Source organism: Nicotiana sylvestris, chromosome 8, assembly GCF_000393655.2.
Source record: "Nicotiana sylvestris chromosome 8, ASM39365v2, whole genome shotgun sequence".
In the NCBI taxonomy this organism is placed as follows: Eukaryota; Viridiplantae; Streptophyta; class Magnoliopsida; order Solanales; family Solanaceae; genus Nicotiana; species Nicotiana sylvestris.
Genome location: NC_091064.1, coordinates 74,372,663 through 74,433,610, shown reverse-complemented (window position 1 = coordinate 74,433,610; position 60,948 = coordinate 74,372,663). Strand labels below are relative to the sequence as shown.

The 60,948-nt window shown below is 40.4% G+C and overlaps 3 protein-coding genes across 3 annotated transcripts; all 3 read left to right on the top strand.

The window, feature by feature from the left end:
* Positions 1–1,262: 1,262 nt before the first annotated feature.
* Positions 1,263–4,627, top strand: LOC138875215 (uncharacterized). The gene is made up of 2 exons (XM_070154039.1): positions 1,263–2,919; positions 4,020–4,627. The coding sequence occupies exons 1-2, from the start codon at positions 1,263–1,265 to the stop codon at positions 4,625–4,627; spliced, it is 2,265 nt and encodes a 754-aa protein (XP_070010140.1).
* Positions 4,628–25,958: 21,331 nt separating this feature from the next.
* Positions 25,959–26,477, top strand: LOC138875214 (uncharacterized). Its single transcript, XM_070154038.1, has one exon. It carries the CDS (start codon positions 25,959–25,961, stop codon positions 26,475–26,477), a length of 519 nt encoding a protein of 172 aa, XP_070010139.1.
* Positions 26,478–26,899: 422 nt separating this feature from the next.
* LOC138875213 (uncharacterized) lies at positions 26,900–27,520 on the top strand. Its single transcript, XM_070154037.1, has 2 exons — positions 26,900–27,180; positions 27,391–27,520. Exons 1-2 carry the CDS (start codon positions 26,900–26,902, stop codon positions 27,518–27,520), a joined length of 411 nt encoding a protein of 136 aa, XP_070010138.1.
* The last annotated feature ends 33,428 nt before the right edge of the window (positions 27,521–60,948 follow it).

The window sequence follows — 60,948 nt, the reverse complement described above, 5'->3', positions numbered from 1 at the left end:
TTGGCTTTGGTTGTTCCTTTCATGTGCATTTGATTGTTGATGCTATTACTGTTTGTTATCTGTGTATTTCTTGATTTTACTTGGGGTAAAGTTTGTTCATACATACCAGTACAATTAAAATGTACTGACGTCCCTTTTGCCGGGGGCGCTACATTCGTGTTATGCTTGTAGGTGGTTCCATAACAGGTACTCCAACCTACCAACAGTAGCACTCCTTCACCTCCCGTCAGCTGAATTGGTGAGCCCCTTTCCTTTCGGGGCCCTGCGTGGCTCATGCCGCTTATCTTCCCGAAAATTTTATTTTGGTATTTGTGTAAAGTATAGCCGGAACCTTGTTACCGGCAAGTATTGTAACACTCTTCTGTATCTCTAGAGGCTCTGTAGACAAGAAATGTGGGTTATGTACTTATGTATTTAGGGCAGTATAACTTGTAAACCACGCTAAGTAACTATGTATGTTATGTAAATCTCGTAAGAATGTGTTTAAATTTATAAATGGCTATTTCACTTGGTTAATGGGTAATGGAAACGTAGGGTATCACGTGGAATAGGAAAGGCACTCAGGTCCACTTGGCTGGGGGCTACCCGGTCGAGCGCCGGTCGAGCCCCTCGGTTTTCGGGCCGTGACAAACTTGGTATCAGAGCCTAAGGTTTTAAAGTGTCCTACGATGTCTCGGAGCCGTGTCTAGTAGAGTACTCCTTATCGGTGTGTTGTCGACCACATCTATAAGTTGGAGGTTACATGGGCATTTAGGAAATTACCTTCTTCTTTGTTACTCTATATCGTGCGGTGAAGTGAAAAGTGGAAGTATTTACATCTAACTCGTACTCTGTTCCAAATTTTCAGTAATGGCACCTAAGAAGAGAGCTAGACTCGGCCCAAATGTGGCCGTGAATCATGTACCTAATGCCGTGGATGAGAGTGACTCCCTGGTCTTGAATCTGCCTGGCCCATCTATTCCAGATCCAAGTATTCCTGTTCTAGCTGCGGCAGAGGGTGCTACCATCCCTCCCACTGATATTCCTGATCTTGATGCAATTCCAGCTTCCGGTCCCGGGGTTTCTTATGGGGACCTTAGATGAGCCATCCATATGTTGACCCAGTTAGTGGCCGCTCAGGCCCAGAGATCTCATGATGCCCCTGCGCCCCCAGCGGACAGGGAGATTCCGCCAGCTCCAGAGTCAACCAGTTTCTGCGGTTGGCCCCTCCAGAGTTCACGGGCACAGACCTAGAGGCCAATCCGCAGGATTTCCTTGATGAAATGTATAAGACCCTTCGAGTGATGAAGGCTATAGAGACGGAAGGGGTTGAGTTGGCTTCATACAGGTTGAGGGGAGCAGCGTATTCGTGGTTCGAGATATGGGAGGATTCACGTGGGGAGGGAAGACCTCCGGCTAGATGGGATGAGTTTGTAGATGCATTCATGGACCACTTCTTGCCTGCCGAGACAATGGCGGCCCGTGCCACAGAGTTTGAGGTCCTCAAGCAGGGCAGTATGAGTGTTTGGGAGTACCACATGGAATTTGTGAGGTTGTCCAAGTATGCTCCTCAGTTAATGTCGACCATGGATGCTCGAGTTCGGCGATTCGTTCAGGGTCTTAGTCCTTTGGTGGTGAATGAGGCTGCTACAATGGCCTTACACTCAGATATGAATTATGGGAAGATTGTGGGGTTCGCTCAGGCCACAGAGGCTAGGAAGTTGAAAATACAGGCAGAAAGGGAGAGTAGCAGCAGGGCCCGATCAGTGGGTCACTCAGGGAGACCAGTTCCGGGGAGAGGGCCATCAGGGCCATCCCAGTCATATACCCAGTCCTCAGCAAGCACACCGCCATCTGTGCATAGTTATCAGCAGAGCATTCACTTGAGATTAGGTTCAGACAGTAGGAGACCCCATCATTCCGGTCATCCAGGAGGGAGATCACAGCAGCAGGGGAGGGCTTCATGCCCCAAGTTTGGGAGGTTCCATTCCGATACTTGTTATTTGGATATTCCGATATGTTATAGATGCGAGGTGAGAGGTCATATCCAGTGGGACTGCCGTGCGCCCAGTCAGGGCATGGGTAGGGGATTTGCTCAGTCATCCAGTTCTTCAGCTGCCACATCATCCGTGCGTCCTCCAGTCCCAGCAGGGTGCAGTGTAGTTAGGGGTGGAGCTCGTGGTAGAGGTGTACCTAGCCGATTTTACGCCTTGAGTGGTCGCCAGAGTGCAGAGGCCTCCTCAGATGTTGCTACAGGTATCTTGTCTGTTCAGGCCATTGATTGTTATGCTCTTATTGATCCGGGGTCCTCTTTGTCTTATGTCACCCCATTAATTGCTTCAAGTTTTGGGGTAGAACCCAAACAGCTTCATGAGCCATTCTCTGTATCGACTCCGGTTGGTGATTCTATTACAGCCACGCGAGTTTATAGGAATTGTGTTGTCATGGTATGTGGTCGTTCTACCACGGCCGATCTTATTGAGCTTGAAATGGTGAATTTTGATGTGACTATGGGAATAGACTGGCTTTATTCGTGCTTTGCTAAACTTGACTGCCGAACGAGAGTCATGAGGCTTGAGTTCCCTAATGAGCCGGTTATTGAGTGGAAGGGAAATGGTGTGGTGCCGAAAGGTAGGTTTATTTCCTACCTTCAGGCTTCGAAGATGATTAGGAAGGGGTGTATCTACCATTTGGTCCGGGTGGCGGACACCACTTCAGAAGTGTCTGTCCCCGAGTCCGTGCCAGTCATGAATGAGTTTCTTGAAGTGTTTCTGGACGAGCTTCTAGGGATCCCGCCAGATAGGGAGATTGATTTCGGGATTGATGTATTGCCAGATACGCGACCGATATACATTCCACCATGCAGAATGGCGCCAGCGGAGTTAAGGGAGTTAAAGGAACAACTGAAGGATTTATTAGAAAAAGGGTTCATACGGCCAAGTGTGTCACCGTGGGGTGCCCCGGTTCTTTTTGTCAGAAAGAAGGATGGGTTGCTCCGGATGTGTATTGATTATTGGCAGCTAACAAGGTCACCATCAAGAATAAATATCCTTTGCCTCAGATAGATGATTTGTTCGACCAATTGCAAGGTGCGAGGTTCTTTTCCAAAATTGATCTACGGTCCAGGTATCACCAATTGAAGATCAGAGAACAGGATATTCCTAAGATTGCTTTCAGAACTTGCTATGGTCACTTTGAATTCTTGGTCATGTCTTTTGGGCTAACCAACGCCCCGACAACTTTCATGGATCTTATGAATCGGGTCTTCAAGCCATTTCTAGACTCATTTGTGATTGTTTTCATTGATGACATCCTTGTTTATTCGTGGAACCGGGAGGATCATGCCGATCACCTCAAGGCAGTTCTGCAGACCCTTTATCAGCACCGGTAGTATGCTAAATTTTCAAAATGTGAATTTTGGTTGGAGTCCGTTACCTTTCTGGGCCATGTGTTTTCAAGTGAAGGGATTCAGGTGGATCCCTAGAAAATTGCAGTAGTAAAAGATTGGCCTAGACCCACGACCCCGATGGAGATCCGTAGCTTCTTGGGTTTAGCGGGGTATTATCGGAGGTTTGTGGAGGGATTCTCTACCCTCGCCTCCCCTTTGACTAAGTTGACGCAGAAAGCAGTTAAGTTCCAATGGTCCGACGCTTATGAGAAAAGTTTTCAGGAATTGAAGTCGAGATTGACCTCTGCGCCGATATTGACATTGCCGGAAGGCACAGAAGGATTTGTGGTTTATTGGGATGCCTCCAGGGTCGGTTTGGGGTGTGTGTTGATACAACATGGGAAGGTTATAGCGTATGCTTCAAGGCAACTCAAGAATCACGAGAAAAATTATCCGACGCATGATTTGGAGCTTGCGGCAGTTGTATTTGCCTTGAAAATATGGCGGCATTATCTTTATGGGGTCCATGTGGATGTGTTCTCAGACCACAAGAGTCTCCAATATTTGTTCAAGCAGAAGGAGTTGAATTTAAGGCAGCGGCGGTGGTTAAAATTGATCAAGGATTATGATATGGATATTTTATACCATCCAGGGAAGGCAAATGTGGTGGCCGACGCTCTCAGTCGGAAGTCCATGGGTAGTTTGGCTCATTTGGGAGTGGATCAGAGACCTTTGGCTCGGGTGGTTTATCAATTGGCCAGTCTGGGGGTTCGTATTTTGACCTCAGACGAGGGGAAGGTTATGGTGCGTAATGGAGCAGAATCGTCACTGGTAGCGGAAGTCAAGGAAAAGCAGCTCATTGATCAAGCATTAGCATATATGAAGGAGGCAGTTTTGAATAACAAGACTTTGACATTTTCACTCGGTGGTGAGGATGGTGTATTACGATGTCAAGGTAGGCTATGTGTTCCAGATATGGATAATCTTTGGGGGAGGGTAATGGCGGAGGCTCATAATTCCAGGTATTTTGTGCACCCAGGTTCTACGAAAATGTACCGTGATCTCAAGGAAATTTATTGGTGGAACGGTATGAAGAGGGGTGTGGCGAACTTTGTATCTAAATGTCCGAATTGTCAGCAAGTAAAAGCTGAGCACCAGCGGCCCGGTGGGTTAACTCAGTTTATGGAAATGCCAATGTGGAAATGGGAGATGATCAACATGGATTTCGTGCTTAGCGCAAGTTCAACTCAATTTGGGTAATAGTGGATCGACTCACCAAATCAGCTCACTTCTTGCCAGTCAAGTCCACGGATACTGCGGAACAATATGCTCAATTGTATATCAAGGAAATAGTAAGGCTTCATGGCACTCTACTTTCTATTATCTCAGATCGAGGGGCCCAGTTCACAACTAATTTTTGGAAGAAATTTTAGCAAGGTTTGGGTACTCAGGTGAATCTCAGCACGGGTTTTCATCCGCAGACTGATGGTCAAGCAGAGCAGACTATTCAGACGCTTGAAGATATGTTACGGGCTTGTGTCTTGGATTTCAAAGGTCATTGGGATGATCACTTGCCACTTATAGAATTTGCTTACAATAACAACTTTCATGTTAGCATTCAGATGGCCCCATTTGAGGCATTGTACGGGAGGAGATGTAGGTCTTTGATTGGATGGTTCGAAGTGGGTGAAGCAGAATTGTTAGGGCCAGATCTCATGCACCAGGCTATGGAAAAGGTTAAAATCATTCAGGAAAGGCTGAAAGGTGCTCAGAGTCGCCAGAAATCTTATGCGGACAATCGTCGAAGAAAATTGGAATTCCAAGTAGATGATTGGGTGTTCTTGAGGGTATCTCCTATGAAGGGAGTCATGCTATTTGGGAAGAAAGGGAAGTTGAGTCCTAGATATGTCGAGCCATATCGGGTCACTCAAAGGATAGGACAGGTGGCCTATAGACTGGAATTGCCCCCTGAAATGTCATTAGTGCACCCAGTGTTCCATGTGTCTATGTTAAAGAACGTGGTTGGAGACCCATCCACCATCGTGCCAATCGAGGCTATCGAGGTCAATGAAGAGTTATCATATAAAGAAATTCCGGTCGCTATCCTTGATAGGCAAGTCCACAAATTGAGAAACAAGGAAGTTGCTTCAGTTAAAGTGCTATGGCAAAGTCAACAAGTCGAGGAAGCCACGTGGGAAGCGGAAAGTGAAATGAAAGAAAAATATCCCCATCTGTTTGAACAAGTCTAGTAGTGATCGTGCGAACTCTTGTCTCTAAGTAAATTGATGTTGTGTTAAATCTGGTGCAAAGACACCCCATATTTTTCCCTAAATGCTTTACTATTGTAACTCCTCAAGTTGTGCAAGAATTGTATGTGTTGTGATTAATTGAGTCATGCGCAAGCCCCTTTTTAGTAAATGAAAGTTTTGTAAGAACTCATGTGATAAGTGAATGATTAAAGGCAGTGTAGATTGGTAATGATTAATTGGAACAAGTATAGTGTATTGGAGTGGTTGAACTGTATGGAACTCATTGAAGTGGCCAAATTATGTGCAGGTGTTGAGGTAATGAATTGTATACCAGTTGTAGGGATAATAGGGATAGCGTAATGGTGCTTGGAAATAATGTTTTGGGGGCTCTCTGACAGGTAGATAAGTCTAATTACAAAGGAAACTCTAGCAAATTTTTTTTTTCAAAAATTGGGAGTTTGCATATCATGCTTTCAAAACCAACCGATTTCCAAAATCCTCATTCGAGGACGAATGATTTTAAGTGGGGGAGGATGTAAGGCCCCGTGAAAACTTGTACTCAAAACCGGGTAGCTCGTGGTGCCAAGTCCCGAATATATGTTAGGAATGTGTAAAATTAAGCGAGCCACGGTTCAGACCCTTTTGGTACTGATCTATGTTATAAAAAGTCAAGAAATACTATTTTCCAGGAAATGCAATTCTGCGGTCTAGAATGCGGTCGCATAACAGATATGCGGACCGCATAATCGCCGCAAAGTGAGTCAGTGTGTTGGTCGAATTGGAGGTTAAATATGCGGTCCAATATGCGATCGTATAACGGATATGCGGACCGCATAGTCGTCGCATATTTCCCTTGGGATTTTGTGAGGGGCAGTTCTGCGGTGCACTATGCGACCGCATAATGGGTATGCGGACCGCATTTCTGCCACATACCCAGGCAGTGTGTTCAGATTTTGGGAGCACTTTGGTGGTCCATTCTGCGGACCGCATTTCCACTCTGCGATCACAAAGTGTGATCGCATACCTAACTCGGGCTCCTATTTTTCTAAATTTTAAACCCGACCCCTTCTTCAATAAAACACCCCAACCCCTTATTTTAACATATTTTCTGAACAAAACTAGAGAGAGGGAAGAGAGAATTCTTGAGAGATAAAGTCCTACCTTCATCAATTTGATTCTTCAAAGTCACTCGGGTCGGGGAATTTCAAGTAATTGTCTTTATCTCCGTTCTTGCAGGTAAAATCCCCAACCTTTTTTCATTGTTTTCAAATTTAAACAAAAAAGGGGATTCTCATGCGTTAATTCTTGAAAATGGAAGTTGAAATACACATGCATGTCCTTTAAAACCTAGAATCTAGTAAGAGGAATTGGGTAGAAGTAAAGATTTGCAAAAGAGGGGTTGATAACCTAAGTAAGTTCGGGTTGAGTTTGTGAACTTCAATTCTAAGTTATATGTGTTAACTTGTGAACTAGATTGACGGTACTAGGCTATTGGTGAATTGAAAGTAGAAGTTAAAAAGGGAATTCGACTCCAGGTATGTAAGGCTAACTTTAGCCTTTGTAAAGTCACCTTGTTTGGTGTACGAGTAATTGGTATGTGTCACTTATGTGGACTATTTGCAAATTCTTGTGATTAATATGCCTTGAACGTTGTTGGTTAAGTCTCCTGATATAATGGTGTAAGTAAATGGTAACAAACCAAGTGTGTGTGTGTGTGAATGTATTTATGTGGTAAGAGCTGTGTAACAAATGATGGAAAGAAATCGTAATTGATGCAATTGAAACAACTATGGTAATATCATATATGACTTGTCGCGGACAATTATCGTTGTGACTTAAATTGTGTACGGTCTGTTGCATATGATGGAAATGGTATTGATGTTTATGAAAATTCTTTGTGAATTGTTGTTGTTGTCGTGTGAAATATGATTGTCCGGTGGGATCGGGTTGCGCGCCGCAACACGAAGTTATAAGGTGTGGGTTGTGGTGATAAGGGTGGTTGAGGTAATAAGGGTGGAAAAGTGATCGAAATCACTATTGAAATAAAAATATGTGAAAGTTGTGAAATCATTGATGCGATGAAATAATGTTGAAAGGGGAAAAGGAGAGATTGTGGAGTTTGTTTGGCTTTGGTTGTTCCTTTCATGTGCATTTGATTGTTGATTCTATTACTGTTTGTTATCTGTGTATTTCTTGATTTTACTTGGGGTAAAGTTTGTTCATACATACCAGTACAATTCAAATGTACTGACGTCCCTTTTGCCGGGGGCGCTACATTCGTGTTATGATTGTAGGTGGTTCCATAACAGGTACTCCAGTCTACCGACAGTAGCACTCCTTCACCTCCCGTCAGCTGAATTGGTGAGCCCCTTTCCTCTCGGGGCCCTGCGTGGCTCATGCCGCTTATCCTCCCGAAAATTTTATTTTGGTATTTTCTGTAAGGTATAGCCGGAGCCTTGTTACCGGCAAGTATTGTAACACTCTTCTGTATCTCTAGAGGTTCCGTAGATAGGAAATGTGGGTTATGTACTTATGTATTTTGGGCAGTATAACTTGTAAAACAAGCTAAGTAACTATGTATGTTATGTAAATCTCGTAAGAATGTTTTTAAATTTATAAATGGCTATTTCACTTGGTTAATGGGTAATGGAAACGCAGGGTATCACGTGGAATAGGAAAGGCACCCAGGTCTGCTTGGCTAGAGGCTACCCGGTCGAGCGCCGGTCGCGCCCCTCGGTTTTTGGGGCGTGACAGTTATTGGATCTGGAATTAGTATAATCAAATTTGGATGAGGTATGTTTGCAAGAAGAATGTTGTTGTCGACTCAGAATTTGGAAATGGTTTTTGTCGGGTGAGAGAACTCCAGGACTTAGTTTCTACATGTTTATTTCATCAATAACAGTGTTGCTAAGGTTTGGAATAAAGTTTCAAGTGATATGAGGTATATTACCGGTACTGGATTCGATAATAAGCAGCTATTGTGGTCGAAAGATATTGCTATAAGTATATGATTTATGCGGTACAACGAGTGGTTGTATCTTGGGAGTATATTTATGGTTTGATGCAACTTGTGGGGATTGATACAATGAATATATACAAGAATCAAATTTTAGAAGGAGCTCCGGAAATTGGAAATTGGTTTCAAGGATTATAAGCTAAGATTGAAGAAAAAATCTTCAATCGGGATTGTGTTAATGGGCTTATATGGATTGAGGTGATGTGAGATCACTCATAGGTATGTGTATGATGAGCTTATATGGTGATTTGGCAGATTTGGAATGACGCTTGGCACGTTCGAGGATGAACGTATGTTTAAGTAGGGGAAAAATATAACAACTCGGCCAGTCGTTTTGAGTGCTAGTATTCTGTTTGGTGGTTTGAGTCTTTAAGTAGATTCATATGATGCATTAAGACTTGCGTGTATGGTTGATTTTGATGTTCGAGAGGTTCAGGATTGATTCAGTAGAGTGATTCTCAATTTGGAAGATTTTAGTTGGAAGAGTTCACCAAGGTTTGACTTTTGTGTAAATGACCTTAGTTGGTCTCAATAGGTTCTTTTGGATGATTGAAACTTGTATGCAAAGTTTGGTTGTGATCCAGATTGTCTAAGTGTGATTCAGACATGTTCGACGAAGTTGGAATGTTTAAAAGTTAAGGGAATAATTTCATCATCGATTTTTGGTTTTGAGATTATTTATGGTGAATCGAGCCTTTGAATAAGTTTGAATAAGGTATATTGTAACGACCCGATTGATCATTTTGTGTAGTTGCACCACGTTACCTCTTTTATTGCTTCACACTTATGTGTTTATGATTTTATGACTTGCGGGGTTAGTTAAATTTGTTTCGGGAAGCTTTCTGGTTAATTTGGATCCTTGACTTAGAAGTTTTAGTTTGAAAATATTAACCAAACTTTGACTTTGTGAAAACGACCCCGAAAATGTATTTTTATGGCTCCGGTAGCTTCGTATCGTGATTTTGGACTTGGGCGTTTGCCCGAAATTGATTTGTCGAAATTTTGCAATTTAAAGTTTAAAAGTTTGACCGTAGGTTGACTTTTAGCTATCGAGCTCGGAATTTAATTTTGGGACTTGGAATAGGTCCGTTATTTTATTTAGAACTTGTCTGCAAAATTTGGTGTCGTTTGGAGTTGATTTGATAGGATTTGGACGGTTAGTTGTAATTCTAAAAGTTCTCAAAAATTTCTTGGAAAATCGTGCGTTTTAGTGTTTGCTTTAGAGTTTTAGATGTTATTTTTGTGCTTTGATCGCGCGAGCTAGTTTGTATGAAGTTTTTAGACTTATGTAAAGGTTTGGTTGGAGCCCTGAGGGCTCGGGTGAGTTTTGAACATGTTTCAAAATAGTTTTAGACTGAAATTGGACTGTTGGTGCTGCTGGTGCTCAGGCATCACAATTACGAGCACCGACAGTGTACTTGCAAAGGCGATAGTAAGGGCTCTGATGTCACAATTGCGACAACCCCTTCGCAATTGCGAAGCCTGCCAGATTTCACCCTAGTTCGCATTTGCGAACAAATGTTCGCTTTTACGATGTCCACCAGTTTGCAATTGCGATATGTGCCGAGTCTGTCAGGGTTCGCAAATGCGAGCCCTGGTTTGCTATTGCCAGGGTTTGCAAATGCAAACCCTGTGTCGCGAATGCGACATCTGCAGCTGGTTAAAGGGCCGAGAGATGGGATTTTTGAACTCATTCTCACATTTTTGAACCCTAGATTCGGTAGGAGGCAATTTTGAAAGGGGGATTTTCATCTACAAACCTTGGGTAAGTGATTCTAATCTATCTAATCATATTCCATCAAGTTATCTTAGATTTTAATATCAAAATCATGTGAATCAAAGTGAGAATTTGTGAAACTTTGTCAAGTTTTTGAAAAATAAGAATTTGAGTTTTGAGAGTCGATTTGGACTCGAATTTTGAAACTAATCATATACATGAACTAGTGGGGTCATGGGTAGACGAAATCTACCATTTGTCAGGGTTTTGACCGGGTGGACCCCGGGTTGACTTTTTGGGAAATGTGTAAAGATCTTAACTTTATTTATTGCAATTGAATTCCCTAGTATTGTTTGATAATATTGAGTCGATTTTGGTTAGATTTGAACCGTGTGGAGGCGGATTTTAAGGGAAAAACTATTTCTGAGTGTTGAATTGGCCTAGTTAAGGTATGCGCTAAGAACACACTATCACCGAATGGGCATAACTCCACTGTCCAGTGATGAAATTCCATCGGACTTGGCTCAAAAGAACAGCCTTAGCACTGATCACAACCCCAAATTGGTTTCATCCCACATTTCCAAGCGCGTTGCTATAGAGTTACAAAAAGATGCAGCAAATACTATAACTTCGACTCGTGTGGAACTCTCAGAAACTTCCCAATCCGTTCCTGGGCCAAATCGAGCAATTCTAGGCCGTGGAGTTTCTCCCCCAGGTCAAATACTACCTCCCCACCAAATCTCAGACCATTCTACCATAGGAAATGAGAGCCCTGATGTTCTGCAAAACTCCATCAAGGAGACAGTTGCCGGAGAAGACGTTGCAGGTATCCAATTGGTACGAAACCAATGTGAAAATGTCTCCGCTAACCTAGAAAACACTTCCAATCCTCAAACCCCTCCACAATCAACCAACCTCCACAACAATTCAAAAAGCAAATTCTGCAATCGTGAATATAACAGGTGTTCGACAAAATGTCCTAACCAATTCCAATGACCTAATTGAATTACTAGTTGTTCAGTTGGCCGGAGATGGTGAACCAACTATCCAAATCGACCAAGGTCAATGCCAAAATCTTCTGCAGATATAGGGATTCTTCCCAATCCATCACAACCTCAGGTCAACTAATCAAAAGTCACAACATCTTCAAAATCGACTCCTGCAACTACCACTAGTACAGGTGTTCAACTAAAAGCACCAGTCATCTTTCCTTCATCAGAAAACAGGTGAACGACCTCACTAAAACAACTATTCAAAATGCTCCAGGACACTTGGAGAAGACATCAACCAATGGACTATCTAGTCATGTTGCCAAGACTCCCCCAACAAGCTCAAACAAAAACCCAAACCACCCCTTCCCCATCTACTTCCACACACCCAAAGATCTCAGCCAACTTGGATAAACCTCAACATCCACAAAACAATAAGTCACCTACAGAGCCTATCCAAAATGCCCAGCTTCACACAATAAACCAGATATTTCACTAAAATAAACAAATACCCAACCAAAAAAATCACCCAATTTTCCTGCCCCACTTCCTCCTACCATCACACATTCCCTAGCAACCAAACTAAGAGCAAAACATGCAGCAGATTTAACTCCAATAGAATTTACACCCCCAAAATAACCACCAAACAGGGTCAACCAATGGTTATCTTCACCAGGAAATATGATATGGTCACTCTAGCCAATAGATGTCAATACATGTGGGCAAATTTCTTAACACTATGCCAAGAATGGAAATGATCAAAAGAAGTTTTATAGCTCAAACCGAGCTAAGAGGAGGAGTTAAATAGTCCACAACAATGCTCGAACAGTGTACATTGATCTAGACAATGAGTACGACCACATAACTATCTGGACCAAAAAATTCATATACATCGAAGGTCAAAGAATGAATATTCAAGCCTGGACTCCCAACTTCAAACCTAATGAGGACACCCCAATTTTCCCAGTATGGGTAGTCATTCCTAAATTACCTTGGCATTTCTACTATATGGAGGTCTTATCAGTCTTGTTATCACCAATTGGTAAGGTACTACATCTGGACCTTGCTTCAATGCAAAAAACCTAGGGACGCGTAGAAAAAGTAAAGATGCAGGTAGACCTAACTAAGGACAAGCCTCATCATGTGTGGCTTGACTTTGATGATGATCAAGATTTTAATGGGGATGGGCAGTGGCTGGAGGTGATGTATGAAGACCTCTCAAATTACTGTCTGCATTCCAGGCATTTGGGACATGAGGAATAACACTACTCTATTAGGAAAAGAGAAGAGTAGGACAAAAAGAAAACATTAGCTAAAACACCTGGAAACAATGAGAATCAGAATAATAACAGGAAAGTGCATGAAGGGGGATCTCAACATAACTAGGAACAAGCCATGCAAGGGAAAAACAAGAATTAGAATTCCAAGCAAAAGATGGTAATGCAATACCAAAGAGAAGATCATCAAAGAAATGAAAACCAAAAAGCAGTAACTCAACAAATTACAAGGGATAACCATTCCAAAGATCAATGGCACTCTCAAAAGAAGAAGAATTTTAGGGGAGTCAACCAAAGAAACAGGCAACAGAAATTCAAATAGATTACTGAGCAAGTAGTTGATGCACAAGAAGCCAACCCTAACCAGAATTCAGGTATTAGTCCTAGCTCACAAGCTGACCCGCTAGTTGCTCTAGAGAATGTGAAGGATCCTATTCCCAACCCCACTGTGATTGATAGAGAAACTAATGGAGGAAAGGAGAATGGTTAGGACATACCTATAGTTGATCAGGTTGGGGATCCAAAGGGGGTGGGTGCTCCTCATGGTACTGATGATGCACAAGGCCCTACTATCAATCAACAATCTACTCAGAAGATTCCTACTGATGGCATTGCAACAAATATGGTAATTAGTATAGATGATGACCAAAGAATCACATCTTACAGAGGCAAAAGTTCCATGGCAAATCAATTTTCCCCGACAAAATCAAAAAACAATCCAAGTCAGAAAAAAGAAGGCAATTAAAAAGACAATAGGAAGCTACTTTGGCTAAAACAAAGATCAACTCTGTAGACAGTCTTATGGAATCTGATACTCAACCCCATGTTACACCCTCACCTTTGACTACAGGAGTAGAATCATATGTAGCACCCTCACCTCATTGGAAAGAAATAGGTACTATAATTCTACTAGTCTTTCACCTGTGTCTAAGGCAGTAAGAACTGGGGCTGATCCTGCTACTCAAATCCAGATAGAGGAAGTAGGAACTATGTCTCATGTAGCACCCTCATCTCTTGCAAAGGAAGTAGGAACTGTGCCATATGTAGCATCCTCACCTCTAATAGAGGAAGTAGGTACTATGGCATTAATTGCACTCTCACCTTTGCATGAGGCAATAGATTTGATATACACATACAGTTTGAGGATGAAGTTGATATTGGTGATGAAGCTAATGATGAACATAGTGAAGACTTGAAGGAAGATGACACTTGCAGTCATCTTCTTATTGCTTTTAATGGTCACCCCGATTCTGTTACAATCATTGATGCATAAGGACTCTCTCCTAGAAATAAGCCACCATACTACCTCATCAGAAGCAAAGAAACCATCTCTACCCTTCCACCAAAGCACAACCTCCCTAAACATTTTTAATGATTAGTACAATCACATGGAATATAAGAGGTATAAGAACCTCTGGAGCCATTGAAAGACTCAAAACTCTCAAATATCTTCACAAACTATCCTTCATTTCAGCCCTAGAACCTTTTCTTGACAACACTCATATCAATTACTACAGAATCCAATTGTTCATGCATCATACAACATCAAATATCAACAACAAAATTTGGATCTTTTGGGATCAAGACTATACAGGCTCAGTCATTGACCAAGATGAGCAGCAAATGTCTGTTGAGCTAAAGCATGTAGAAGCAGCGGAAGTTTTCCAGTTAACTGTTGTCTATGCCAAGTGCAAAGCAAATCTCAAAAGACCACTATGGTGTTGAGGCAAAAATCTTTGACCTGTACCATCCCATAGTGCGTGATTGGAGATTTCAATGTTATTGCATCCATTGAAAAAAAGATAGGGGGTCTACCATACCAACTGAGTAAGAGCTTGAACTTCCTTAGTATGATAGAAGATTGTGAACTTGTAGACCTGGGATTTTATGGCCCTATATATACTTGTTCCAATGGTAGAGGTCCAGGATCAATAATTTGGAAGAGGTTGGATAGAGGCATGGTAAATTACAATTGGCTAATCTCATTACCAACTACCACCATTTCACACTTAGCCTCAACTGGGTCTGACCACAATCCCCTGATAGTAGAGATGAATGTCAGACATGATACTAGCAAAAAATACTTCAAGTTTCTCAACTGTTGGGTGGAAAATGAAGGCTTCATTCCTCTGGTTCAAGAAATTTGGAATGAGGAAGTCAGAGGCAATGTCGAGGCAGGAATATAGGGATATCTTCCAGAAGGCCAAGGAATATGAAGAAAAAGTGAAGCAGGCAGAAATGACTTGGGCTTAAACAAATGATGCAGATGACATAATGAAATTTCATGAGGTAACATCTCAATACAAAAAATATAGGAAGCTGGAAGAGTCTATTATGAAGCAAAAAACACAGCTTCAGTGGTTCAAAGATGGTGATGCAAATTCAAGATATTTTCATAGTTTAATGAGAGAAAGAAGAAGAAAGTTGTTTATTCATAAAATTAAAGACATTGAAGGTGAGTGGGTGCAAGGTGATGAAGCTATAGGGGAAGCTGCTTGTGGCAACTTTCCAAGATCTATTTACAGAAACTGGTGGCACCATTAGAGAAGACCTGCTATCCCGTATCTCACCATTCATCATATATGAAGAAAATAACCTCCTCACCAGAGATCCAACTATTGAAGAACTCAAGGAAGTGGTATTCTCAATGAATCCAATAAGTGCAACAGGTCCTGATGGCATGAATGGAAAGTTCTTTCAATCCTGCTGGGACATCATCAAGGCTGATCTACTACAGGTTGTCCTAGCCTTCTTTCGTGGTTCATAAACACCTAAGTACATAACTATTGCCTGCCTAGTTTTGATACCAAAGTTTGAATTTCCCAACTCCTTCACTGAATACAGACCTATCAGCCTCGGAAATTTTGTCAACAAAATCAACTCAAAGGTTATCTATTCCAGACTGAGCCCAATCCTTCCCAGAATCATTTTACCCAATCAGTCTGGTTTTGTTAAGGGCAGGAGTATTTCTGAAAACATAATACTTGCACAAGAAATTGTGCAAGGCATCAAAAAACCAAACAAATGGTCAAATATTGTTATCAAGATGGACATGGCAAAAAACTTATGATAGGGTATCTTGGAGCTTTACATGTATTATGCTGAGAAGAATGGGATTTAATGAAAGAATAATTGACATGATATGAAGAACTATGGCAAAGAATTGGTACTCAGTGATCATCAATGGCACTAGATGTGGGTTTTTCCACTTTGCCAGAGGTTTGAAACAAGAAATTCCATTGGCCCCATCCTTGTTCATCATAGGAGTTGAACTTCTTTCTAAGATGCTCAACACCCTCACCCATGATCAATTCTTTAATGGCTTCTATATGGAGAGGAGGGGTCCATAAATCAACCACCTAAGCTTTGCAGATGACATCATAATCTTCACATCAGGAGGTAGAGCATCATTGTAGAAGATTATGGAGGTTCTCAACAATTATGAACACACATCTGGGCAGCAAATCAATAGGAAAAAAAGCCACTTCATGGTTTCTCCTTCTGCATTCCCAACTACCATCAGAAAAGTTCAGCATATCATAGGCTTCACCAAGAAAGAATCTCCCATTACCTACATGAAGTGTCTATTATACATAGGAAAAATGAGAATAGTATATTACAATTCCCTGGTAGCCAAGGTGTTAAGTAGAATTAAAGGGTGGCAAAGCAGAATCCTCTCTTACGGAGGCAGAGCCACTATGATTAAGCATGTTCTCCAATCTATACCTACACATCTGTTGTCAGCCTTAATCTCCCCAAAACTATACTACGACAGGTTAAGAAGTTAGCAACTAACTTCTTTGGGGAATGGAGAAAGATAAAAACAAATACCATTGGGCTTCTTGGCAAAAATTGACATTTTCAATTGAAGAAGGAGGTGTTGGCCTCAGATCAATGGAAGATATCTGCCAAACCATGGAATTCAAAAAATGGTGGCTTTTCAGAACTAAAGAGTCACTATGGAGCAACTTTCTCAAAGCTAAATATTTCCAAAGATCAAATCCCATTTCCAAAAAATGGAACAATGGGCAATCACAAACATCGAAGAAAATGATGATTAATAAGAAAGAAGCTGAAAAACACATCACTTGGAGACTACATTCTGGTAACTGCAGCTTTTGGTGGGACAACTGATTGGGAGATGGTGCTCTTGCTCAACACAGAAGTGAATGAGGAAGGCCAGGCAATATAACTATGGCCAATTTTTGGGACCAAGGCCAGTGGAATATGCAGAAGCTGAATGAAACTGTCCCAGCATCTTTAATACCTGACATCCTCGAAATCCAAATCTATCACAACCCTTAAATACAATACCAACCTATCTGGATCCCAAATGTGAAAGAAAACTTCACATGCTCTTTTATATGGGACTTGATCAGGAAGAAGAGACAAAGATGTTTCTCTAATAAAATGACTTGGTATAAGAGGATCACTTTCAAATGGTTCTTCCGTATGTGGAGAGCCCTCAGAAACAAACTACCTATAGATGATAAAGTGCTCTTATTTAGTAACCCTACTGTATCCAGGTGTGTATGTTGTTATACATCTAGGCCCGAGTCTGTGGATTATATTTTTAGTAGGGGTCAATTTGTATTGGCAATATGGAAAAAGTTTGCAGGACCAGTTGGTATCCACACTACTAAAATGCCTCTAAGACTTCTTCAGATGAAATGGTGGCTTCATAAAAGAAACAATGAAGTGAAGAAACTTTTACTTGACACTGTACCAACTATTATTTGCTAGAACATTTGGAAGAACAGGTGCAGTGCAAAAATGGCAATAAAACTTCCTCCTTCATCAGAGTTATCTACTCCATCAACTCAAATATTCATATGCTCATGCAAACAACCTACCCCTCAATTTGCTGGCCGATAAAATGAGAGGATTTATATCCCATTGCTGAGAGCATCAAACACTACATCAATGTCAGGCAGGTTTTTTAGAATAGAACTGAATAGGAATTTGTAAAAATCAACAGTGATGGGAGTGCACTGAACAATCCAGGAAGTATAGGGGCAGGGGCAATAATAAGGAACTACAATGGTACATTTATTCATGCCTTAGCTGCTCCATTGAGAGATTGTACTAATAACCAAGCTGAAGTAAAAGCAGCAGCCTTAGGAATTAAGTGGTGTATTGACAATGGCCACATCAAGGTACACTTAGAAGCAGAAGCACTGCTCATTCATTGGCTTACCACTAACACTGATCCTCCATGGAGTTTAAAGATGCAACTGATGAATCCGAGATAACTATGTGGCTAATGTGAAGAAATCAAATTCTCACATGTGTATAGGGAGGCCAATTGCCTAGCAAACTCCCTCTCAAAACTCTGCCACAACCTATCATCCATAAACCATTTTTATTCCACTCAGTCTTTCCCCAACTACATTAGAGATCAGATCCAGTAGGACCTTCTAGGCACCCCTGCAGTCAGACACAACAAAACCGGTATAATCATATGTCCACCACAGCTTACTTCAACTTCTATCTCCTTTCATGGATATGGTTGATACTGTTGAAACAATGGGAGCTAACCTATCTGTCCAAAGCAACATGCTCGTTCTATTTTTCGTTTGGTACATTAAATTCTATTTATCTGCTTTTTCTGCACATATGTATAAAAGGCTTTATAGATATAGCGTCTTTTAAAAGGACGTTATACCTTAACGGGCAAACGACCGTTAAGATATAATACCCTTTAAAAGGGCGTTATATATATTTTGGTCACCAAATTTTTTTCCACACATTTTGGTTTTTCGAGTCGAGAAGAACCACATTTTGGTTCCAAGACTCACCAAAAATAATAGTAACACAAACTTAAAAAATATTATTTAAAACATGATACAAGTAAATAAATAAATCATGTATTTTCTCCATCCAATGAACGATATTCAAATTAACCCAAGTTCGAACTTAATCTTTCAATCCTATTGAAACAAATTACATTTTCACAAACTTTTTTTTGGAATTCTACATCCGGAGAAGGGAAGCCTTAGAGCAATGGTAAAGTTGTCTCCGAATGACCTATACGTCAGGGTTCGAGCCATTAAATTAGACACTAATGCTTGATCATAGTAGACTACCTACATCGTACTCCTTGAGGTGCGGCTCTTTCCCCGACCTTGCGTGAATGTGGGATGCTTCGTGTACCAGGCTGACCTCCTTTTATATCCAATATCCAATCCAACTCTGCGTCTAGGCCCACTAGAGGAAGACTTTCTCTATTCCCGACTCGAACCTTAGACCTCTGGTTAAGGATAGAGGATCCAATCCCACCAAGTGTGGTGTTAATATATTCACGAACTACTAAAGTAGTACTATATAATGATATTTCAAATCATAACTTTTAATCTGTCAAATCTGTGATGATTGCCCTTCTTTCTTTGTTACTTGAATGGAAAAACAAGATCCCAAGAAAATTGATATGCAAATGCTATAGTTCTTCAAAATGGATACAATAATAAGCCGAGGGTATATCGGAAACAATAAAATAAGGGCATGGTTCTGTGGCGGAGTCAGAATTTTCCTTAAAGGGTGTCAAAATATATAAAAGTAAACATACTCGAAAATTAAGGGGAGTCAATACATAGTATATATATATATATATATATATATATATATATATATATATATATATATATAATTTTTTTACCTATCTACGCAGTGTATTTTTCGTACGAAAGGGTATCATTTGACACCCCTTCCTATAAAGTGGCTCCGCCACTAATAAAGCTGCGTATTCACTACTCTCTTCGAACCACATTTGTGGAATTACACTAGATGTGTTATTGTTATTGGACACAACAATAACTTCAACACGAGTTTATGTTGTTCGCACTGTTAAGTATTTACATGATCAGTGCACTCAAGGAGCTTCAACTAATATTTTCAAATAAACATTGATTAAGACAAGGAAATAAGAGTAATATGCCACAAATCTATCTATATATGTATCTATATCAATATTATATTAAAAGTGGGAAGCCCTTTAGACAAAAGTTAAATTACTAAGATACGTTTCTAATTAACTTAAATATCCTATTAATAAAAATTTAAAAACAAGTAAGGGCAAATAACCTACGTACCCCTTCATGAAGGGTCATAAGCCACAACTATTAGATGCATAACCCCTTTTAAATGCAATGTTAAAATATCCTTTTTGTTTACCTGAATACCCTAAGGGGTCATTTGGTATGAGGTATAAGAAGGTATAAGGGTGGTATAAAAATTTCATTCCATTTTAATACTCTGTTTGATTAGCAAACCAGGTATAAGTTATCCCGGTGTTAATTTTAATACTGGGATAACTTATACCTCATAGAAGGTGGGGTAATTAGCACCGGTATAACTTATACCTTTTTCTTAGAAATTATGCAATTGTCATTCTTAATACAACATACCAAACAATGAATAAACAACTTCTCAGCATAACTAATGTAAGGCCCCGTAAAGATTTCTGCTCAAAAACCCGAATCTCGTGGTGCTAAGTTAGGAACATGTGTTAGAAATTCATAAAATTCTTCGTGGAGAGCTTGCGAGCCGCGGTTCAGACCCTTTTGGATTGATATATGCACAAAAAGTCAAGAAATAATATTTTCCAGAAAAGCACGATTCTGCGGTCGAGAATGCGGTCGCATATAGTTATGCAGACCGCATAGTCGCCGCAAAGTGAGTCAGTGTGTTGGTCAAATTTGTGGTCAACTATGCGGTCAATTATGCGATCGCATAACCGATATGCGGACCGCATAGTCGTCACATAATTCCCTTGGGATTTTGTAAGGGGCAGTTCTGCGGTGCATTATGCGACCGCAGAACGGGTATGTAGACCGCATTTCTGCCGCATACCCAGACAGTGTGTTCAGGTTTTGGGGAGCATTTCTGCGGTCCATTATGCAGGCCGAATGTCAACTTTGTGATCGCAGATCTGACTCGGGGCTCCTATTTTCTAATTTTTAAAACCCGACCCTATTCCATTAAAACACCCCATCCGATCTTCTCTATGTCATTTTTACTGAAAATAGAGTGAGAAGAGGAGTTCTAGAGAGAGAAGGGGTGACCTTCATCTAATCCCCACCCAAATCTTACCCCAAAATCTTGAAGATTGTCAAGAAAGTTGCTAGGTCTTCACCCTAAAGAGGTAAGAACTTGTTCCATAATCTATAATTTTGGGATTCTATTTAAAAATAGGTGATTAACAATTGAGTTCTTGGGTAAGAGGGCTAATAGTCTTGCATGCATAAGGGATAATGGGGTATGGGGAAGATGAGAACTAAAAAGAATAACAATTGGAGTATAACATTGAAGAAATCATTTACACAAGGGACCTAAGATCATAGTGCACCTTTTTGTGTTTGATAATATGCTCAAATTAGTTAGAATCTTACTCTCGTCTCTAATTCTTGGTTCAATTATAATTCTTATACAATAGATTGAAGTGCTAAGAGTCCCGGAATTTTATAAGAATTAGGGGAAAGCTTTATTGAGGTATGTATGGTTAAAAACACCTCCTCTTAAAAATTGAGCTTCCATGGTGCCCTGTGTAAGTGTTGTAAGTTCGAAACGTGACTGATGCAATGCTTGTTATCTTAAGTGTATTGATGTTGTAAAAATGTATGTGGTAAGTACTTCTTTATGTGTTTAATGTGCAATTCTTGTAAATGGAAGATGTGTGGAGAACATGATTTATGTGCTAAATGCCTAAATGTCATGCCAAGGTTACTTTGGAACAAACATGCCAAACTTGATGAATTTCCTTCTATGGTTATGACTTAAATTGCTTTTGTATATGCCTATGACTTTAAGTGGCAAGGTAAATGTTAAAAATGGGAACAATGTGAAACGTGAGTTATGAAATATGGAAATTGTGGCCCAAAGTGCCGGTAAACTAATACATGTGTAGCCAAAGATTGGTGTGAGATGAATGACGGAAAGTGGTAACGTCTCGGGGAGACGGCTTAGCCGATTGGGCCGTGATTGGACGCCATGATATATATATATATATATATATATATATACATGGTGGTAATGTATTGATAATTGAAACTGGAAGGTGTGAATGAAATAATGGTAACATCTCGGAGAGACGGCTTAGCCGATCGGCCCGTGATCAGACTTCGCTCACAGAAGCGGTGGTAATATGGATAATGATGCAATAGTGTGGGATGCTCTAATCTAAAATTGCAAGAACTATGTGAAAATCATGTGAACCTCCTTATATTATTGGCATGATGCTTATTTAAAGCTTTGTTGCCTTTACTATTTCCTCTTTACTCTTGAATGGTTGTTCTTTCTAACAGGATAGTGTTTAGTTATATATACTAGTACTATTCCATGGTACTAACATCCCTTTTGCCAGGGGCGCCAAACTTTTAAATGAATGTAGGTGGCTCCATAGAGGATAGTGCCGATCGTGTGTAGCAGAGCATCCTTTTCTCAAAATCTTGGTGAGCCCTTTCCTCCTTCAAGGGGTCATGTTGTACACCTTTTGTTATAGATATCCATTTTGAGGTATAGCCGGGGCCTTGTTGCCGGCGTTGTTATCATTGTCTTTTGTATCCTTAGAAGCTCCGTAGACGTTTGTGTGGGTTATGTACAGGTATTGGATAGGTCAATGAACCATGTTGTAACCTTGTACTCTTGCTTTCTTTTAAACTATAACTGTATGAGATCTTGGACACTTAACTACGATTTAATGTTGTGATATTAAATGAACTAAAATGTTGAATGTACTATCTTTCCTTGTCTAAATAAATGAAAGCATGGTTTCCTTATTCATATTGAGTTGGATGGGTAGTGTTTGATAAGGCTTCCTTAGTTGGGTTCACTCGATTGAGCGCTGGTCGCGCCTCCCGAGGTTGGGGCGTGACAAACTTGGTATCAGAGCCTAAGGTTTTGAAGTGTCCTAGGATGTCTCGGAGTCGTGTCTAGTAGAGTCCTTCTTATCAGTGTGTAGTCGACCACATCTATAAGTTGGAGGCTACTTGGGCATTTTGGAATAACACCCTTCTTTGGTATTCTGGATCGTGCGGTGAAACTGTTCCCTCTCTAATTAGTGCATTGTCCTATCTTTCAGTAAATGACACCTAAGAAGAAAGCGAGAATTGTCCAAGGAGACAATGCCACCTCAAGAGTGGTTGATGAATCATTGCTTGATACTACAGGTGAGGGTAGTCGCCTTGCTATCACCCTGCCTAGTAATCCTACTACAGAACAGACTACCCCAGTTCCTGCACCTGCGGGGGATACTACTATCCCTCCCACTGATACTTCTGTCCCACCTCCATCCCCAGCTTCCGGTTCTGGTATCTCTGATGGGGATCTTAAGGGAGCTATTCAGATGCTGACTCAGCTAGTGGCCTCCCAGGCCCAAAGGTCAAATGCTACAACCAGTTCATCTAGCCAGCAAGGGGATTCCACCAGTTCCAGGGTAAACATATTTCTTCAGTTAGACCCTCCAGTGTTTTCGGGTGCCAATCCAGAAGAGGATCCTCAGGATTTTATTGATGAGATGCACAAGACTCTCAGGGTCATGCGTGCAACTGAGACAGAGGGAGTAGAGTTGGCTGCCTACCACCTGAAAGGGGTGGCCTATGCTTGGTTTGAGTTATGGGAAGATTCCCGCGAGGAGGGGAGCCCTCCGGCGAGGTGGAGTGAGTTCACTGATGCCTTTATAGATCATTTCCTGCCTGCTGAGATAAGGGCAGCCCGTGCAACAGAGTTTGAAAATCTGAATCAGGGTAGGAGAAGTGTGTGGGAGTACCACATGGAGTTTGCCCGCTTGTCCAAATATGCTATTCACATGTTGCCCACAATGGAGGCTAGGGTGCGTCGGTTTGTTCAGGGCCTTAATCCTTTGACTATTAATGAGGCTTCTACAGCTGCCTTGAATTCTAACATGAATTATGGGAAGATGGTGGAGTTTTCTCAGGCCACAGATAACCGCAAACTGAAGAACATAATGGAGAGAGAGGGTAACAAAAAGACCCGGTCTGCGGGCAACGTGGGTGAGTCACTAGGTGGGGGAAACCAGCTTTTCGGGGAGGATCATCAAGACCATCCCAGTATGTTGCACAGTCTTCAGCTAGTGCACCACTATCAAGGCCCAACCAGCAGCAGTAGTGGAGTCGTTTCAGGCCCAGTCAGGGCAACAGAGGATCCTATCAGCGGGGTCGGTCAGGAGACAGACCCCAGCAACAGCAGAGGTCCCCATGCCCCAAGTGCGGGAAGATGCATTTAGGGGTTTGCTACTTGGAGTTACCCATGTGCTATGGATGCGGGATGAGGGGACACATTTAGAGGCATTGTCATGCATCCCGCCAGGGAATAGGTAGGGGCACAACACATTCATCCGGTCCAGCAGTTGCTACATCTTCAGCCCCTATCCAGCTTGAGGTACCCCAGCACCTGCAGGGTGAGGTGCAGTTAGGGGTGGTGCACAGAGTGTAGGAGGGCTCAGTCGGTTCTATGCTATGAGTGGACGCCAGACTGCAGAGGCTTCCCCAGATGTTGTTACAGGTATTTTGACTGTCCAATCTCATGATGTGTATGCATTTATTGACCCTGGTTCCACCTTGTCCTATGTTACCCCTTTTGTTGCTATGTGATTCGGGATAGAACCCGATCAGCTGCATGAGCTATTTTCGGTGTCTACTCTGGTTGGCGAGTCGATTATGACTGCTCGAGTTTATAGAAGTTGTGTTGTCATAGTGCGTGTTAGGAATACCATGGCCGATCTTATTGAACTAAGGATGGTGGATTTCGATGTAATAATGGGAATGGATTGGCTTTATTCATGCTTTGCCAAACTTGATTGTCGGACTAGAACCATGAGGCTTGAGTTCCCTAATGAGCCCATTATTGAATGGAAGGGAGATAATGTAGTGCCTAAAGGTCGGTTTATTTCTTACCTTAAGGCCGCAAAGTTGATCAAGAAGGGGTGTATCTATCATTTAGTCCATGTTACGAACACCAATGCGGAGGCACCTAGCCTTGAGTCCATACCTGTTGTGAATAAATTTTCAGATGTCTTTCCAGATGAGCTCCCTAGGGTTCCACCATACAATGAGATTGACTTTGGGATTGATGTGATGCCAAGCACGCAGCCTATATCAATTCCACCTTACAGAATGGCACCGGCGGAATTGAAAGAGCTAAAGGAACAATTGAAGGATTTGCTAGAAAAGGGTTTCATCTAGCCGAGTGTGTCACCATAGGGCGCACCGGTCTTATTTGTAAAGAAGAAAGATGGTTCGCTACGGATGTGTATTGACTACCCGTAACTCAACAAAGTCACAATCAAAAATAAATATCCCCTTCCTAGAATAGATGACTTGTTTGATCAATTGCAAGGCGCTGTGTGTTTTTCAAAGGTTGACTTGTGGTCCAGGTATCATCAATTGAAGATAAGGGAGCAGGATATTCCAAAGACAGCTTTCAGGACTCGGTATGGGCACTTTGAATTTCTGGTGATGTCATTTGGGCTAACAAATGCCCCAACAACTTTCATGGATCTTATGAATAGAGTCTTCAAGCCTTTTCTAGACTCCTTTATGATAGTGTTCATTGACGATATTCTCGTATATTCCCGAAGTCAAGAAGATCATGCTAACCATCTTAGGGCAGTTCTGCAGACCCTTTAGCAATATCAACTGTATGCAAAGTTTTTGAAGTGTGACTTTTGGCTTGAATCCATCACATTTTTGGGTCATGTCGTCTCTAGGGAGGGAATTGTGGTTGATCCTCAAAAGATTGCGGCAATGAAGAATTGGCCTAGTCCTACCACTCCAACAGAGATTCACAGTTTCTTATGTTTGGCTGGGTACTACCGAAGGTTTGTGGAGGGGTTTTCTACTCTTGCCTCTCCATTGACTAAATTGACCCAAAGAGTAGTTAAGTTCTAGTGGTCCGATGCTTGTGAAAGGAGCTTCCAGGAATTGAAATCAAGACTGACTACAGCGCCGATGTTAACCCTACCAGAGGGCACAGAGGGATTTGTGGTATATTGCGATGCTTCCAGGATCGGGCTTGGGTGTGTGTTAATGCAACACGACAAGGTTATAGCCTACGCTTCTAGACAACTCAAGGATCATGAAAAGAACTATCAAACTCATGACTTAGAGCTTGCGGCAGTGGTGTTTGCGCTAAAGATTTGGCGACATTATTTGTATGGGGTCCATGTGGATGTATTTACGGATCACAAGAGCCTTCAGTATATTTTCAAACAGAAGGAGTTGAATCTGAGACAGAGAAGATGGCTAGAGTTACTCAAGGACTATGACATTGATATCCCCTATCACCCGGGAAAGGCTAATGTTGTAGCGGATGCTCTTAGTCGAAAATCTATGGGAAGTTTGGCGCACTTAGAGGCATATCAGAGGCCGTTGGCCAGGGAGGTTCACCAGTTGGCTAGTTTGGGAGTTCACCTTGCGGACTCTAATAAAGGAGGGGTGATTGTGCAGAATAGGGCTGAATCATCGCTTGTGGCAGAAATGAAAGAGAAGCAATTCAATGATCCAATGTTAGCACAACTGAAAGAGGGGATTCATAAACACAAGACCACAGCTTTTTCCCTTAGCAGGGATGATGGTACCCTACGGCACCAAGGCCGCCTATGTGTTCCGAATATTGACGGTCTTCGAGAAAGGATCATGGTAGAAGCTCACACTTCCAGGTATTCCATGCACCCAGGTTCTACAAAAATGTATCATGATCTCAAGGAAGTTTTTTGGTGGAATAACATGAAAAGGGATGTGGCGGACTTTGTGGCTAGATGTCCAAACTATCAGCAAGTGAAGGCCGAACATCAAAGACCTGGTGGATTGGCTCAAAGCATAGAAATCCAATGTGAAAATGAGAGATGATCAACATGGATTTTTGGTAGGGTTGCCGCGCACTCCACGCAAGTTCGACTCAATGTGGGTGATCGTGGATTGACTCACGAAATTAGCACAGTTCTTGCCAGTGAAATCTACTGACACAACAGAACAATATGCTCAGTTATATATCAAAGAAATAGTCAGGTTGCATGGCACTCCAGTCTTAATCATTTCAGATCGAGGGGCTCAGTTCACTGCCAACTTTTGGAAGAAATTTCAGCAAGGTTTGGGTACGCAGGTAAATCTTAGCGCAACCTTCCACTCTCAGACCGACGGGCAAGTGAAGCAGACAATAGATGCTTGAGGACATGTTGCGTGCTTACACTCTTGATTTCAAAGGTAGTTGAGATGACCATTTGCCACTCATAGAATTTGCTTACAACAACAGCTTCCATGCTAGTATCTAGATGGCACCATTTGATGCGTTGTATGGTAGGCGATGTATATCTCCCATTAGGTGGTTCGAGGTTGGAGAAGCTGAATTGATAGGGCCGGACCTCATGCATCAGGCTATGGAGAAAGTCAAGATTATTAAAGAAATGTTGAAAACTGCTCAGAGCTGCCAAAAATCTTATTCGGATGTGCGTCGTAGAGATTTGGAGTTCAAGGAGGATGATTGGGTATTTTTGAAGGTTTCCCCCATAAAGGGTATCATGCAATTTGGAAAGAAAGGGAAATTAAGTCCGAGGTATGTCGAACCGTACAAAATCATTCAGAGGATTGGTCAGGTGGCATACAAGCTCGAGCTGCCACCCGAGATGTCATTGGTACATCCAGTCTTCCATGTGTCTATGTTGATGAAGGTAGTGGGAGATCCGTCCATTATTGTGCCAGTTGAAACTATTGAGGTTAATGAAGAACTGTCATATGAAGAAGTTCCCGTTGCCATTCTTGACAGGCAAGTCCGGAAGTTGAGAAATAAAGAAATTGTCTCCGTAAAAGTGTTATGGAGAAACCAACAAGTCGAGGAAGCCACTTGGGAAGCCGAGGAAGAAATGAGAAAGGAGTACCCACATTTGTTTGAATAGTCATGTAATAGCCTTTATGCATTTGATTCCTATGAACTCTTATCTTTTGACTTGATCTATGTAAAACTGTTCTATTTTGGTTATATATATTGCCTATGTGGCCATGGTTGGTGTTGTACAAGTTATGTTGTGTCTATGCAACATGTATATGCTGTTAGGATATGTATCGGGAGCCCTCTGACAGGTAGATAGGCCTAGTTACAAAGGAAACTTTGGCGAAATTTTTGGAAATTTAGGGAGTTAACAAAATTTAGGGTTGTGGATATGTTTCAAGTTGTGAAAAGCTGGGGTTGCATAAACATTCCTAATAAGTGATCCTTGATCCTCATTCGAGGACGAATGATCTTAAGTGAGGGAGGATGTAAGGCCCCGTGAAATATTCTGCTCAAAAACTCGAATCTCGTGGTGCTAAGTTAGGAACATGTGTTAGAAATTCATAAAATTCTTCGCGGCGAGCTTGCGGGCCGCGGTTCGGACCCTTTTGGACTGATATATGCACAAAAAGTCAAGAAATAATGTTTTCCAGAAAAGCGCAATTCTGCGGCCGAGAATGCAGTCGTATATCAAGTATGCAAAGTGAGTTAGTGTGTTGGTCAAATTTGAGGTCAACTATGCGATCACATAACCAATATGCGGACCACATAGTCGTCGCATAATTCCCTTGGGATTTTGTAAGAGGCAATTCTGCGGTGCATTATGCGACCGCAGAACAAGTATGTGGACCGCATTTCTGCCGCATACCCAGACAGTGTGTTCAGGTTTTGGGGAACATTTTTGCGGTCCATTATGCGGGCCGCATGTCAACTTTGCGATCGCAGATCTGACTCGGGGCTCCTATTTTCTAATTTTTAAAACCCGACCCTATTCCATTAGAACACCTCATCCGATCTTCTCTATGTCATTTCTACTGAAAATAGAGTGAGAAGAGGAGTTCTAGAGAGAGAAGGGGTGACCTTCATCTAATCCCCACCCAACTCTTACCCCAAAATCTTGAAGATTGTCAAGAAACTTGCTAGGTCTTCACCCTAAAGAGGTAAGAACTTGTTCCATAATCCATAATTTTGGGATTCTATTTAAAAATAGGTTATTAACAATTGAGTTCTTGGGTAAGAGGGCTAATAGTCTTGCATGCATAAGGGATAATGGGGTATGGGGAAGATGAGAACTAAAAAGGATAACAATTGGAGTATAACATTGAAGAAATCACTTACACAAGGGACCTAAGATCATAGTGCACCTTTTTGTGTTTGATAATATGCTCAAATGAGTTAGAATCTTACTCTCATCTCTAATTCTTGGTTCAATTGTAATTCTTATACAATAGATTGAAGTGCTAAGAGTCCCAGAATTTTATAAGAATTAAGGGGAAGCTTTATTGAGGTATGTATGGCTAAAAACACATCCTCTTAGAAATTGAGCTTCCAAGGTGCCCGTGTAAGTATTGTAAGTTCGAAACGTGACTGATGCAATGCTTGTTATGTTAAGTGAATTGATGTTGTGAAAATATATGTGGTAAGTACTTCTTTATGTGTTTAATGTGCTATTCTTGTAAATGCAAGATGTGTGGAGAACATGATTTATGTGCTAAAGGCCTAACTGTCATGCCAAGGTTACTTTGGAACTAACATGCCAAACTTGATGAATTTCCTTCTATGCTTATGACTTAAATTGCTTTTGTATATACGTATGACTTTAAGTGGCAAGGTAAATATTGGAAATGGGAACAATGTGAAACGTGAGTTATGAAATATGGAAATTGTGGCCCTAAACGCCGGTAAACTAATACATGTATAGCCAAAGATTGCTGTGAGATGAATGACGGAAAGTGGTAACGTCTCGGGGAGATGGCTTAGCCGATCAGGCCGTGATCGGACGCCATGATATATATATACACATGGTGGTAATGTATTGATGATTGAAACTGGAAGGTGTGAATGAAATAACGGTAACGTCTCGGGGAGACGGCTTAGCCGATCGGGCTATGATCGGACTCCGCTCACAGAAGCGGTGGTAATATGGATAATGATGCAATAGTGTGGGATGCTCTAATCTAAAATTGCAAGAACTATGTGAAAATCATGTGAACCTCCTTATATTGTTGGCATGATGCTTGTTTGTAGCTTTGTTGCCTTTACTATTTCCTCTTTACTCTTGAATGGTTGTTCTTTCTAATAGGATGGTGTTTAGTTATACATACTAGTACTATTCCATGGTACTAACGTCCCTTTTGCCAGGGGTGCTACACTTTTAAATGAATGTAGGTGGCTCCATAGCGGATAGTGCCGATCGTGTGTAGCAGAGCATCCTTTTCTCAAAATCTTGGTGAGCCCCTTCCTCCTTCAAGGGGTCACGTTGTACACCTTTTGTTATAGATATCCATTTTGAGGTATAGCCAGGGCCTTATTGCCGGCGTTGTTATCACTATCTTTTGTATCCTTAGAGGCTCTGTAGGCGTTTGTGTGGGTTATTTACGGGTATTGGATAGGTCAATGAACCTTGTTGTAACCTTGTACTCTTGCTTTCTTTTAAACTATAACTGTATGAGATCTTGGACACTTAACTACGATTTAATGTTGTGATATTAAATGAACTAAAATGTTGAATGTACTATCTTTCCTTGTCTAAATAAATGAAATCATGGTTTCCTTATTCATATTGAGTTGGATGGGTAGTGTTTGATAAGGCTTGCTCAGTTGGGTTCACTCGATTGAGCGCCGATCGCGCCTCCCGAGGTTGGGCGTGACAACTTCCCAACATAACTTATCCCAATATAACTTATACTGGCACAACTTATACCGGTTTAAATCGTATTTCAACCAAACGACCCCTAAGAGTTCCAATTAATAACCCAAGGCCTCGACCAAACAATCAGAACCCTTCACATTCAAAAGAAGCATGTGCTCTTCACAGGCTTCAACTTTTCCTCACAAGATACTTTTTAAAGCACAACCATAAAATTCTGATTCATCCATTGTTTTTTCTCATGTCAAGATAATTTCTTCCACTATTCTTTCATCTTCCATAAAAATAATTTCTTAATGAGTGTCTTTGTATTTCGAACATTGAATATATGAAAACTAATTATCATGTCTGCCGAATGATAATTCAAGACTAACTTGGATGTCCTATTGTGAAATTAAAATGTGAGCAATGAGTCAGTGATATAAAATTTCAAGCAACCAAAACCAAAGGAATTGACAAATATTTGGTTACGTAAGTGTTTACCTCGAAAAATGGGGTAACAATTAAAGATAATTTGTGGATTTAAACACATGTGATTTATTCTAACTAGCGATTATACAAGCAATATTAAGTTTAAGTAAGAAGAGTTAATGAACCAAACCAGTATTACTATAACAATGGTGACCTCGAGCTCGCTTTCTTAGTGGCTTCGAGGTCAGCTAAGAGCAATGGAGTATGAATAATAAAGTAAAAGCAATAAAGCCGAAGAACACTTGCTGATCACGTTAAACAAGAAAAGGAGAGGAGAATATTCTATTGTAGTGAATAATAATGTGTGATCTAAATGATTGGGGTCTCCTTTATATAGGAAGAGAAAACCCCAATATAGTACATTTCTGATTGAGATAAAGAATTCTATTGGTACAGGTGTATAATAACCTAGTACGGACCCGTACCATTTTGTACAAATCTTATCCCTTAATTTATGCTCTGATCCACGTGCCCTTGAGAAATTTCCACTCTTTATTGATTGCCCCCGAGAATGTAATGCCCTCGATATGGGTCGAGCCTGTATTTGATCTGCTTCCTCGAGGTGCATGTTCCCTAACCGGGTTTGACCTCTACCTCGAGTCGCCCGGATTCGGACTCATAGCCCAATTTAAGGTTTCGAAATTGGACTTCTTGATTTTGACCATATACAGATAGTCCACGCGTTTCTTAGAATGAAATGATACGAAACAATTTGAATTCTCGAAGCCCTTAGTGATGATGTCATCCTCGTGATTCCAGCATTCGAAGTGACCGACACGTCCCATCGGCTCACTTCCCCAAAAACATTGAATGCACGCCAGCGTTGGTCGATCACTAATGCCACTGATTCGTTGCTTTCCCTCTATAAATATGAGGTGTTTTCTCTAAGTAAAAAACTTTACCCATTCTTCAACCCTTTCCCATCTTCATCTCTTTCTTCAATCACTCACTTCCTCCGCCTCTTTAAGCACCGGAAAAAACCAAACTCTTGCTGGAAATATCATATCCCCATACACTTGTAATCTTTAGTTTACAATCATGGCCAAAACTTCTAAGACGATCCCCAAAAATGATAAAGCATTATCTTCCTCTGCCTCTCGCCCGGCCACGACGGTGGTGCCGCCAACACTTGAGGAAATTACCCTTGGTGATTCTATCATTAGGGACTTTGGTATCGAGAATCCTCCCAATGTTGAAGGCCGATGTGAGAATGTATCTTGATACATTAGCCTGATAACGAAGCAGCTTACTGACGAAGTAAAGAAGGATTGTCGGTGGGGAGACGAGGTCGAGGTCCAAATCCCGGGGCCTGATGAGAGCATAACTACCCACAAAGAGGGTTTTCTGAGTGTTTATACTTACCCCTTCACATTGGTCCTCTCAATCAGGTGGTGATCGACTTCTACAAGACGTATGAAGTCACTCTTGGTCAAATCCACCCTTCCTTTTGGCATATCGTAACCATGTTGCGGTACTTTTCTAAAAAGGCCAAGGATTTGGAGTTTACCCTTAGCCACATGGTTTGGTTGTATCGGCCCTAGTTATTTTGAGGGCTCATCAAGATGCAATGCCAAACAACGAAGTCCTTCTTTTCCAGTACCGACGAGCCCAAAGACCGGGATTGGATGAGCCAGTTTGTTAGAGTAAGAACTTTAGACATCATCCCCAAGGAAAAATGCCGCTCCCGGAGATGTGGAACTTTAACCGTAAGTGGAGTTCATCTTTCTTGTATACATTCATATTCTCTCATGTTCCATAATGCCCTTATCCTTCTTCTGGCTGCCAAAGCTTGGGTGCCCTTAGCGGTACCCAACCTTGAGGATTGGGTCAGAAAGTTAACTGCTACTTCTTCTTACGATGAGCGCAAGTGGCGCGATTTAGCGAGGGGCCGGTGGGAAGCCAAGAACCATGGTAAGTGCCTTTATATATTTCAATGCTTTCTATACATTTGGCGGTACTTTTACTTACCCACGCTTACCTATGCAGGCCTTGGATATGCGTTCGAGATGAGACCGGCCCCGCCCGGGGAAACAACCAAGCCATCAAATCCAAAGCTCGAGAAGGATAATAAAAGAAAAAGGGTCTCGAAACCTGAATACCCCCGAGACAAGAAAACCTCCACTCGAAGGCTACAGAAAAGATTTGCTCAAACGGGCACAAACTTAGCCCATGATTCCCCAGATGGTGAGGAAAATAATGAGGAAGAATCGGCCTTGGTGACGATCCTTTCCAGAGTTGCTATGCTGGAGTTGATGATGCCGATGACTTCAAGGATGCATCCTCCATTTTTGAAGAGGCCCAATATCTCTTTTCCCCGGTAAGGACCTATCCTTTATCATTGTAATTGTTTCTTCCTTCTCTTTTGACTGATTTGTCTTTATTTTGTGTGTAGGCCATTACAATGTTTAGAGCTGAGTTAAGCCAAAGTGAGACCGAGCTCGAGAAAGTTTCAGGCAAAGAAAAGGCCTTGAGGCTCCTCTGTGGCCAGAAAGAATAGGAGCTTAAGGATCTCCGATCAGCATTGGCTAAAGCTCGAAAAAGCGAGTCCGAGTTGGACGAGCATGTAACTTTGATTTTAACAGAGTACGACCTTCTTAGCCCTGCTTTGGGAGCTATTACTTTGACACCTCAGCTGCAGCAAAAGCTAGACATGATTGGGCAACTTAAGGGCGAGGTGAACCAAGTTCGAGCTGATTGTCATTAGTGGAAGAAGAACATGGACCAATTTGCTGCCAATAAGGAAGCTATTGCGGCCCAACTGGCCTCGTTTGAGGCTCAGATCCAAGATGTTGAAGCGAAGGGCATAGCTCAGGCTAGGAAAATCGAGGGGTTGGAGGCCGAGTTGGTAAAAGCACGGATTGAAGCTGCATAGGCTAAGGCTGAAGTTGCACAAGCTAAGGCCGAAGCTGAGAAAATGAAGGTTGCAGCTGATAAATCTATTGCTATATACAGGAGAGAAGTCGCGGATGTTCAAGTTGAGTTGAGGGAGGCCTCCGATCGGGCAAGAAGGAGCAATGAATTGGCTAAGTTCCAAGCCTAGAGGGAGACTCTCGAGGAAGTCCATGCTCGAGGGTTCGAACTTGCTGAGGAGTAATCCGAAGCACAGGCACATGAAACCGATGCTAGGTTTCTTGTCTCCTCTGATGATGAGGACGTGGTGAGTGGCTCCGGGGATGAGGAAAGTGAAGAAGATGCTCCTGAAGGGGAATAAGCTCCTAAAGTTAAATCCACTGGAGATGAAGACGACATTCCCGGGGACGGGGCCCCGAAAATAGATTAGGTTCCTTTTGTACAAGGGCCCCTTTTGGGCATTGTAATATATTTTGTAAATTTCCCAAATGAATATGAAGTAGATTTTCGCTCTGTCCTTGATTTGTGTTGACTTTTATTTTGTCCCCGCTTCCAAAAAATTCCGATGATTCAAATGTTAAGTTTGGGCATCGGTTTAGACTCGTAATAAGCCCTTAGGCTTTTATTGCCCAAGATTGTATCCCTTAAGGTTTTAGATGATCTTTGAGCTAAACTTAAATTGATTTGATGTGAGCTCGGGACATCAGAATTTTTGAGTCTGAGTTGAGTGAGAACAGGGTCTCGACCTCTAGTTGTTTTGGCCCTTAGGCTCTTTTTTTAAAGTTGGCCCTTAGGCTCTTATATATCGGCCCTCAGGCTCTTTAAGTTGGGCTGTTTCTCCCTTTAAAATGGCTATAATTTTTTCATCTTTCCGGCTAAGAGACTTAGTAAATTTTTTTGTATGCCTTAACATGTATTTTTTGTACCGTTTGGGTTTTTCGAAGGTTCGACGTATCAGAACCTTATTAGTAATTTGTTTGTGTAAACATCATCGAATGCCTCTTGATGTTTTTCCGAAGGCTGATGTTACCGAAGCCTTGGGATTATTTGAGGGCTGAATTTATCGAAGTCTTTAGATTTTTTGAGGGCTGAATATATCGAAGCCCCTTATATTCTGCTTTTGCCAAGGGTAGCCTGATTTAACCGATTTTTTAATATTAGAAGGCCTTTAATTTATGGCGGAAGTCGGACGTCTCCGAGCCGCATTATTTCAGCCATAGCCTTTATATGACCGTAGCCTCTAATATGGCCGTAGCCTTCAGGTATGTCACTTCGACTTGTTTCCTGATAACTTTTCGAGCTTGTCCGAAAAGTTAGTCCCCGAGTATATTAGCCTTGGCCTTTGTTTCGAGGGGGTGCCTCTTTGAGGTCTTATGAGTCCGAGTTTTTGATGACTCGAATGTATTGAGTGTTGATGATAGTCCCCGAGTATTCGGGGGTGCTTTTATGCTTTGGCTCTTGAGCCATTTCCCGTAGGATTATAAGTGTAGAGCTCCCATAATAGTAGACTTCTTTGAGATACAAAGTGTTTTTGATATTAACAGAATGCTTCTTCAAATAATCGGTACATGCGTACATGCTTAGCCGTCATGGCTCAACTATTCTATATGGACACGGCTCATCTGACCGTTTGGCCCATTACAAAGATTTCCTATCGAGGCCCCCCTTAGCGTGGAACATCTTTCTCAAAAAATATAACCTCCGAGGGTGATGCCCCCCCAATATTCGAGGTTGATCGAAAAGAAGTCTTGAATACTTTATTGAATATTCCTTAGGTAGCATATGGGTGTTGTCTCGTTAAAAACCTTGCCTGTAAAACCCAATCTAAGGGATAAAAAGTGCAACGCATGCTTAAAAACCCAAGGCCTTCGAGCTGATAGATGCCTCAATATCTCCAATCGAATATCTGCAAGGAGTTAGTTTTAAACATAAATGAAAAAGGGGAGAAGGTCATACCTCAGCAGTAATATCGATTGAGCATCGACACGTTCCAATTGTTTGGTAGTTGCTTGTCTTCCATTGTGTTAAGTTTGTAGGATCCTTTCCTATGATTCCGAGGACACGGTACGGTCCTTCCCAATTGGGATCTAGCTTCCCTTCGTTTGGGTCTCGAGTGTTGAGAGTGACTTTTCTTAGGACTAAGTCTCCGACTCTGAAATATCGAAGGTTCGTCCTTCTATTGTAATACCTTTCGATCTTTTGTTTTTGCGCGACCATTCGAATCAATGCGGCCTCACGTTTTCCATCAAGTAGTTCGAGAGAAATGTTCATAGCTTCGTGATTTGAGTCCTCAATGGCATGTTAAAACCTGACGCTAGGTTCCCCGACTTTGACTGGGATCAATGCTTCGGAATCATATACCAAAGAAAATGGGGCCTCCCCCGTGCTTGACTTCGAAGTTTTTCGATATGCCCATAACACCTCGGGCAACACTTCTCTCCATTTCCCCTTAGCATCATCTAACCTTTTCTTTATGTTTCGAATGATGGTTTTGTTCGTGGATTCGGCTTGGCCATTCGCACTTGGGTGGTAAGGTGCTTATAGAATCCTTTTGATTTTATGGTCCTCGAGGAATTTTGTTACACTGTTGCTGATGAATTGCTTTCCGTTGTCACATGCTATTTCGGCGGGTATCCCAAACTGATATATGATATGGTCCCATATGAAGTCGATGACTTCTTTTTTCTCTTATCTTCTTGAAGGCATGCGCTTCTACACATTTCGAGAAGTAGTCAGTCATAAACAAAATAAATCTAACTTTACCTGGTGCCGATGGTAGGGGGCCGACGGTGTCCACCCCCCATTTTATGAATGGCCATGGGGATAAGACCGAATTGTCATGACCCAAATAGATGGGCCGCGATGGGTGTCTGAGTCCTACCTATCAAACACCACTAAGCATGCGTCTAAGATATGAACCTGAATAACACCTGCTAAATTACGAAAATAACATACATGAAGGAAACCTGCCAATAAGGCATATGTACGTATACATGCAGAATACAGTGGGCGAGCCAGCAAGGCTGCTATAGACAACTATACATCCAAAACTGAAAGCCGACAAGGCCACATACAACCCACTTAGACATACAGTCTACAAACCTCTAATAGAAACATAACTGTACAAAGATGGGACTAAGCCACATCATACCCATATATATATATATATATATATATACACAAACGTATCGTACCAAAATCAAAAGCAGCTCCGGATCAAGTGGAGCACGCCAACTCTCGCTGACCAGGGATCCTAAGCAGGGGGACCGTCAGCTTGCCTACCTGCACCTGCGGGCATGAAACGTAGGCCCCGTGAAATAGGGCGTCAGTACGAAAAATGTACTAAGTATGTAAGGCATGAAAATTAGTACGTAAAAGACATAGATGAAATATGGAATAAAGAAACACATCTTTAAATGTAAATAACTTTTCTGAAATATTTATAATGTCATGCACATGCGTATAAATGATGTTCCATGCATAGGTATGGGTGTACATAATATCATCAAGCCACTGAGGGCATCCCATCATATTGTCTCGGCCACTGTGGGCAACATCATCAACATATACCAACTGATCATATAATGCTGTAACCTTTTCCCATATCCCATATACATATATTTACATATATACGCATATATAACACCATCTGGTCATGGGTCAGTGCACATGTATAAATGGGTGAAATGCATGAATAATACATAATAATCTCAATATTCCTTCCGAATAACCTTTTTCAACTGCGTATTATTCTGAGACCCATGAACAAAAGATAATAATAATTCTCATGGGGAATTAAGAATATAGACACCCCTAGTATTTCTATGAATAGAATAATTTATGAAAACTGCGCGTTTGCTTATTTCTTCTGTATAATTTGGACCATGCCAAAAGAAAGAAGGTGTATATGGTGAAATCGGAGGGTCCAATTCCTCGTCATCGAGGCACCTCAGAAGATTATCTCGAAGCCTCGGGGCTACAAGGCTATGGTTGAGTTTCCTCCCTCAAGGTTCGTCGACGCCCGACCTTGGGACAATGTTGACCACAACTATGGTAGAAATGGGGAGTTCCCAAGGTACACGGCTAGGACTGACAGAGCCTAGTGGACTACCCTAACCCTGAATCAGGGTGTCATCTAGCTGTCCCGTCTCCACTTTTTTATCATTAATGTATTTTGTATTATGTTGGGATTCCCATCCTATATAAAGGGGATCCTTGTCATTTTGTAAACCCCTATTGCTTCAGTTGCTCCACACGAAATATACAAGAACATTCTCTCTGCTCTCTAACATATTCTCTTGATATTATTGCTTCCATTTATTATCTTCATTATTGTTCATCATTTATTGCTCATCATTGGCCATAAAGAGCTTTCGTTGATTTACTATAACTGTTAGCCATACTTCGACCACCTTCGATAGCTCCAAGCCGAGCTCCGGAATTGACCTCGAGCCCCCGAATCGACAAGCTCGAGGCCTTGATTTTTAACTTATCGGTTTGGTTATCACCTTATTCTTAACTCTTATCTTGTTTCTAAGTCTCACACATAGCATTATCTGCTTACCAACTAGCATAAAAATAGATCACGTATTTTTAATGTACCATAATCAAATTTAATTGTTATTACCATTTTCACGGTAAACGGTTTGGCGCCCACCGTGGGGCTAAAAATAATAGTGATTATTTCTTGCTAGTTTTACTATATAATGCAAGTTATCTTTCACACTTTGTCTTGTCCAAGATCTTCGATTTTAGGTCGAAATGTCTAACTCAGTGAATGGAGGTGAAAACAACAATCTTGAGGACCACGGAGAAAACAGTGTGGGTGTTCTAGGTGTTGGTATGCCACCACGAAACCCTGGGAATGCACTAGAACCAATCCCCATGGATGCGGTCTCGTGCGACGCCCAACACATCGGCGTAAGCTCCTACACTGATAGGAGCGTGCACCCAGGAGATCAACAAGAAACTTAGAAAACCCCAATCAGGGAAGAACGGGAGGTTAGACTTCATGTTATTTTTGAAATGTTGCAGGCACAACAGCTGGCTATTGCTCAGCTGCAAAGTCACTAGAAAACTCCTAGCACGGTAGCACCGAGGACAGCTCCCCCAGTCGAATAGGTACCGGAGATATCAAGCAACAACAGGTCGATAACCGATCCCGTCATCGTAAAAATGCTCGAGGACCTCACTAGAAAGATCGAATCGGGCAAGAAAATGATAGAAGCCAGCGACAAAAAGGTCGATAATAACCAAAGCAGGGACGCAAAACCTCTGCCTTCTCTCTAGAAAGAGAAGGAATAGTAATTCTGTCATCATTTTCCGGTCATAACTCCGGTATCCGGTGGTGGAAATAACCAAACTTGGTGTCAAAAGATACATAATTTCCTTACGAATAATACCCACTTGGTTTCAACCTCAGATCTATAGTCAATTTTTGTAGATCTTAATTTCATTTTCACGAGTTACTATAGTACACAGATTTCTTCATTCAAATACAGCGATTCAGCTAATTCAAGCGCTACTTTTCAGCACAACAGCTTGTTTTGATAACGTGAAAGTGTTCTCTTCTCTTCTAAGATTGGTTTGAATTAGCTTCTTTTTAATTCGAATTTTCTACAGTTTGGACTGTGAAATGGGATTCACAACCATAAGCAGTAAGTAACGTGAAGCTATTTCGAATTATAGTAGCATCGTTTTCGAGCAAAGCTGCTGCACATTTCTCATGTAATTAAAGTGCTAAAGAATTACAACTGTAATGAACACACAGGCAGGTGGCCAGCCACCTTTTGTGGCTGTGCCGCCTACCCAACCTCATCCAAACATTGCACAAACATCAGGGAACACAAATATCAACAAACAACCGATGGATTACTCCAAAATTCTGAAACCTTGCACTTTAAATGCTGCAATGCATGAGCAACAGGAAGTTGAGCCAATTCCAATTCGTCCACCTACAATATTGAATGGAGAGCATGTTATTTAGTTCACAGAAGCAGAAGTAGAAAGGATGGATATCATCGAAGGATTACAATATGCAATAGTTGGTAAATGTTCTTATGGAAGCCCAGAAATTCAACAACTGCGCAAGTTAATACCTATTCAATGCAGAATTAAAGGTGAGTGTAACATTGGATTTCTAAGGGATAGACACATTTTGATTAGAATGACATTAAGGCAGGACTATCTTTATTTCTCATCAAAAACTCATTACATAAAGGACAGGGATGGCTATCAATATCAGCTTAGGCCATTGATTTACGACTCAAAGTTTAGAGCAGACGAAGAAACACCCAAGGCAATGGCTTATATCTTATTCCCAGGTCTATTGCCAACCTTTTTTGTGAAGGAATGTCTATTTTCTCTAGCTACAGCAGTAGGTAAACCTATGCATCTGGACATGGCAACTATTAATAAAACTAGACCAAGTTGTGCTAGGGTGAAGGTACTAGTTGATCTACTTGCAGATTTGCCTAAAAAGGTGAGGATGGACATATTCAATGAAGCTAATGGAACAACAAGAACTGAATGGGTGAGAATTCAATATGACATGATGCCTAAATATTGCAGACATTGTAAACTTCAAGGGCATGATCAATTTGAATGTTGGAGGATACACCCTGAACTATATGTGGAGAAGAAGAATGCTAACCAAGCAGATACAGCTAAGAAGCAGGACAGAGGGAACTCACAACCTATAATGTGTTTATATAGTGGAAAGGTCGTGGGTAATGTGAATGTTATAGCAAAAGAGCAATGGAAGGAAGTGAAGGACAACAGAGTTAGAAGTGTAGTAAATCAAAATACTAGTCTCAATAATAATGGAATGGAGATAGCACCAAATAAGCATCTTGAAAACAATAAGAACAAGGAGGGTACAAGCAATGTAGATAGACAAGCAGAAGCACAAAGCAACAGTGGTAAGGAATTGGTGGCAGTAGACAATAAAGATAATGATCATGTTCAAGTAGCTAACAAGTTTGCAATATTACAAGGGATGGATGAAGAGGAAGAACCTGTTAATCAATTGGCAATGGTGGCAGCTAATGCAATAACTAACAGTCCAGCAGTTCATAACCAAGCATCTACAAAGCAATAACCAAAACATATGGTCAATAATGAGGGAAAGCTAGATCCAGCAGCACAAGCCTTTCATCTTAACTCATCGAGTATTCGTTCGACTAATGGTCTAGTCAATGGAAAGAAAGCATCAAAAGCAAAAAACGATAATGCACAATGGGTAGAAAGAAGTTTCAAGGATAAAACAGGAGATGGAATAGTGAAGATCAATACATCATGCAAGGAAATCCCATCACAAGATACAGTTGTGAACAAGGAACTTAATAAAACTCCAAATACTAAAGTAGAAGGATCAAAATCGTCTACATTTAAAGAAAGAGTGCAAGGCTGTGGAGGCAGGCTATGGGATGCACAAAGGGAATACGATTCATAGGAGAACAAAGTACCACTAGGAGCACAAGCTGATGAAGAACCAAATGAGAAGGACAAAGAAGAAGATGAGCAAAGTGTAAATGGAGAGCTCCATGCAAATGACAACAATACATCTGGTAATCTTTTAATAATGGGAGATTCAACAATTGGTGAGCACAACAATAATTATCAGATAACAGAAGTCACAGAAATTAGAAATTATGAAGGAAGATGCCCAGAGGTAAATGATCCGGGAGGAACAGAAGACGATAAACATCAGAAAGAACACAACACAATAGATAAGGAGAAACAACCAAAACAAAAAACAGAAATAGTACATGTTACTGGTACATTGGAGAAAAAGTAGTTGCAGCTTTTAAAACGAGGAAAAGAGAAGGCCTTGGTCCCTAAAAAGAATGCATGTAGAGCTATATCAGGGAAGGAAGACAATGAAGAAGAAGAAGAACCTGGCAGATCAGGATACGACATAGATCACGAATCAACTACTCAACACCTTATAAATGCTGCAAGGCAAGGTGACTTATCACCTACGCAAGTGGAAAAGGCAAAATCAGCAGCAAAAGGTAAGAAGAAGCACCAAAAAGATAATTTTGCAGCCCCAAAACCTGGGGTGCACACAAGGAGAACGCTGACTAAATCAAACAATTAGTGATGAATGCTCTCATTTGGAATATAAGGTCAGTCAACACATAGCAGGCCTTTGAAAGGTTGACAAAAATGCACAGGAAAAATCACTATGAATTTGTAGGATTAATGGAGCCAAAGCAACAAGCAAAAAAACTAGAAAGGTACAGAAACAAGATAGGACTTGCACAAGCAATTTCAAATGTTTCCAATAAGATCTGGGCGTTCATAGATGAGGTATTTGAGGTAACTGTCATGTACAATATGGTGTAACAATTAACACTATGATTGTTTCATAATGAATCGCATGTGGAGTTTGTTCTAACATTGATATATGCTAAATGTGATGAGGACCTATCATATGAAGAAGTGCCAGTGGCGATATTAGATCGGCAAGTCCGCAAGCTGAGAACAAAAGATGTAGCTTCCGTCAAAGTATTGTGGATGAACAAAAATATGGAAGAAATGACATGAGAAGCAGAAGAGGAGATGAAGTCTAAATACCCTTACTTATTCCAGAATGAAGATAACAAGGATGCTGGTGGAAGACAGGATACATTGGAAGGTGAAACGGCTCTATGAGGTAAGCAATAATTTGAGAATACTCCTCCTTAATACAAAATGGTGATATGTAGATAATGTAAATACGCATAATGCTTTGTGTAGCCTTGTGAAGCCATATGTTGGGCTTAATTACTTGCAAGTTTTGCTAGTGACCATTTTATAGGGGAAAATTGATCGGAAATTTCCATTGGAATCCACGATGATTTAAACTCCCCATAAACCCTTACATTCGAGGACGAATGTTCCTAAGGGGGGAGGGTGTTACAACCCATATCCACATGTGTTAGTTCATGCCATATATTAGTTAACATAAATCCAAGAAGGAATTATCTTTGAGATGATAAGAAGTCAATCCTATTGGTCTTAAGTGATACAAGAGTGTATAAGGGTGATTAACCAGTATTAGAAGTTAAACGAATCAAGGATGTTGTAACTCGTATTTTCAGGTAATCTAGCGGTGCTTAATACACTCAAGAGGTCATTTATTAAGGTATTTTAATCATATAATATCCGTATCATAAGTCTTGAAGTCAAACGAGTTATGAAACAAAAGTCGACAAAAGTTGTCGCAACTTAGGTTCATAATTTTACTTAAACATTAGGTCAAATGTTTCTAATATTTTCTCATAATTTACAAGGAATTACGGGTTATCTACCAATTAAATTAAAGATCTATGAGTCTAGTTTCCAACGCATTAAACCGTTCATCGATACGATCTCGGAGTAGAGCGATATTCGCGTTTTCGCGAGACTGCGCCAAGCACCTCTCTATGGGGCCCACTAAGGCGGTTTAAGATATTTGGACCTATATAGGATGCCTCCAACCCGTTTTAAGTCATTTCTTCTCACTATTTTCAGACCTTAGAACCCTAGGAACATCCTCTCAAGGTTCTCTCAAGATTCAAGACCCAAAAAAGGGCAAACAACACAAATCAAGTGTCGGGAATTCCGTGGCGCTAGTAAGTCTCTTGTTCTTCTTGTTGTTGCTCATTTTTGTGTCGTTCCAGCTCGTGTGGGAGGTTGTTTTAAAGGGTTTATGTTCTGTAAATACTCCCTCATGTTCTTAATATCAATCCTAGGTGATTTCAAGCCTTCTAAAGTGATTCTAGTGCCGAAAAACACTAATTGATCGCTAGTTTCGCTTTTTTGTTGTTGTGGCAGCATTGGAGGGATATTTCATGGAAATTTAAGGTCAAATTGGAGTTGTTCTTTCTGTATAAAGGTAAGGAACCTCTTACTCTATATGTATTTAAGATTATCCAAGTTGCAGCTAAGCCATTGAAGCTAGAACTTGTGAAATATATATCGAAAGGCTTGGAAGTAATGTTATTGTTTTGTGGATTGTTTTGCGTTGTTGTTGGGCTGCGTATTTTACTACTATCTTGTGGAGTTTTGGAGGAGTAAGGGTGTGGAGAAACACCATATATATGTAGGGTTATGGGCTGATAGTTATTCGTAACATTTCCAGGTTGTTTGACACGACTACGGTGGTCGTCGTATGTATGGAGTGATTAGGTTGTGTGTGGACTATTTTGGGAGGCTCAATATGTTTATTATTGATGTTGTTTGGGCTGTTTGGTGACTGTTTTGAATGGTGTGAGGTCATATATATAGGGGAGGTGCTGTCCGTTTCATCATAAAATAGGTTGTGGTCGATACATAATAGTTATGACGCTTAAATGATAATGATAGTATCGTTTCTCTTATTGTAGACTAAGGAGTTTTGACAATTGCATAGCTTGAGATTGGGGCAGTATATACAAGGTATGTGAGGCTATCCCTTTCCTTCTTTTGCACGACTCCGATTGTACATAATGTAATGAACGATCTTCCAAGATACTCTACTCTTAGAAGCTAGCAGTACTTACATTGTTTTCCCTCTTATGGAACGATTGATGTTAATGTTGCTTCTCTTAGTCTTATGTTATCAATGTTGTTGGTACTTCCTGATTCTTATAAGGTTCATAGTGAAGAGTTAGTCCTAATAACGTGTACAGAGGATACCGACCTTACGTCACTCCGAAAGGTTTAGAATGTGATTCCATGAGTCGAGCATGCATTATATATATGTATCTATTTTACTCTACCGAGCCACGCTATAGTTGGCCGGGTACGACACCTATTGTGCAACCACTGATCAGTTGGGTTTTACCGAGCTCCACGTGGCCGGGTACGATTCTACCGAGCCTATTATGGCCGGGTACGATATGATGATGATGATGCCCATAGAGGCGAATGCTTTAAAGGTTTATGTATTTATACATATGTATTATGCATTTCATGTAAGTAGCCCTCAGAGGTACTAAGATGTTACAGGTTGTATATTCTCTATCCTTGCTTACATTACTGATCGTATTTATGGTTCCTTGCCTTACATACTCAGTACTTTATTCGTACTGACGTCCTTTTATTTGTGGACGCTGCATGTCGTGCTGCAGGTCCTGATAGACAGGCAGGTGCAGCTCCCCCACCACAGTAGACTGTCCAGTTCAGCGGTGATTGGCGAGATCCCTTCTCCGGACTTGCCTTGGTCTTGGTATGCAATTTTTGTTATAGACATTATGGGTATGTCGGGGCCCTGTTCCGGCTATGTTGCAACACTTATGTTCTTTTAGAGGCTCATAGACAGGTGTCGGCTCATGTATAGTTTGGTATGCCTTGTCGGCTAGTTTTTGTTGTATAGTCTTTCATAGTAGCGTGGTAGCTCATACCTTATATGTAGTTTCTTGATTGTCTGGTCATCCCCTGCTATGTATGTTCATGCCGTCATATTTTATTGCTGGTTGTCTATGATCTAGGTCTACCATTTATATTGATCTCGTCAGCCCTAAAAGATAATAATGAAGGTTAGATGAAATGTGCGTTGGTGCTCGGCAAGTGTGGTCGGGTGCTAGTCATGGCCCTTCAGTTTGGGTCGTGACATTACACTCCTTGCAATACTTAGGTAGAAAATCATATTGAATTTTCACCCACTCCGTCCTTATCTCTCTATTAGTCTCATTCTCTATACCCATACGTACTTTCTTAGGCAAATCAGCTAGGAGATCAACTAGGACTTTGCTCTTGCACAACTAGGTCTAGTTTTAATAATTGTAGCCATACCAAGATGCAATGGTTTCCATACAGCTGAAGCTAATGAAAATAAGCATTCTTTGACAAAGTAACTAGTTAAAAAGCTTGGAAAAGAAATCCAAGCCATAGCCATTGGAGTTTTTTTCCCTACTTTAAATTTTACATCATAAATTAACGGCCTAATTTGGTATTCATAACCATCTTTAGCCTTAACATAATAAGCACTCTTCGAAGTAAGATTCATAAAATCCTCCCATAATGTCAATCATAATTAAACATGTCTATCTCTGAAAAAGCTAATAGTGCATTCACCTTTGATTCCACATTGAACAAGAATAATCCTACGTAGTTCTTGTAATTCTGGCCATCCATATGAAAACTTTCCCTGAACTGCATATTATAGACCTTCCATAACGTTCATCCTATCAACTTCTACTTTTGTAAACATGATGAGGGGTTGCCTATGTAAGAATGTAACTCGCCTAAGAGGTATGGGATGAACGGTAGAAGCTAAACTATGTTTAACATGCATGGGAGTATTTAATGTGCTAGATTTTAATATGTTAGAGTAATCCAATAGTTGGGGATTGTTTGGAGTAGGGTTATTTTATGAGGTAGGTTTAAGGGGAGGTAGACCAGCCGTGAAAATAGTGTCACGACCCAAATCGATGGGCCGCGACAGGCACCCAATACCCCGGAAACTATGAATACCAACGTAACGCATCTTTCTTATTACATCATTATATACATGTGACATACGGGCCTAATAGGCCAACATAATCATTTATAAAATCAAAACATAGGCCGACAAGGCCGTACAATCTTTCACGTATACGACATATGTCTACAAGCCTCTAAGAATACATAAATATCATAAAGGTCGAGACAGAGTCCTACCATACCAAACAATATACGTCTAACTCATACTAACCAAACAAGCAACTCCGAAGCAAATGGAGCGCACCAACATCTTCCGCTGAGTTGATAGCCTACATGGAGGGCTCTCGACCTGTCTATTGGGACCTGCGGGCATGAAACGCAGCGTCCCAAGCAAAAGGGACGTCAGTACGAATAATGTACTGAGTATGTAAGGCACATAAATAAATACATAAGAGACATGGAAGACATATAGAGTACTTGACTCAACCTATAAGTCTGAATAACTTTGTAAATCATAAATTACTCTTAGCGTCATGCTTATGCATATGAATGTCATGTCATGCATAAGTATATGTTTCATAACATCATCAGCCTCTCAGGGCATCCCATCATATCATATCGGCCACTGCAGGTAAAATCATCATCGTATACCAGTTGATCAGGTGGTGGTGCGTATATAACGCCATAACTTTTCCCATATACCATATACATACATATACATACATATATATATGCATATATAATGTCGTTTGAATTATATTTACATATATACGCGTATATAACGTCGTTTTAATCATATTTCAGCCGTTGTGGGCAGCATCATATACTAACTGATCAGGTGGTGGTGCGTATATAACGCCGTAACCTTTTCCCATATCTCATATACATATATTTACATATATACGCGTATATAACGCCATCTGTTCATGGGTCAATGCACATGAATGAAATGCATGAAAATCACGTCAATAAAATCATTCGGAATGTCATAAGACCATTTTTCCTCTGAGTAATATCATAAAGTAAACTCTTTACAACTTTCGTATTTTTCTGAGACCCATGAACAGATGATAAAATATTATGGCATGTGAAAATTCAAGAACATGGATATCTCTAATACTTCTATGAATAGAGTCATTATGGAATTTGTGCATTTGTACGTTTCGTTCATATCGTATGGATCATGCCAAAAGAATAGAAGGGATAGCCTTAACATACCTGTTTCTTGAATTATATGAACGAATCTGCTTTTGCGAAATATGGACGAAATTTATACTCGGATTTTCCTTGAAATTGGAACGAACTTGTTTTGGATTTGAAATTTTGGAAGAACTTTTGATTTTTGCTTCTAACGTTTTTGTGCAGAAATGGATTTAATCTTGATGTTAGCTTTGAAACCACAAAAAAACATTGAGACTAAGCCAAAAAAACGTTGAACCAAGAAAGTGTAAAAGCAAGACTTCAAACAATTGTTTCCCTTGAAGTCTTGAAAGGAAAAACTTTTCTGGTTCTTTTGGTTTTGAAAGAATAACCTTTCTTGGATTCATTTTGTTCATTTTGGATCTTAGCAGACTATTTAGTTAGCCACCAATTCTTATTTATGGCTAGGTGGCAATAAGTGACTACTTAGTCACTCTTCATTTTGGTGGCTTCTTGCCACGTTGATTAGGAATAATTATTAAGTTTTTATCCGCTTATTTGTTAATAGGGTAATGTCTTGTTACCCGATAATTAACCAATTACCCGCATAATTTAAAAATTACCACAAATTACTTAAAATTCTATTTATTTTTTTAAATACTTCATATATACATTATATATTATACTACCGTGGTCATCTGGTATCTTACATGGTACTAGTTCATAATTATCGGGTATTATCGCTCGATCTGTATTTTATTCCAAATTGACCACTTCCAACGAAACTCGTTTTCTTTAATCCGTGTACCCCCTTATCCTTCATAACACCTATTTATCGCTTCCTATAAATAGCATAAGAACGTTAACCTCAAGATAATCTCGTCCCCGAGTCTACGCTGGTTAACTGAAAATGAAATTTTATCGTACGAAAATCGCGAGATGTAACATCATCCTCCCCTTAGAGACATTCGTCCTCGAATATTCAACTCCTCGTGTCCTGTATGACTTTGGCAGGGTCACCTTTGTAACAACACCACTATCAATTCTCCTCGTAGAAGTTTAAGAACCCAACGTCACACAGGACCATAATTATGAATAACGACCATGGCCTCACACGACCAATGACAATAGCCAACAAAAGAATTTATAAACGTACCTCATGATTATGACGTCTCAATTGGACCCTTCTTTAGAGGAGGAAATAAGTAGGGATATCTAGACTTCATGTTTTCCTCGGTCTCCCAAGTCATTTCTTCCACATTATTGTTTCTCTAAAGTACTTTCACGCAGGTTACCTCTTTATTCCGCAGCTTTCGGATTTGTCGGTCTAGGATGGCAACCGGAACTTCTTCGTATGAAAAGTCTTCTATAATATGTACATCATTCATAGGCACCACTTGGATGGTATCGCCAATGCACTTTCGTAACATAGATACGTGAAATATTGGATGGACAGACTCCAACTCTGAGGGCAATTCTAACTTATGAGCTACTTGGCCCACTTTTCGAATGATCCTATAAGTCCCAATATACCGTGGCTATGTTTGCCTTCCTTGACAAACCTCATCACACCCTTCATAGGTGATACCTTTAAGAATAACCAGTCATTAACCCCGAACTCTAAATCTCATCGCTGCACGTCAGAATATGACTTCTAATGACTCTGAGCTGTCAATAGTCGATCCCAAATCATCTTTACTTTTTCTATGGCTTGATGAACCAGGTTTGGCCCATGTAATCTAGATTTTCCAACGTTGATTCACCCTATAGGCGACCTACACTTTCGTCCGTAAAGAGCTTCGTATGGAGCCATCTGAAAGCTAGAATGGTAGCTATTATTATATGCGAACTCAATAAGCAGCAGATGATCATCCCAGCTACCTTTGAAGTCTATTACATAAGCTCGTAACATATCCTCCAGTGGTTGAATAGTACGCTCAACCTGTCCGTCTGTTTGGGGATGAAATGTTGTACCAAGACTTACTTGAGTCCCCAATCCCTTTTGGAAGGACCTCCAGAAGTTAGCTATATATTGAGCTCCTCTATCTGAGATAATAGATACAAGGACACCATGCAGTCGTACTATTTCCTTAATATAAAGTCTTGCATAATCCTTTGAGGAATATGTAGTTCTAGCGGGCAAAAAAAATGGGCTGTCTTTGTAAGCCTATCAATAATCACCTATATCGAATCGAACTTACGCTGGGTACGAGGTAAGCCTACAATGAAGTCCATATTGATTACTACCAATTTCCAAATCGGAATCTCCATAGCCTGTAATAATCTATTGGGTTTTTGATGCTCAATCTTAACCTGCAGACAGTTAGGATACTGAGCAACAAATTCTGCTATATCCTTTTTCATTCCGTCCCACCAATACACTTCCTTGATATCATGATACATCTTTGTTGCTCCTAGATGGATAGAGTAACGAGAATAGTGAGTTTCTCCATAACCTGCCAACGCAGCCCTGCAATATTAGGTACACATAATCGTCCTCGATATCTAAGGACCCTATCTTCTGTAATTTCAAATGGCGTCTTCTCCTTCTGAAGAGTGGTATCCCTATAATGAACTAGAACAAGATCCTTGTACTGGCGTTTCTTTAATTTAGTTACTAAAGAGGATGGTGCCGTATCCTGAAGAGTAATTCCAATATCACCTGAGTCCAATAATTGAATTCCAAGACTAGCTAGCAGATGAACCTCATGGACTATTCCCCTCTTTTCTGGCTGTAAATACGACATGCTACCCATAGATCTACGGTTGAGGGCATCGGCTACTACGTTCGCCTTCCCTGGATGGTATAAAATATCAATGTCATAGTCTTTAAGTAGCTCCAACAATCTCCTTTGACGAAGATTCAATTCTTTTGCTTGAAGATGTACTGGAGGCTCCTATGGTCCATATAGATATCAACATGAATGCCATACAAGTAGTGCCTCTACATCTTTAGTGCATGAATCACCAAGGCTAACTTTAAATCGTAGGTCGGGTAGTTCTTCTCGTGCTTTCTTAGTTGTCTAGAAGCATATACCACATGCTGCATCAGCACACACATCCAACGCCTGAAGCGTCACAATAGATAACATAACCATCAGTCCCTTCTAGGAGCAGTAGAATCGGTGTTGAAGTTAATCTGTCCTTTAATTCCCGGAAACTCCGTTCGCAAGAATTGGTCCATTAAAACTTAGTTCCCTTCTGAGTTAACTTACATGGGTATCCTAATCTTTTACAATTCAGGAAATTCCCCTCTTCGGAGGCCCAAACTTCATCCTTTATTCATCACAACTATGCCCTTACCCTACTATTAGGGCAACATTTCATCTACTCTAAATATTACCAGTCTTAGACTCCTTTGAGTTCATTCGGGTTATACTGAGCATTCTATAACTTAGAGAAACCAGCAGCTCTCTTATGAACTTATTTCCAAGGACATATCCATTCTCGTTACCTTTTCACTCATCTTTTCTTATCCTTCCTCCTGTCTTCCTAAAAACTTGTCGCTCTACCATACTTTAGTTCGCGACCTACACATATCTATTTATACTTATTTGCAACCTTTCTTCAACTTACTTGCATCATAGATTTCCTTATGTTATTCTGGAACATTAAGCGAGACACCACATATCATGCTTAAAAGAGAAGAAAATTCCGTTATAAGTTTCCTATAATGACCTGCCAAACGGAGAAGCTATGATCCTTCATCGGTGTTGTGGGTCTAGGGCAAGTCTTCACTACCTCACTATTTTATGTATCCACCTAGATGCCTTCTCCCGAAATGATATGTCCAAGGAAAACTACGGAGTTCAACCAGAATTCATATTTAGAGAATTTTGCACAGTACACAAGTGATCTGCATGATCAGCCTCTGAACGGGAACATACCAATATATATCATCGATAAATACGATTACGAACAGATCTTAAAAAGGTCCTGAACACACGGTTCTTTGAATACATGAATACTGATGAGGCATTGGTCAAACCGAACGATATAACATGAAACTCAAAGTGCCCGTACCTAGTTCTGAATGATGTCTTCGGAATATCTTCATCCTTAACCCTAGCTGATGGTTCCCGGACCTCAAATCTATCTTTAAAAAACATTTGGCACCTTGCAACTGATCAAATAAGTCGTCAATCCTTGAGAGAGGGTACTTATTCTTGATCATCACCTTATTCAACTATCTATAATCAATACATATTCGTAAGGAACCATCTTTCTTTCTTACAAACAAAACAGGTGCTCCCCATGACGACGTACTAGGTCTGATAAAGCCTTTTTCAAGTAAATCCTTTAATTGTTCTTTCAACTCTTTCAACTCTATGGGGGACATCCTATAGATGTTTTTCCTCTTCATCTTTGATGTCCTTTCACATCATCAATAACCCTTACTCGCCTTGCAGTAATTCTTCTGTACCAAGGATAACAAAGTTCCTCACTCGCGATGGTGAAATTTAGTATAGCTGGCACATACAGTCCCTTAAGCTGAACTTTGCTCCCATTGCTTGTTATAGGGAAGCGTCTTCCTGAATAACCATTCTCTGAGTTTCTCATGAATCGTCCTCTGTGGTCCATTCTATTATCGCCGGAACGCAATATGAAGTTCTCACGATGCCGACCACCATCAAATTACTCAATCCCTAATTCATGTTTAGTTCATATTTTTCCACCAGTACATGCTGACTTCAATTACTCTAGGGTCTAACTTTCTCTTCTGAATCACGTTAGCGTCGCGAACTTGTTTCTCGAAGTGAGGATATGACTTTATGGTCTATACTCTTTTGTTGTCCTAAGGCATGTCACTTCTCGTTTCTTCCTTCACTTGACTATAGATTTTGTAACATTGTCATCTTTTGATATACCGTTGTTATCCATGTATCACATCTTACTCATAATGCTTTATTAACTCTTTCCTTATTTCCCGCTAACATTTATGCTTATCACTTTATTCTAAAAACTTGAACAAGAGATTCTTTTGCTCTTAGCTTCCCTTCGCTCTATCCAATGTCTTTTCAAGTTGCTTAACTCGCTTTACTAGAGACGCGAGCCACACTAAGGTAATATTTATTCCGTCAAGGCTTATAGTGCATGTCTTTATGGTACTCATATCTGGCTGCACTATTTCAGAGGGCATTATCCGGTGTCTCATAAAGAGATCTATTAGTATATTTGCAATATCCTTCGGAAATGTCAACTAACGCAAACAATTCATCTATCATATCTTCTTATACTACTTCTATTAATCCCCATAGGGCATATCTGAAATGGGTGCGACCAATTGTATATACCTCTGTTACTATTGAATATAACTCAAAAGGCTTAGGTTCCTCTGCCTCAATTATAAACGATGTTAGCCTTCATTAATTGGGTGCCTCGTACCCTTCTTCATCTTGCTTCTTATGCTTGTTGAAACCTGTATTTATCTTCTTAATCTCTCATTGTCTTTTACCATAAAGATGGATAAACATTACTGCCTTAAGGCTTCTTATCAGGAAGCTTGTACCTTTCAGTACACCTATGATCTGCTAAAAACCTCACATTTACTTATCGTAGACATTATACAAAAATCCAATTCCTCTGACTCAGCTTTTCCACAACTACCTCTCTTTCCACTCCTTCTTTCCAGATGTAGGTATCGTTGTATTGTGAATAAAATAGAATTTCAGAATTTGAATTCTTATAAGTGAGCTCTACCACACAATCTAGAGTAAGAGGAAAAAGTGATAGTCCTAAATGCCCTGTAGCCTCCTGCTTATAAGTGTGGTGCACGACACACCCATAAACAAGACTCTACTAGACACGGCTTGTAAACTTCCTAGGAAAGAACTGCTCTGATACCACTTTTGTCACGACCCAAACCGATGGGCCGCGACAGGCACCCGGTACCTTACTCAACCGAATACCAACGTAACACATCTTTCTTATTACATCATTATATACATGTGACATACGGACCTAATAGACCAACATAATCATTTATAAAATCAAAACATAGGCCGACAAGGCCATACAATCTTTCACGTACACAACATATGTCTAGAAAGCCTCTAAGAATACATAAATATCATAAAGGTCGAGACAGAGTCCTGCCATACCAAACAATATACGTCTAACTCATACTAACCAAACAAGCAACTCCGAAGCAAATGGAGCGCACCAACATCTTCCGCTGAGCTGATAGCCTACATGGAGGGCTCTCGACCTGTCTATTGGGACCTGCAGGCATAAAACGCAGCGTCCCAAGCAAAAGGGACGTCAGTACGAATAATGTACTGAGTATGTAAGGCACATAAATAAATACATAAGAGACATGGAAGACATATAGAGTACATGACTCAACCTGTAAGTCTGAATAACTTTGTAAATCATAAATTACTCTTAGTGTCATGCTTATGCGTATGAATGTCATGTCATGCATAGGTACATATTTCATAACATCATCAGCCTCTGAGGGCATCCCATCATATCATATCGGCCACTGCAGATAAAATCATCATCGTATACCAGCTGATCAGGTGGTGGTGCGTATATAACGCCATAACTTTTCCCATATCCCATATACATATATATACATACATACATATGCATATATAATGCCGTTTGAATTATATTTACATATATACGCGTATATAACGCCGTTTTAATCATATTTCAGCCGTTGTGGGCAGCATCATCATCATATACCAGCTGATCAGGTGGTGGTGCGTATATAACGCCGTAACCTTTTCCCATATCCCATATACATATATTTACATATATACGCGTATATAACGCCATCTGTTCATGGGTCAATGCACATGAATGCAATGCATGAAAAGCACGTCAATAAAATCATTCGGAATGTCATAAGACCATTTTTCCTTTGAGTAATATCATAAAGTAAACTCTTTTCAACTTTCGTATTTTTCTGAGACCCATGAACAGATGATAAAATATTATGGCACGTGAAAATTCAAGAACATGGATATCTCTAATACTTCTATGAATAGAGTCATTAATGAAATTTGTGCATTTGCACGTTTCGTTCGTATCGTATGGATCATGCCAAAAGAATAGAAGGGATAGCCTTAACATACCTGTTTCCTGAATTATATGAACAAATCTGCTTCTGCGAAATATGGACAAAATTTATACTCGGATTTTCCTTGAAATTGGAACGAACTTGTTTTGGATTTGAAATTTTGGAAGAACATTTGATTTTGCTTCTAACGTTTTTGTGCAGAAATGGATTTAATCTTGATGTTAGCTTTGAAACCACATAAAAACGTTGAGACTAAGCCAAAAAAACATTGAACCAAGAAAGTGTAAAAGCAAGACTTCAAACAATTGTTTCCCTTGAAGTCTTGAAAGGAAAAACGTTTCTGGTTCTTTTGGTTTTGAAAGAATAACCTTTCTTGGATTCATTTTGTTCATTTTGGATCTTAGCAGACTATTTAGTTAGCCACCAATTCTTATTTATGGCTAGGTGGCAATAAGTGACTACTTAGTTACTCTTCATTTTGGTGGCTTCTTGCCACGTTGATTAGGGTAATTATTAAGTTTTTATCCGCTTATTTGTTAATAGGGTAATGTCTTGTTACCTGGTAATTAACCAATTACCCGCGTAATTTTAAAATTACCACAAATTACTTAAAATTCTATTTTTTTTTAAATACTTCATATATACATTATATATTATACTACCGTGGTCATATGGTACCTTACATGGTACTAGTTCATAATTATCGGGTATTATCGCTCGATCCGTATTTTATTCCAAATTGACCACTTCCAACGAAACTCATTTTCTTTAATCCGTGTACCCCCTTATCCTTCATAACACTTATTTATCGCTTCCTATAAATAGCGTAAGAACGTTAACCTCAAGATAATCTCATCCCCGAGTCTACGCTGGTTAACTGAAAACGAAATTTTATCGTACGAAAATCGCGAGATGTAAAAAATAGACTGGCCGGCGTGGACACGGAAGCTCTCACTCAAACAATCACCTCAAAAACACCCTTCCTATCTCAGAGCTTAGGAGACTTCATGACCTAAATAAAAACCTTCGATCAAAACTCACAAATACCATTTCTAGGTTTTCCTTCAAAATCCCAATATTTCTAAAAAAACATTCATGTTAAAATTCCTATATAGTCGATGCACATAACTTACAACGAGTGGGGATCACTTAACTCATGATAGATGATGAAGATGGCTCCTCCAAATCGCCCAAGCAAGAGATAAATGAGTTGAAATGAGAAAAATTCCGATTTGGCTAAAATATATTCTGTCCCCGTGTCCTTCTTCGCGAACGCAGCATGTGCTTCACATTCGCAAAGCACAACTCAGCTCCAGCTCCAAAACCTTCTTCGCAAACATGAGATGAGGCTCACGAACGCGATGATTTGCAGGCTGCCCCTTCACGAACGCGAAGGTCAGCTCCCCAGGCCCAGCTATTCTTTCATGAATGCGTCCCCCTTGTCATGAATGCGATGCACCTCTGCCCCCACCTTTGCGAACGCGAATCCACCATAGAAAATGCATAGCACAAATCACTTCCAACAAAAATCCTTCATCATGAACGCATGCTCCCTACCGCGTTCATGAAGATCAACACCAAAAACCAGTACCAGCAACATCAAAACACCAAATCTTGGTCAGAAGCAATCCCAAAAAATACCAGAGGCCCCTAGGACCCTGTCCAATAATACAAATCAGTCCCAATACATTATCCAAACTTGTCCAAAGGACCAAAACGCCATGAATGACATCAAATATCAAACTTCGCTGAACGTGTCCAAATCACACTTAGACATTCAAGATCCTAACCAAACATCACACACAAGTTCCGATAAACAAAATGAACCTATCCATGGTCCCAGAACACCGCCTGGAGTCTGATAACACTAAGGTCCACTCTAATTCAAACTTAACAAGTATCAAAACCTTCAAAATGCAAACTTTCCGATAATAAGTGCCTAATCACTCCCGGACCATCTGATACTCAACCCGAACATACGGTCAAGTCTGAAATCACCTTACAAACCTACAAGATCCGTCAAATTCTGATTCTGAAGTTGTATACTCAAAAGTCAAACTTTGGTCAACTCCTCCAACTTAAAACTTCTGAATTGAGAATTATTCTTCCAAATCAACTTTGAACTTCCCGAAAATAAAAACCAACTATGCGTGCAAGTCATAACACATTAAGTGAAGCTACTCAAGGTCTCAAACCATTAAGCGATATGCTAGAGCTCAAAACGACCGGTTGGGTCGTTACATTTTGAGTGTTATCTTGCAACATCTCAACCAAACAACCTAGTTAGGGCTTAGATATGATCAAACCCATGTAGGAGAATAGGAGCTTTCCTTTAAACAACAAGAAAAAACTCTACTAACACTCTTCTTAAATTTGAAAGAACTCACAACTCATCAACATCATTATATTGGTGATCTCTAACACTTCTACCACACTTTTAATGAAGAACTTAGGTGGTTTGCCCTTGGATTTTTGTATGAACCTTTAGGATATTGATAGGTTACAAGTACTTTTATCATTAGTACTTCGCTTTATTTTTTGATGATCTGACAAACTTACTATCCATAACCAGATAAGGAACCTGTTACATATTTACAAGACCTTAAGATCATAAGGTTCCAGGTTGGGATCCAACTTGCATGATGATTCAGCTTTTCAGAATGAAAGGAACAACTAAGGGAACAGGTCCCTACTAGTTCCCAAGGAGACTGTACAAAGTTAACTCTCCAGTTGGAAAGTTGTTGCCTGCAGACGCTACCGTGTAGGAACAGTGCAGCAATCAACTTTCCAGGGAAGAATTTTTACCTACCTTGCATCATTGTAAGTGATGTCACACATGTATATATACAATCAAGGGAGGTAAAATACATTTACTTGAACCTTTGACAAACTCACTTACGTGGCCATTCATCAAGCAAGTTTCAAGTGCTTGAAGAACAAAGAACAAAGCAACTACGGACCAGTTCCCACATCGAACCATTGTATGTCCTTAGTTGAATTGTAACTTTGTAATAGTTATTCAATTCTAATTCCTATCTAGCTTGTTTAGAAGCATTCTATAGGAACCCCTTTGTAAACCTTAAACCAGTGTGTTTGAGTCTTGGCTAGAGTTAGTCATATTGTAAAGTCTTTGTAATAGAGTTATTATAAATTGGCTTGTAATAGGTGTGTTACAAGTTAGTGAGGGATTAAGAGGTTAGTTCCTAGGTTACATAGGTTGTAATCTAAAAGTATCTGAGTAGTGAATTTAAAATCCTACAAGGGTAGGTCATGGTTTTTGATTTCGTTGAGTTGGGAATTTTTCACATCAAATTTCTCTTGCCATTTAATTATTACTATGTGTGTGTCTTGATTGAATCTGAGAGAGAACATGGCTCTATATAGAGTTTTGTGGACCCTTATATTCTATCAATTAGTATCAGAACGGGTGCTCATGGCTGCTCCTCCAAACTTTGAAGAAGGCCATTCTACTTATAGACCACCTAGGTTCAATGGACAGTATTACGGATGGTGGAAAACTAGAAAGCATGACTTCATCATGGCTGAAGATTATGAGTTATGGGATGTTATATGTTATGGACCATTTGTTCCTGCAAAAAACCTTGGCGACCCACCAATATCCATTCCCAAAATAAGGAAAGAATTCAATGATGCGTATAGAAAGGCCATAGAGAAGAACTTTTGTTCTAAGAAACTTCTGGTGTGTGGTATTGGTCCTGATGGATACAACAAGATATCAGCATGTCAGTCAGCCAAAGAAATCTAGGAAGCCCTTCAGACAGCTCACGAAGGAACAACACAGGTCAAACAATCTAAAATCGACATGCTCACAACTGAATACGAGCTCTTCATGATGCAAAACGATGAATTTGTCCAATAAATGCATACCCAGTTCACCTCTATCATTAATGAGCTTCACTCCCTTGACAAAACTATTCCAAGAAACAAGCTGGTTAGAAAAATCCTAAGTGTGCTGCCCAGTTCTTAGGAAAGCAAAGTGAACGCCATTACAGAGGCAGAGGACTTGCATGAGATAACTATTGATGAGCTTGTTGGCAAGCTAAAAATATATAAAATAAAGAAGAAGAAGAAGAAGAAGAAGAAGAAGAAGAAGAAGAAGGGCAGTGAAATAAGAGAGGTCAAGAGGGAGAAGAACTTGGTCCTCAAGATGGAAAACAATGACTCAAGTGGTGAGGATGGTGATATGGCATACCTAACAAGAATGTTCCAGAAGATGGTTCGCAGGAATGGAGGCATCCCAAATAAGGGAAGTTCTAGCAAGCCAAAGAATTATGATATCTGTCATAAATGTGGCAAGCCAGGACATTTCATCAAGGATTGCCCTCTTCTAAATCAGGATCAGTAAGAGAACAACTCTGACAAAGCAGCCAAAAGGAACCTGGATCCTGGCAGACGCTTCAATAGAAAAAACGTCGCTGATAATGTCATGAGACAAGCTCTTACTGCATAGGGAGATTTATTAAGCGAATCTAGAGAAGATGATGAACCAGGTAACAGCTCTATGATAGCAGTAGAAAGTGAAGCAACCGAGTATGATTCAATTTTTGCTTTGATGGCTTAGTCTGATGATGAGGTAAATTTTCTGGATGTTCAAAGAAATCTGAAATCTTATTCTCCTAAGAAACTCATGTCGTTGGCAAATATGGTAATCGACGCTTATCATAGTCTTATAAATGATAGAGATATCTTCACAGTTGAGCTAGGAGAAGCAGAACAGTCTAGAGATGACATAGTAATAGTTGTAGTTGATTTAAGAGAGTCAATTGAGAACCTCAAGAAAGAAAGAAATGCCTTAGAAAAAAAGATTGAAAATGTAGAACAACAAAGAGATGACCTTCTAGTGGTAGTAATGGATTTGAAGGAAACCATTAGGAAACATAAAATGGAAAGTAGGGCTAAAAACTATCAAAAAGGAAAGGAAATTGCAAGCGAGGCACACATTAAGCTTGAAAGTGAGTTAAATTCAGTAAAGTTTAGTCTGTGTGCTGAGCTTGAGAAAAACAAACAACTTCAGGAAAAACTAGGAAGAGTAAAGAGTGATTTTGAAAAATCACTCAAGTAGACCTGGTCCTCTGATGTTGTCACTGCCATGTATACCAACAATGGGGGAAACAGGCAGGGGATTAGGTTTTAAAAGGAAAAGATTCCTTACAACCCTCATAGCAAGTACGTTATTGTTCCTGACAATTGGCTTTGCACCCACTGAGGTAACAATGGGCACCTTAAAGAAAACTGTAAGGCCAAATTTCAGTCACAATAGAAAAACAAATCCTATTCTAAAAAAGTAACTACTAGTAGAGAACCTGGTCCCTCATTTAAAAATGCATATGCATGGACCAAAAAATCCCTAATTCACCCCTTTTCTCATTACAAGGGACCCAATTAGTTTGGGTTCCTAAAGCTAACTTCTAACTCTTCTTGTGCAGGGAGCAACGAAAGGAAGCAGCCTACAATGGTACATGGACAGTGGATACTCAAAGCATATGACTAGCAATACAAATGATTTCCTTTCACTTAAGGCCCTGCAAGGAGGGAGTGTATCTTTTGGAAATGGTAAAAAGAGATACATTATGGGATTGGTAGGATTGGGAAGTCTCTTTCTCACTCAATCAAAAATCTGTACTACGTGAACGGGTTGAAGTACAGCTCGTTTCCCAAATCTGTGACAAGGGAAACAAGGTGGAATTTATGTAAAAAACCTGTACAGTCACAAACCTGGTGGCTGGTGAGGTGGTACTAGTGGAAAAAGATACAAGAATATCTATGTAGCTGATTTTGAGTCTCTAAAGAATGGTGATGTAAGCTATCTAAGTGTTGTTGATGATGATGCTGAATTATGGCATAGGAGGCTAGGTCATGCAAGTTTCACGTTGCTGAACAAACTAGTCAGGAAGTACCTGGTTCGTAGTCTGCCCAAGTCAAGCTTCAATATGTGATACATGTGTAAAAGGAAGCAAGTCAGATCCTCATTCAAGCCCAAAAGGAAGTCAGCACTACAAGGCCATTCGATCTCCTTCATATGGATCTATGTGGACCTATGAGGGTACCAAGCAGAGGAGGAAAGAAGTACATCTTTGTGATAGTTGATGACTACTCCAGATTCACATGGACCTTGTTCCTCATGACCAAAGATGAAGCCTTTGAGGTGTTTGTTGCATTTGCCAAGAAAATCCAAGAGAAGATGGAATAAAGTAGCCTGCATTAGGTCTGATCATGGGATGGAGTTTGACAATGTCAAATTCGATGAGTTCTGCACTGAAAATGGCATCACTCACAATTTCTCAGCTCTAAGAACACCTCAACAAAATGGTGTTGTGGAAAGGAAGAATACAAATCTTGAAGACATGGCAAGAACCATGCTAATTGACAATGGGATAGCAAAGTATTTCTGGGCAGAAGCAGTCAATATTGCGTGCTACTTGGTGAATAGGTGCATGATCAGGTCCCTTCTGAACAAAACTCCATATGAACTGTTGAATGGAAGGAAGCCCAAGCTGACACATCTAAGAACTTTTGGGTGTAAATGTTTCGTTCATAATAATTGAAAGGAAGCTCTTGGAAAGTTTGATGCCAAAAGTGATGAAGGAATTTTTCTGGGATACTCATCTCAAAGAAAAGCTTACAAGGTATGTAACAAAAGGACTCAATGTGTCGAAAAAAGCATACACACGATATTTGATGAAGCTCACCTCTCCTGTGAGAAGGACAGACATATTGATCAAGATGGAGAGCCCATATCTATTCCAGGTGAAGTAATTGACATGGCAAATGGAAAGGCAGATATAATGAGTTATGTCAAGTAATC

Excerpts from the sequence above, each read along its gene's own strand:
- LOC138875215 (XM_070154039.1), top strand. The coding sequence starts at position 1,263 with ATGTATAAGACCCTTCGAGTGATGAAGGCTATAGAGACGGAAGGGGTT. Across the intron at positions 2,920-4,019 it reads AAAAGGGTTCATACGGCCAA|GGAAGGCAAATGTGGTGGCC; the intron begins GTGTGTCACCGT and ends TATACCATCCAG.
- LOC138875214 (XM_070154038.1), top strand. The coding sequence starts at position 25,959 with ATGGGAAGTTTGGCGCACTTAGAGGCATATCAGAGGCCGTTGGCCAGG.
- LOC138875213 (XM_070154037.1), top strand. The coding sequence starts at position 26,900 with ATGGCACCATTTGATGCGTTGTATGGTAGGCGATGTATATCTCCCATT. Across the intron at positions 27,181-27,390 it reads AAAGGGAAATTAAGTCCGAG|GCAAGTCCGGAAGTTGAGAA; the intron begins GTATGTCGAACC and ends CATTCTTGACAG.